The sequence below is a fragment of the Patagioenas fasciata genome, chromosome 7 (genome assembly GCF_037038585.1).
Source record: "Patagioenas fasciata isolate bPatFas1 chromosome 7, bPatFas1.hap1, whole genome shotgun sequence".
NCBI classification, from domain to species: domain Eukaryota; kingdom Metazoa; phylum Chordata; class Aves; order Columbiformes; family Columbidae; genus Patagioenas; species Patagioenas fasciata.
The window spans coordinates 47081043-47151266 of NC_092526.1; positions in this window are offsets into that span (position 1 = coordinate 47081043).

Sequence of the window (70224 nt, forward strand, 5' to 3'; positions counted from 1 at the left end):
TAACACTAACCCTAACCCCTAATCCTAACTGTAACCCTAACCCCTTAAACTTACCCTAACCTTAACCCTAACCCTAATCCTGACCCTAACCCTAACCCCTAACTCTAACCCTAATCGTAACCCTAAGCATAACCCTAACACTAAATCTAACCCTAAGCCCTAACCCTAAGCGTAATCCTAAACCCTAACCCTAATCCTAACACTAAGCGTAATAGTAAACCCTAACCCTAAGCGTAATCCTAAACCCTAACCCTAACCCCTAACCCTAAGCGTAATCCTAAACCCTAACCCTAATCCTAACCCTAAGCGTAATCCTAAACCCTAACCCTAACCCTAACCCCTAACCCTAACCCTAATCGCAACCCTAAATGTAGCCCTAAGCGTAGCCCTAACCCTAACCCTAAACCTAATTGACCGTAACCCTAACCCTAACCCTAATCCCTAACCCTAACCCTAAGCGCAACCCTAAGCGCAACCCTAAGCGTAGCCCTAAGCCTAATTGACCGTAACCCTAACCCGAATCCCTAACCCTAACCCTAACTCAAAACCCTAACCCTAACCTTAACCCTAATCCTAACCCTAATCCTAACCCTAAACCCTAACCCTAATCCTAATCGTAACCCTAAGCATAACCCTAACACTAAATCTAACCCTAAGCCCTAACCCTAAACGTAATCCTAAACCCTAACCCTAATCCTAACCCTAAGCGTAATCCTAAACCCTAACCCTAACCCTAAGCGTAATCCTAAACCCTAACCCTAACCCTAAGCGTAATCCTAAACCCTAACCCTAACCCCTAACCCTAACCCTAACCCTAAGCGCAACCCTAAGCGTAGCCCTAACCCTAACCCTAATTGACCCTAACCCTAACCCTAACCCCTAACCCTAACCCTAACCCCTAAACCTAAGCGCAACCCTAAGCGTAACCCTAACCCTAACCCTAATCCTAATTGACCCTAACCCTAACCCCTAACCCTAAGCGAAACCCTAAGCGTAACCGTAACCCTAATTGACCCTAACCCTAATCCCTAACCCTAACCCTACCGTTAACTCTAACCCTAACCAAAACCCCTAACCCTAACACTAATCCTAACCACTAATCCTAACTGTAACCCTAACCCCTTAAACTTACCCTAACCTTAACCCTAACCCTAACCCCTAATCCTAACCCTAACCCAATCCCTAACCCTAATCCCTAACCCTAATCCCTAACCCCTAACCCTAAGCGCAACCCTAACCCTAACCCTAATTGACCCTAACCCTAACCGTAATCCCTAACCCTAACCCTTACCCTAACCCCTAACCCTAAGCGCAACCCTAAGCGTAACCCTAACCCTAACCCTAATTGACACTAACCCTAACCCTAATCCCTAACCCTAACCCTAACGTTAACTCTAACCCTAACCAAAAGCCCTAACCCTAACACTAACCCTAACCCCTAATCCTAACTGTAACCCTAACCCCTTAAACTTACCCTAACCTTAACCCTAACCCTAACCCGAACCCTAACCCTAACCCTAACCCTACCGTTAACTCTAACCCTAACCAAAACCCCTAACCCTAACACTAATCCTAACCACTAATCCTAACTGTAACCCTAACCCCTTAAACTTACCCTAACCTTAACCCTAACCCTAACCCTAATCCTGACCCTAACCCCTAACTCTAAACCTAAATTTAACAATAACCCTAACCCTAACTCTAAACCTTAACCCTAACCCTAACCTAACCCTAACCCCCAACCAACCCTAACCCTAACCCTAACCCTAACCCTGACCCTAACGGCCCTAACCCTAACCCTAACGGCCCTAACCCTAACCCTAATGGCCCTAACCCCTAACCCAACCGTAATGGCCCTAACCCTAAGCCTAACCCTAACCCAACCCTAATGGCCCTAACCCTAACTCTAATGGCCCTAACCCTAACGGCCCTAACCCTAACCCTAAACCTAACCCTAACCTAACAGTAACCCTAAACCTAACCTCTACCCTTAACACTAACCCTATGCCCTAAACCCTAAACATCATCCCTAAACCTAACCCTAACCATAACCCTAAACCCTAACCCTAACACTAATCCTAAATCTAAACCTAACACCGAACCCTAACCCCTAACCCTAACACTAAGCCTAAACATAACCCTAAGGCCCTAACCCTAAGGCCCTAACCCTACCCTTACGCCTAACCCTTACGCCTAACCCCTAACCCGTAAGCCTAACTCTAGCCCTAACCCTAACCCCTACCCCTAACTCTAAGCCTAACCCTATTCCTATCCGTAACCCGAACCCTAACCCCTAACCCTAACCCCTAACCCTAACCCCTAACCCTAACCCCTAATCCTAACCCAACCGTAATGGCCCTAACCCTAAGCCTAAGCCTAACCCAAAACACTAACCCTAACATTAACCCTAAACCTAACCCTAACAACCCCAACCCTAACCGTAAACCAAAACCCTAATCGTAACCCTAACCTTAACCCTAACTCTAATGGCCCTAACCCTAATCCTAAACCTAACCCAAAACCATAACCCTAACCCTAACGGCCCTAACCCTAACCCTAACCCTAGCCCTAACCCTAGCCCCTAACCCGTAAGCCTAAATCTAGCCCTAACCTTAACCCCTAACTTTAACTCTAAGCCTAACCCTATTCCTATCCGTAACCCTAACCCTAAACCTAACTTGAACCCTAACACTAACTCTAACCCTAATCCTAACCCTAAGCGTAATCCTAAACCCTAACCCTAAGCCCTAACCCTAAGCGTAATCCTAAACCCTAACCCTAATCCTAACCCTAAGCGTAATCCTAAACCCTAACCCTAACCCTAACCCCTAAACCTAACCCTAAGCGTAGCCATAACCCTAACCCTACCGTTAACTCTAACCCTAACCAAAACCCCTAACCCTAACACTAACCCTAACCCCTTATCCTAACTGTAACCCTAACCCCTTAAACTTACCCTAACCTTAACCTTAACCCTAACCCTAATCCTGACCCTAACCCTAACCCTAATCGTAACCCTAAGCATAACCCTAACACTAAATCTAACCCTAAGCCCTAACCCTAAGCGTAATCCTAAACCCTAACCCTAATCCTAACACTAAGCGTAAAACTAAACCCTAACCCTAAGCGTAATCCTAAACCCTAACCCTTACCCCTAACCCTAACCGCTAACCCCTAACCCTAACCCCTAACCCTAAGCGCAACCGTAAGCGTAACCCTAACCCTAACCCTAATCCTAATTGACCCTAACCCTAATCCCTAACCCTAACCCCTAACCCTAAGCGAAACCCTAAGCGTATCCGTAACCCTAATTGACCCTAACCCTAACCCTAATCCCTAACCCTAACCCTACCGTTAACTCTAACCCTAACCAAAACCCCTAACCCTAACACTGACCCTAACCCCTAACCCTAATCCCTAACCCTAATCCCTAACCCCTAACACTAAGCGCAACCTTAACCCTAACCCTAACCCTAATTGACCCTAACCCTAACCCTAAGCGCAACCCTAAGCGTAACCCTAACCCTAACCGACCCTAACCCTAATCCCTAACCCTAACCCTACTGGTAACTCTAACCCTAACCAAAACCCCTAACCCTAACACTAACCCTAACCCCTAATCCTAACTGTAACCCTAACCCCTTAAACTTACCCTAACCTTAACCCTAACCATAACCCGAAACCTAACCCTTACCCTAACCCTAACCCTACCGTTAACTCTAACCCTAACCAAAACCCCTAACCCTAACACTAACCCTAACCCCTAATCCTAACTATAACCCTAACCCCTTAAACTTACCCTAACCTTAACCCTAACCCTAACCCTAATCCTGACCCTAACCTCTAACTCTAAACCTAACTTTAACAATAACCCTAACCCTAACTCTAAACCCTAACCCTAAACCTAACCCTAACCTAACCCTAACCCCCAACCAACCCTAACCCTAACCCTAATGGCCCTAACCCTAACCCTAACGGCCCTAACCCTAACCCTAATGGCCCTAACCCTAACCCTAATGGCCCTAACCCCTAACCCAACCGTAATGGCCCTAACCCTAAGCCTAACCCTAACCCAACCCTAATGGCCCTAACCCTAACTCTAATGGCCCTAACCCTAACCCTAACTCTAATGGCCCTAACCCTAACCCTAACTCTAATGGCCCTAACCCTAACCCTAACAGCCCTAACCCTAACCCTAACCTAACCCTAACCTAACAGTAACCCTAAACCTAACCTCTACCCTTAACACTAACCCTATGCCCTAAACCCTAAACATCATCCCTAAACCTAACCCTAACCATAACCCTAAACCCTAACCCTAACACTAATCCTAAATCTAAACCTAACACCTAACCCTAACCCTAACACTAAGCCTAAACATAACCCTAAGGCCCTAACCCTAAGGCCCTAACCCTAAGGCCCTAACCCTAAGGCCCTAACCCTACCCTTACGCCTAACCCCTAACCCGTAAGCCTAAATCTAGCCCTAACCCTAACCCCTACCCCTAACTCTAAGCCTAATCCTATTCCTATCCGTAACCCGAACCCTAACCCCTAACCCTAACCCCTAACCCAACCGTAATGGCCCTAACCCTAAGCCTAAGCCTAACCCAAAACCCTAACCCTAACATTAACCCTAAACCTAACCCTAACAACCCCAACCCTAACCCTAAACCAAAACCCTAATCGTAACCCTAACCCTAACCCTAACTCTAATGGCCCTAACCCTAACCCTAACCCTAATCCAAAACCATAACCCTAACCCTAACGGCCCTAACCCTAACCCTAGCCCTAACCCTAGCCCCTAACCCGTAAGCCTAAATCTAGCCCTAACCCTAACCCCTAACTTTAACTCTAAGCCTAACCCTATTCCTATCCGTAACCCTAACCCTAACCCTAAACCTAACTTTAACCCTAACTCTAACCCTAAGCCCTAACCCTAAGGCCTAACCCTAAGCGTAATCCTAAACCCTAACCCTAAGCCCTAACCCTAAGCGTAATCCTAAACCCTAACCCTAATCCTAACCCTAAGCGTAATCCTAAACCCTAACCCTAACCCCTAACCCTAAGCGTAGCCCTAACCCTAACCCTAACCCTACCGTTAACTCTAACCCTAACCAAAACCCCTAACCCTAACACTAACCCTAACCCCTAATCCTAACTGTAACCCTAACCCCTTAAACTTACCCTAACCTTAACCCTAACCCTAACCCTGACCGTAACCCTAACCCTAACCGAAAACCCTAACCCTAATCCTAACCCTAAGCCCTAACCCTAAGCATAACCCTAACACTAAATCTAACCCTAAGCCCTAACCCTAAGCGTAATCCTAAACCCTAACCCTAAGCGTAATCCTAAACCCTAACCCTAACCCTAACCGTAATCCTAAACCCTAACCCTAATCCCAACCCTAAGCGTAATCCTAAACCCTAACCCTAACCCCTAACCGTAACCCTAACCGCAACCCTAAGCGTAGCCCTAACCCTAACCCCTAACCCTAAGCGTAATCCTAAACCCTAACCCTAATCCTAACCCTAAGCGTAATCCTAAACCGTAACCCTAACCCTAACCCTAAAGCGCAACCCTAAGCGTAGCCCTAACCCTAACCCTAATTGACCCTAACCCTAATCCCTAACCCTAACCAAAACCCCTAACCCTAACCCCTAATCCTAACTGTAACCCTAACCCCTTAAACTTACCCTAACCTTAACCCTAACCCTAATCCTGACCCTAACCCTAACCCTAAGCACAACCCTAAGCGTAGCCCTAACCCTAACCCTAACCGCTAACCCTAAGCGTAATCCTAAACCCTAACGCTAATCCTAACCCTAAGCGTAATCCTAAACCCTAACCCTAACCCTAACCCCTAACCCTAACCCTAAGCACAACCCTAAGCGTAGCCCTAACCCTAACCGCTAACCCTAAGCGTAATCCTAAACCCTAACCCTAACCCTAAACCCTAACCCTAAGCGTAATCCTAAACCCTAACCCTAATCCTAACACTAAGCGTAATCCTAAACCCTAACCCTAACCATAACCCTAACCCTAACCGCAAACCTAAGCGTAGCCCTAACCCTAACCCTAACCCCTAACCCTAAGCGTAATCCTAAACCCTAACCCTAATCCTAACCCTAAGCGTAATCCTAAACCGTAACCCTAACCCTAACCCCTAACCCTAACCCTAAAGCGCAACCCTAAGCGTAGCCCTAACCCTAACCCTAACCCTAATTGACCCTAACCCTAATCCCTAACCCTAACCCTAAGCCCTAACCCTAAGCGTAATCCTAAACCCTAACCCTAATCCTAACCCTAAGCGTAATCCTAAACCCTAACCCTAACCCTAAACCCTAACCCTAAGCGTAATCCTAAACCCTAACCCTAACCCTAAGCGTAATCCTAAACCCTAACCCTAACCCTAATCCTAACCCTAAGCGTAATCCTAAACCCTAACCCTAACCCTAATTGACCCTAACCCTAATCCCTAACCCTAACCCTAACCCTAACGTTAACTCTAACCCTAACCAAAACCCCTAACCCTAACACTAACCCTAACCCCTAATCCTAACTGTAACCCTAACCCCTTAAACTTACCCTAACCTTAACCCTAACCCTAACCCTAATCCTGACCCTAACCCCTAACTCTAAACCTAACTTTAACAATAACCCTAACCCTAACTCTAAACCCTAACCCTAACCCTAACCCTGACCCTGACCCTAATGGCACTAACCCTAACCCTGACCCTGACCCTAACCCTGACCCTAATGGCCCTAACCCTAACCCTGACCCAACCCTAATGGCCCTAACCCTAACGGCCCTAACCCTAACGGCCCTAACCCCTCACCCAACCGTAATGGCCCTAACCCTAAGCCTAACCCTAACCTAACCCTAATGGCCCTAACCCTAACTCTAATGGCCCTGTCCCTAACCCTAACGTCCCTAACCCTAACGTCCCTAACCCTAACGTCCCTAACCCTAACGTCCCTAACCCTAACGTCCCTAACCCTAACGTCCCTAACCCTAACGTCCCTAACCCTAACGTCCCTAACCCTAACGTCCCTAACCCTAACGTCCCTAACCCTAACGTCCCTAACCCTAACGTCCCTAACCCTAACGTCCCTAACCCTAACGTCCCTAACCCTAACGTCCCTAACCCTAACGTCCCTAACCCTAACGTCCCTAACCCTAACGTCCCTAACCCTAACGTCCCTAACCCTAACGTCCCTAACCCTAACGTCCCTAACCCTAACGTCCCTAACCCTAACCTAACAGTAACCCTAAACCTAACCTCTACCTTTAACACTAACCCTATGCCCTAAACCCTAAACATCATCCCTAAACCTAACCCTAACCATAACCCTAAACCCTAACCCTAACACTAATCCTAAATCTAAACCTAACACCTAACCCTAACCCCTAACCCTAACACTAAGCCTAAACATAACCCTAAGGCCCTAACCCTAAGGCCCTAACCCTAAGGCCCTAACCCTAAGGCCCTAACCCTAAGGCCCTAACCCTACCCTTACGCCTAACCCTTACGCCTAACCCCTAACCCGTAAGCCTAACTCTAGCCCTAACCCTAACCCCTAACCCTAACTCTAAGCCTAACCCTACTCCTATCCGTAACCCTAACCCTAACCCCTAACCCTAACCCAACCGTAATGGCCCTAACCCTAAGCCTAAGCCGAACCCAAAACCCTAACCCTAACATTAACCCTAAACCTAACCCTAACAACCCCAACCCTAACCCTAACCCTAACCCAAAACCCTAATCGTAACCCTAACCCTAACTCTAATGGCCCTAACCCTAACGGCCTTAACCCTAACCCTAAACCTAACCCAAAACCATAACCCTAACCCTAATGGCCCTAACCCTATCCCAAACCCTAACACTAAAAGCTAACCCTAACCTACCGGTAACCCTAAACCTAACCTCTACCCTTAACACTAACCCTATGCCCTAAACCCTAAACATCATCCCTAAACCTAACCCTAACCATAACCCTAAACCCTAACCCCTAACCCTAACACTAATCCTAAATCTAAACCCAACCCCCAACCCCTAACCCCCTAACCCTGACCCCTGACCCCTCCCCCAAACCCCTAACCCCTAACCCTAGCCCCCCTAACCCTAATGACCCTAACCCCTTACCCCCTCACCCTAAACCCTAAACCCTAACCCTAAACCCTAACCCCTAATCCTTACCCTAACCCTAACCCCTAAACCCTAACGACCCTAACCCCTAACCCTAACGACCCTAACCCCTAACCCTAACGACCCTAACCGACCCTAACCCTAACGACCCTAACCGACCCTAACCCTAACGACCCTAACCCCTAACCCTAACGACCCTAACCGACCCTAACCCTAACACTAATGGCCTAACCCCTACTGCTGCACCAGACTTATAGTTTTTCGTCTTTTTACCTATACATACTACAGAATATAAATAACAACATCTACAAATAAGAATTAAATATGCAACAGAAAAATACACAACTACACATAACATAAAAAATCCTCAGCTACCAGAAATATTCAAATTACACAGCAACTATGCAAATTAACTCATTAAATATGCAAATTAGGGAGGAAAAAAACAACTTTTTCTCCCCTACAAAAACCAGAACACAACAAAAAAAACCACCATAAAAACAACAAAACCAATCCACACCTCCTCCCAGAGACTGCAGGGAGTACTGGGATTTATATTAAATATATTTTTTTAAATCCCCTAGAGCACCCAAAGCCATACTGCTCCACTTAAAAATAAAATACATTCTTTTTCTTCCTCACTTTTTCTTCAAGTAGTTTATTTCATTTTTATTTAGTTTCTTTGCAATGACAAACTAATCTGACACGACATCCAAAAGAAACCCTTCCAGAACTGCACACTCACTGCCCTTCAACCTCACCGACTGGTCCGCTTGCTCAAAGTCCGTCAAATGGACACTTAGACACAGACAGACTCCAATGTGGATACAGACAAAGTCCAACACACCCACATGCACATATGAAGTCCAGCATGGATGGCTGACACTGAGTCCAGCATGCACATAGACACGGACAAAGTCCTACACACATAGACACAAAGTCCAATGCACCCACGGACGGAGACGGACGAAGTCTAACCCGCACGCCGCACGTGACGAATTGCTGCGTGGACGCGACGGATGGTGACCGAGTCTGGCATGCGCTCGCCGTCGACATGCTCTCGAAGCCTCTCACGCACGCGAAACTTCTCCGACTGAAAAAGATGCCGGACAACAACAAGGTACAGCTGCTTTATTACCTTTGTGAAGGAGCTGAGTTAGGTAAAGCTAGGCCCCTCAAACTCAATATTACCCAACAAATTACATGGAGTTGTAATAAACAGTAAGATCATATACAAACTGCTTGTTATTACAGCATTCCCTTATCACTATGACCATAACACAGAAAACTCCCCCATATTACAGCATTTTGACATAATATATCACAGTGCCTAAGGCTACGGGGAATATCGTCACCTTTGGTAGGGAGCCGTTACAAAGTTTTGTTCCGGATCGGAGCGATTTACGGACTCTTCCTGACCGTGTCCCTTTGACCGCGTCGCAGAATGGACTCCTCCCTGTTATGACTCTTCTACAGAGTATCCTCCTGACTGGTAACCGAAACATCTAATGCGTACCTTGATTACATATTTTACGTATTACATTTATCACGCTACGCAGAAAAGCCAACTCCTCTATCTCACGGCATCCCTGATGTCACCTTACGGAGGATAACACGCCCCTATCACGACCCTGACCGACTCGTGGGCCGTTTAGTTTGACCGCTCCTGGGGCGATTGCGACTGGCTTTCCGGTACCGTTCCCTAAACGAACCTCCTGGCCGCTACCGACCGAGACCGCAATCTGGAATAACTACGGCCTCAAAAGCTGTTCCCAGAGCCTTGACAATCCCCTCGCCTCCGAAACTGCCGTCCCAGCCGGACCCAAATTGGAACGCTGACTGTGAACTTGATCTTGCCTAGCGGCCTGGACCTGGGGAAAAAACACCCTCCTGGGGGGGCAGAGAACAGAGAATCCCCTGACAGGGGCTTGTTTTCCTATTTCTGTTTTTTCCTCCTTTTCAGGTAAATTTCAAAATAAACCTGCAAAGAAAACAACTACCCCAAAACACAATCATACCAGACCTCACAGCTAAACCGCACCACTCACTCCAATACCAAACCCACCACCCTCTCGCACGGCTGCCATTCTCCCAGCTCGTACGATCGCCCCATGTCCGCATCGCCCCTCAGGAACATCGTTCCCGGGAGCCTCCGAAATGGCCCTGCCTGCCAAAACCCCGGTCCGAGGGTCGCCTGCATCCGAACCTTGGCGACCAACATCGCCTTGCGGAGCGGCCGGGACCGGGAAAAAAAAACACCCAGCCGGGGGAAAAAAAAAATCCCCCGGCTGGGTTTTTTTTTATTCTATTTTAAAACTTAAATGTACCTGAAAAGGAAAAACCATGAACCTGCACAGACAAAAACCCACAACCCATAAACACAAACACACCAAATCTCACAGCTCACCACACCACTCATTCACCTAACAAAGCCACCTCACGCATCACAGCCATTGTGCCCTCTGTGCCATTGCTCGTGGGGAACGCTGTTCCCAGCAGCCTCCAAAATGGCCCTGCCTGCCAAAACCCCGGTCCGACGGCCTCCCGGGTCCGAACCTTGGCGACGAACGTCGCCTCGCAGAGCGGCCAGGACCGGGGGAAAAAAAACCCAGTCGGGGGGAAAAAAAAAAAAAAAATTCCCTGGCTGGGGTTTTTTTATTCTATTTGAAATTTTAAATGTACCTGAAAAGGAAAAATCATTAACCTGCAAGGACAAAAACTCACAACCCCCAATATACAAATCCACCACAATCACACAGCTGAGCGCACCACTCATTCACCTACCAAACCCACCCCACGCTCACATGGCAGCTGTTGTCCCCTCTATGCCGTTGCCCCTCGGGAACACCGTTCCCAGGAGCCTCCAAAATGGCCCTGCCTGCCGAAACCCCAGCCCGAGGGCCGCCCGCGTCCTAACCTCGGCGACAAACGTCGCCTCGCGGAGCGGCCGGGACCAGGGAAAAAACCCGGTCGGGGGGGATGGATCCCCCAGCTGGAGTTTTTTATTCTTTAACTTTGGAATTTACCTGAAAAGGAAAAAAATTTGAACCTCCAAGGACAAATAACTACAGCCCCGAGCCGCGTTTGCTCGAGGTTTCACACTATCCGAACGCTCTGCGCGTCATCTACCCGGCCGACCGCTTCTTCCTCTCCCGAAGATTGGCTTGAGACAGGGCCTTCACACTTTGCACTTAATTCCCTTGCCATCCTTCATATAGTTCTTGACTGTGGTGACCTATTCTTGCTCGGCGTCCTGATCCTGTCAGTTACCGCGACCTCCTTCCTCTGAGATTCCGGAATTCAAACTCGCCCCGCGTCTCCGTCGCCGAACGCCGACGACGCCCGCGATCCCGCCGACATCGCTCGGTTTCGGGTGACCGACTGGGGCACGGCCGACCGAGGGTGGCGCTAGACGGCTTGCGCTGTGGCGGAATGTAATGGTGAGGGACGCTATTGCTTACTAGGAGGACAGAATATGCTAAGCAAATTCAGCTGAAACTTGATTCAGAGCAATTTCTACGTGGACGGGAGATGCCAAAGGCTACAGGGAGGTCTTTCCGTCGAGGCGTGAGGTTGGGATCAGACCCCCTCACTTTCTAAACTCCTCTGCGGACGGGAGCCCGGGTGCGGCTGGATCCAAACTTAGCCCTGCGCTGGATCTACGGTTGGCCTCCCGGCCGTGCAGGGGAGAGGGAAAACACCTAAGATATTATATTGACATATGGCCAAAGGACTGTATGTGCACACCTGACTCCTTATACCGCTCAGCCTGAATTTCTGAATGGCATCGCTCTACGCCTCGGCATCCCTACCTCCCTTCCAGAGGCACGGGGACGGTTGGGTCATGGTCTAAGTCCTCGGTCTATCGGGGCAAACTCTCCGGCAAAATCCATGTAAATAACCAACCGAACGGAGCGGTACTGCGGGAAGGCTGACTGGAGCTGCCTCTTCTGCTGAGGTACCAGCCGAGCATGGAAATCCCTGGGTATTTATACCCTTACAAACTATTCACCCACCCCTCTACGCTGCGATTGCATCCAATAGCGATAGCCGAGTCTCTGGTCTTCTTGCTTCTCAGCGGATCCTGTGCGCTGACCTCGCGCTGGACTCGGCTCTGCGCAGCCGTAGATTCGGTTTACGGTTCGTAGGAGTTTCCCGACGGCCTTGAATGTGGCATTTTTGGCGACAGAAGCCTATTCCTGCGGGAACGTGTAAAGCGCGCCTTATGGGATGGGTGACGATCGGAGTCTGTAGCTGCTTTTGTTACCATCGAGTAAAGGCTATAATTATGAGTGCTACATAGCCTAACAAAACGCCTTTCTATAAGTGACTCATATTGACAATGTGGTCACCTGCAAAGAAAAAAACCAAAAAGATTTCATTAAAACAGGCTTTGTCTATGAAATAACAGCACACCACAGACAACACTAATCATCAATGGTCTCTGTAACGACTGCAAAACACCACTAAAAGGACTTACGACTCCCCTGCCCCCAGCTACTGTGTCCCAGATGACTTCTGGCTATATATTTTAACACATCAACAGATTAACCGTGGACTCCTAGAGCTCACTCCACCCGCCCCTGACTCCACACCGCCGGGCAGAGCAGCTCCGAGCCGAACGTGCACGTGCGCAGACAAACGTGCCACAGAACGTTACAGGCGACATCATGTCAACAACACCAACAACACCCAACAATGGGAACAACTCCCAATCAGAGAGGCATCGATCAAAAAAACCTGCAGGGGGGCACTGGTGTGGCGAGGAGCCTCCACTGCAACCCCAGAAAACAAAGGAGCCGAACGTCACGGCCCCTTATAAGACGGCGGCACTGGCGCGCACACACAGAGGAGAGGGCGGCACTGGCGCGCACACACACACAGAGGAGAGGGCGGCACTGGCGCGCACACACACACAGAGGAGAGGGCGGCACTGGCGCGCACACACACACAGAGGAGAGGGCGGCACTGGCGCGCACACACACACAGAGGAGAGGGCGGCACTGGCGCGCACACACACACAGAGGAGAGGGCGGCACTGGCGCGCACACACACACAGAGGAGAGGGCGGCACTGGCGCGCACACACACACAGAGGAGAGGGCGGCACTGGCGCGCACACACACACAGGAGAGGGCGGCACTGGCGCGCACACACACAGAGGAGACGGCGGCACTGGCGCGCACACACACAGAGGAGACGGCGGCGCTACTTAAAACCTTCAAGACGCTGGGAAGAAGTGCCAGTCCCTTAGACTGGAGGGGTACAGAGCAGAGCTGCCGATGCAGCCCAGAATGACACCATAAAACACAACTGAGCAGAAACATCCAAAATGCAAAAACCATCCACGCTTTCAGCTGCTGATACAAGAAAACAGGGACCTGATTGGCGCTACACCAACTGGCACCGGCGTTCCGGATCCCGGGATGGTGCCCGGGATGCCTGTCGGGTCCCTCAAGCGCGATGAGAGCCCGGGACCGTCTGGCAGGCACAATGCAAGCCTCCCGACCTGCAATACAACACTGACACTAGGCTGGAGCTGCGCTGCCCAGGACACCCTGGCATCGCACTGTGAAGTTCCCTGCCCAAAAGGGACTGTTCCTGGAAAACCCTTGCCCCAAAGAGAACTTTACCCCCCTCCCGGCAGTTCCCAACCCCTTCCCAGCCCTCCAGCCTCCACTTATCTTTCAGAGGGCCAAGAGACTGAATCCATCTTCAACAGAGGAAAACACCACATGTGCTGATGGAGATCTTCCTGCGTCACCAAGTTCCTCCTCAACATCTGCAATAACACAAGAAAACACACACTCACTAAGCAAAGCCAGCACACAATATAAAGGCACAAGGCACATCTTCGCTCTGACACCACGCACCGACCCACCTGCTTACGGCGCTCTGCTCGGCTCTTCTGCCGCTCTTTTGTGCCATGTTGTCCCTCTGCATCTGAAATCAAGGTATTCAACAAGTCACCCAGATGGTCATCAGCAGCTTGACCATGCCACAGGTCTGCTTTCTATTCCGGAATCCCACCGGACACTCTAATTGAGTCCCTAAAACACTAGGGAACGGACAGCCAGCTCCCCTGCCCACAGCTACTGCATCCCAGATGACCGCACAACCTTTGCCTACACAACTGAATCTGTCAACAGATTAACCATGGACTCCTAGAGTTCACTCCACCCGCCCCTGACTCCACACCGCCGGGCAGAGCAGCTCCGAGCCGAACGTGCACGTGCGCAGACAAACGCGTCACAGAACGCTATGGACTACACGACCGCAACGGCACCGCAACGCTCCGCAACGACAGAGACGCCAAAACCAGAGACGGCATCAATCAAAATGCCCTGCAGAGAGGCAGTGATGAGGCAAGGAGCCTCTTCTGCAACCCCAGGAAAACGGAGCCCAACGTCACGGCCCCTTATGAGACGGCGACGGCACTGGCGCCCACACACACAGAGACGGCGGCGGCACTGGAGCCCACACACACAGAGACGGCGGCACAACCTAAGAACTTCTTCCCAGCATCTTGAAGTGCCAGTCCCTTAGACTGGAGGGGTAGAGAGCAGAGCTGCTGAAGCAGCCCAGAATGACACCATAGGTCACTGCTGACCAGAAATGTCCAAAATGCAAGCACCGTCCACGCTTTTGGCTGATGATACAAGAATCCAGCACCCGATTGGCTCTACACCAATTAACACCAGCATTCCGGATCCCGGGATGGCACCTGAGAGGCCCGTTGGGCCCCCGGAGTACAGCGAGACCCCGGGATCGTCTGACAGGTGCAAGGCAGGCTTCCCGAGCTACACGACAACGCAGACACAGGCTGGAGCTGCCCTGCCCGGCACGTGCTGGCATCGCACTGTAAAGTTCCCTAGGTCCTTTACCCACCCCAAGAGGACTTTTCCTGGACAGCCCTTCCCCTTATCAGAACTTTACCCGCCTCCCTGCGACTCCCGGCCCCTTCCCAGCCCCTGTGCCTCCACTTATCTTTCAGAGGGCCGAGGGACCGAATCCACCTTCGACAGAGAAAACGCCACGTGCGCTAACGGAGATGTTCCTGCATCGCCGGGGTCCTCTTCAACATCTACAGTAACACGGGAAAACACACGCTCACTAAGCCATGCCAGCATACTGTATCGCGGGGTAAACGCCAACTCCTTCCGCGACACCCACCTCCTAAGTTCCTTGGCGTTCTGTTCGGCGCGTCGTGCCACCGGTGCGGTCACAAACCCTCATTGCTCGTGGCACCTAAGACATTGGGAAACAAAAGAACTGTAGGGCTTGGAGCGAGTCCCCAGCCTCACGCTCCTCCTCACCCATACCCTGGCTCACCAGAAAAGCTCCTCCAAGTCCAAAGGGCCCAAAAGGAGCCTGCAAAACAAGAAGGAAATGCTGAACCGAGACACCGGGCTCCTTGACACCCACCACCGCCTCACCTTCTCGGCTGCTGGTCGGTGTGCAGCTTCGCCCCTCCGAGCTGGTCCACGGCACCTGCAAAAACAAAGGCATCTGCTCCGACGCTGCCTGAAAACAGCCTGCCCACAGACAATTCCATCTCCCGCTCCTTTACCTTGGCCGCTCGCCCACCTGGCTGCCTTTGCTTTTGACTGCAACGCTGTTGACCACAGAGGTTCAGCTACCACCTGTAAAACACAACCAAAGGATGCTCATACCTGCACCGGCAACACAAGACCTGAAATGAGCTGCTGCTTTGGCCCAGCACTCGTTCCTCACCTTGCCCGAGGAGCTGCAGTGCCGATACCCAGCTTTCCTCTTTGTTTCACACCTGTAAAACAGACAAACAACCCAACTTAGATAAAGACAGAGGGCACATCTTCCCTCTGACACCATGCACCGACCCACCTGCTTACGGCGCTCTGCTCGGCTCTTCCGTCGCTCTTTTGTGCCATGTTGTCCCTCTGCATCTGAAATCAAGGTATTCAACAAGTCACTGAGATGCTCATCAACAGCTTGACCATTCCACAGGTCTGCTTTCTATTCAGGAATCCCACCAGAAGCTCTAATTGAGTCCCTAAAACACTGGGGAACAGACTGCCAGCTCCCCTGCCCACAGCTACTGCATCCCAGATGACCGTACAACCTTTGCCTACACAACTGAATCTGTCAACAGATTAACCGTGGACTCCTAGAGCTCACTCCACCCGCCCCTGACTCCACACCGCCGGGCAGAGCAGCTCCGAGCCGAACGCGCACGTGCGCAGTCAAACACGCCACAGAACGCTATGGACGACACGACCGCAATGGCACCCAAAACACTCCGCAACGACAGCGACACCAAAACCAGAGAAGGCATCAATCCAAATGCCCTGCAGGGAGGCAGTGATGAGGCAAGGAGCCTCTTCTGCAACCCCAGGAAAAAGGAGCTGAACATCACAGTCCCTTACGAGACGGCGGCACCGGCGCACACACACACAGAGGAGACGGCAGCACAACCTAAGAACTTCTTCCCAGCATCTTGAAATGCCAGTCCCTAGGACTGGAGGGGTAGAGAGCAGAGCTGCTGATGCAGCCCAGAATGACACCATAAATCACAACTGACCAGAAACATCCAAAATGCAAGCACCATCCACGCTTTTGGCTGATGATACAATAATCCAGCACCCAATTGGCACTACGCCAATTAGCACCGGCATTCCGGATCCCGGGATGGCACCTGAAAGGCCCGTTGGGCCCCCGGAGCACAGCGAGACCCCGGGATCGTCTGACAGGCACGAGGCGGGCTTCCCGAACTACACGACAACAGGCGCCGGCGGGAGCTGCCCTGCCCGGCCGATGCTGGCATCGCACCGTAACGTTCCCTGACCCCTTATCTGCCCGAAGGGGACCGCTCCTAGACTGCGCTTTTCTGTCTGAGAACTTTAAACCCACCCTGCGATTCCCAGCCCCTTCCCAGCCCTCGTGCCTCCACTTATCTTTCAGAGGGCTGAGGGATCGAATCCACCTTCGACAGAGGAAAACGCCACGTGGGCTAACGGAGATCTTCCCGCAGTTGTCGCTTTCTCCATCGTCGCCTACAGTAAGGAAAGCGAGAACACGCACGCTATCGAGCCCCCAAATAATATTTATCCATAGTAGCCTACGGTTCGTTGCTCACATTGGCTGAGTTCTGGGAGGTACATTTGAATGATCCACCGGGGGCCGCCGCACGCTGCTAAGGTTCTGGAGACAAGACTCTCTTCCAGGAGAAGAGATTACATTAACAACTATTAATACAGCAATACAAACCAAAAAACAACACTCCCTCTCCATTGTAGTCAGGAATCTTGGGAAAATGCAAAGCACCTGGAAATGAATCAACAAACGAAACATAACAACAAACAACTTTTCTACTACAGCTGTTGTTAAACCTTCGCTGTTCCTGAAGCTCTTACGTCAAACAGGCACCTCTGCTTGTCCAAAGACATCTGCCCATTTGGATTAAACATCTCAAAAGCTGCTGGCTGCTGAAGGAGCAGCATAAAACCACCACTGAAGAGGCTCTGGAGAAGAATGAGCTCCCTGCCTGGGGACCGGGGCTCAAATACCCAGGGTTCCGCCCACCCCTTCCCACAAACCCCTGGGAAAGGGGCGGGGTCATTCACCCCAGACCCCCTCACCACCCTTATCAAATTACCTGGAATCTCCCTGAAAATGACAGCACCTGCACTTTATTGCTGCTATTGCAGCTACAATGAGACCGAGTATGGATCTCAACTTAGTTTTTCTAGGGAACAGATAGAAAGTGAAATACAACTGCCAGCACTCCATCTCCATTGTAGTCAGGAATTTTGGGAAAATGCAAAGCACCTGGAACCGAATCAATGAATGAAACATAATGACAAACAACCTTTCTACCACAGCTGCTACTGAACCTTTGCTGCTCCTGAAGCTCGTACCTCAAACAAACACCTCCGCTTCTCCAAAGATGACTGCCCACGTAGATTAAACAGCTCAAAAGCTGCCGAGGGGAGGGGTCGATCATCCCAGGCCCCGCCCACCACCCTTATAAAATCACCTGGACCCTAACTAGAAATGACAGCACCTGTGGGAGATTTAAGGGATTTTCTTAAGGTTGTTGTGCAGATGGGTTTCTGTTAGATAGAGATTTATTTCTGAACTGGACAAAGCGACTCCAAGACTGGCGCGAAGGCTGAAAAACAACACCTGTTATGAGAGTGAGGTAATTCTATAATAACAAGACCTGAACGTGGACGATATCTGATCAGCCGACGCGTGTTTGAAACGTGGACGCTTATTGGGAAATAACTGCGTATATAAGGAGGCTTGTCTCTGTAATAAATGGCTTCGCTTGAATTCGTATTGAGTTGCGTGGAGTCTGTGAGTTTGTGCCCTCGCAAGCGGTGACCCCGACGTGATCCCTAAGGAGAATTTACGGAAGGCGCGCGACCACTGCAGGGAGCGAGCCCCAGCTGGAACGGCTCGGCTGGACCGTGACCGGGACACGGGCTGCGGGCTGCGTGACTCCCGATTGATGTCTACGGAGTGAGAGAGGAGGGATAAAGGATCCGATATCGTCGCAACGGACGCCCAAAGAGGTGAGCAGCTGGGGGCGAGAGGAGATGGGGCAGAATATTTTTAAAGAAGAAGAAGAAATACTGCGGCTCCTCTCGCATATTCTCTCTAAGAGAGGGGTGAAGTATGAGGAGAGTAACCTCAAAAGATTGTTAATTTGGTGCAGAGGCAGTGGGTTTCCTGCTGACCTGTTAGGAGTTTTTCAAATACAGACCTGGGAAAAAGTGGGAACTGTGTTGTGGAAGGCGATTAGTCGCAGTGAAAAATATATTCTCAGCCTTGTAACCACCTGTAAACTGGTAATTACTACAGTGAAGCAATTAAAACCTGGAAAGACTGTTATGAGCATTAGTGACTCAAAACTTAAACTTGAACTTGGGGATGATATGTAAAAACCTAACCCTAACCGTAAACCCTAACCCGGTGTGAAGTGGCCAGGCAGGAGGTGTGAAGTGGCCAGGCAGGAGGTGTGAAGTGGCCAGGGAGGAGGTGTGTTTACCTCATTTGCATATTTAATGAGGTCGTTTTCATAATTGGGGTTTAATTTGCATAATCAGGGTCTCATTTGTTTCATATGTGTTTGGCTGTTTATTGTTTGAGTATTTCTTAGGGGTATGGTAATGTCATGTAATGGATTGGAATGTATAATTTAGTTTTCTCTTCTTTTTCCACACAAAATACCTCTAAGTCTGGTGCAGTAGTAGGGCTGTGGATGCTCTAGGGGAGGACTGGAATTATTTATTTAATGTTTTTTTTTTTTAAATCCCCTAGAGCATCCACAACCTTACTGCTGCACCTGAAGAAAAAACAACAACAAGGAAGTTTAGTTTGTATTTTATTTTTAGTTTGGCAATTTAAGTAATCTGACATGCTGTCCAATAGAAATCCTGCCAGAACTGCGCACGCGATCCCATTCAACCTCACCAATCAGTCCGCTCAAACTCCATCAAACACACACTCGGACAGAGTCCAGCACTCACAGAAACAAAGACTGGCACACACAGACAGACAAAGTCTGACACTCGCACACAACAGCAATAGACACCGAGTCTAACGCGCCCACACGGATGCCAAGTCCGGCACACGGACAGTGACACTGAGTCCTACGCACACACATAGACACAGCAAAGTCCAACACTCACACGGCACGGAGTCCCACACGCTCACAGACAGAGACAAGGACAAAGTCGAACGCACGCCGCACGGTGACAAATTCCCGCACGGACACCAGCGCTCCGCCCCTCCAGCCCTCCCGTGCCCTCTGATTGGCCCGCTCAGACGCGGGGGGCGGGTGGTGACCCCCAGCAGAACAAACCCTTCTATCTTGCATTGCCCTTCGCCATCATAATCACACAGCAGTGAACTTGTAAGAGTAAAGCAGCCGTCTGACAGACACGCGCTCAGAACCAGACGAGGCTGGGGTCACACAAACGGACTTGCATTGTGGTAACATCACTTTATTTATTGCCCCCCCCCGTGTTTTAAGGTGGGTTGTGCTGGAGTGGGCGGAGTCTTCAGAGGCACCGACGAATCAGGTGAGAGCGATGGTCACCTGCGGGAGGAGCTCAGCCAGGCGGGCGCAGCGATCGGGGGCGGCGGCCAAGGACGTGTCGGCCAATCGGATGCGGTGCAGCTGGGGGCAGGCGGCCAATGGGGTGAGGGCAGAGGTGTCGCCAATCACTAAGGTCAGAGTCAAAGGGAGGAACCAATCAGAGCCTGACCCCAGCACCCCGAGTTCACACCAGTTCACCCCAGTTCCCTTTGATCCGGTCGCACTGATCCCCATTGACCCCCACTGACCCCTCAGTGTCTCCCAGTCCCTCCCAGTGCCCCCTTGGTTCTCAAGGTTTCCATGGAGATCCAGCTCCTCCAGGTGGTGGAGGGGTGGGAAACCCTGCAGAGTTGTGACCTCATTGAGTGACAAGTCCAGAACCTGCGGAGGATGGGCAGCCGGATGCCTGGGTCCCTCCTGAACTCCTGGGTGGGTCCCCCGTGAATTCCTGGGTGGGTCCCCCCCTGAACTCCTGGGTTCTTTGGGGCACTGCTGGGTCCCCTCCTGAACTCCTGGGTGGGTCCCCTCCTGAACTCTTCAGTCCCCCCTGAGCAACTGGGGCCCCCATGGTCTCCTGGTTACCCTCCTGAACTCCTGGGTCCCCCCCTGAACCCACAGTCCCCTCCTGAACTCCTGGGTACCTTGGGACACTCCTGGGTCATTTGGGGCACTCCTGGTCCCCCTCCTGAACTCTTCGGTCGCCCTCCGAACTCCTGGGTGGGGCCCTCTTGAACTCCTGGGTGGGTCCCCTCCTGAAATCCTGGGTGGGTCCCCTCCCGAACTCCTGGGTACTTTGGGGCACTCCTGGTCCCCCTCCTGAACTCTTCGGTCGCCCTCCTGAAGTCCTGGGCGGGTCCCCTCCTGAAGTCCTGGGCGGGTCCCCTCCTGAAGTCCTGGGCGGGTCCCCTCCTGAACTCTTGATCCTTTGGGGCACTCCTGGGTCCCCTCCTGAACTCTTGGGTCTTTGGTGAACTCTTGGGTCCCCTCAGAACTCCTAGGTCCTTTGGGGCACTGCTGGGTCCCCTCCCGAACTCCTGGGTGGGTCCCTCCCGAACTCCTGGGTGGGTCTCTCCTGAACTCCTGGGTCCCCTCCTGAACTCTTGGGTACTTTGGGGCACTCCTGGGTCCCCTCAGAATGCCTGGGTTCCCCCTGAACTCCTGGGTACTTTGGGGCACTCCTGCGTTCCCCCCTGAACTCCTGGGTCCTTTGGGGCACTGCTGGGTCCCCTCCTGAACTCCTGGGTCCTTTGGGGAAATCCTGGGTCCTCTCCTGAACACCTGGGTCCGCTCCTGAACTCTTGGGTTACCCCCTGAACTCCTAGGTCCCCTCCTGAATTCTTCAGTCCCCTCCTGAACTCCCGGGCGGGTCCCCTCCTGAACTCCCGGGCGGGTCCCCTCCTGAACTCCCGGGCGGGTCCCCTCCTGAACTCCCGGGCGGGTCCCCTCCTGAACTCTGGATCCTTTGGGGCAATCCTGGGTCCCCTCCTGAACTCTTGGATCCTTTGGGGCACTCCTGGTCCCCCTCCTGAACTCCTGAATGGGTCCCCTCCTGAAGTCCTGGGTGGGTCCCGCCAGAACTCCTGGGTGGGTCCCTCCTGAACTTTTGGGTCCTTTGGGGCACTGCTGGGTCCCCTCCCGAACTCCTGGGTACTTTGGGACACTCCTGGGTACCCTCAGAACGCCTGGGTCCCCTACTGAACTCCTGGGTCCCCTCCGAACTCCTGTGTTACCCCCTGAACTCCTGGGTCCTTTGGGGCACTGCTGGGTCCCCTCCTGAACTCCTGGGAGGGTCCCCTCCTGAAATCCTGGGTGGGTCCCCTCCCGAACTCCTGGGTACTTTGGGGCACTCCTGGTCCCCCTCCTGAACTCTTCGGTCGCCCTCCTGAAGTCCTGAATGGGTCCCCTCCTGAAGTCCTGGGTGGGTCCCGCCAGAACTCCTGGGTGGGTCCCTCCTGAACTTTTGGGTCCTTTGGAGCACTGCTGGGTCCCCTCCCGAACTCCTGGGTGGGTCCCCTCCCGAACTCCTGGGTGGGTCCCCTCCCGAACTCCTGGGTGGGTCCCCTCCCGAACTCCTGGGTGGGTCCCCTCCCGAACTCCTGGGTGGGTCCCCTCCCGAACTCCTGGGTGGGTCCCCTCCCGAACTCCTGGGTGGGTCCCCTCCCGAACTCCTGGGTGGGTCCCCTCCCGAACTCCTGGGTGGGTCCCCTCCCGAACTCCTGGGTGGGTCCCCTCCCGAACTCCTGGGTGGGTCCCCTCCCGAACTCCTGGGTGGGTCCCCTCCCGAACTCCTGGGTGGGTCCCCTCCCGAACTCCTGGGTGGGTCCCTCCCGAACTCCTGGGTGGGTCCCTCCCGAACTCCTGGGTCCCCTCCTGAACTCTTGGGTACTTTGGGGCACTCCTGGGTCCCCTCAGAACGCCTGGGTCCCCTCCTGAACTCCTGGGTACTTTGGGGCACTCCTGGGTCCCCTCCCGAACTCCTGGGTGGGTCCCCTCCCGAACTCCTGGGTCCTTTGGGGCACTCCTGGGTACCCTCAGAACGCCTGGGTCCCCTACTGAACTCCTGGGTCCCCTCCGAACTCCTGTGTTACCCCCTGAACTCCTGGGTCCTTTGGGGCACTGCTGGGTCCCCTCCTGAACTTCTGGGAGGGTCCCCTCCTGATCTCTGGATCCTTTGGGGCACTTCTGAGTCCACTCCTGAACTCTTGGGTCCTCTGGTGAACTCTTGGGTCCCCTCAGAACTCCTGGGTCCTTTGGAGCACTGCTGGGTCCCCTCCCGAACTCCTGGGTGGGTCCCCTCCCGAACTCCTGGGTGGGGCCCTCTTGAACTCCTGGGTGGGGCCCTCTTGAACTCCTGGGTGGGGCCCTCTTGAACACCTGGGTGGGTCCCCTCCTGAACTCTTGGGTCCTTTGGGGCACTCCTGGGTCCCCTCCTGAACTCCTGGGTACCTTGGGACACTCCTGGGTCCTTTTGGGCACTCTTGGTCCCCCTCCTGAAATCTTCGGTCCCCCCCCGAACTCCTGGGTGGGGCCCTCTTGAACTCCTGGGTGGGGCCCTCTTGAACTCCTGGGTGGGTCCCCTCCCGAACTCTTGGGTCCCTTCCTGAACTCTGGATCCTTTGGGGCACTCCTGGGTCCCCTCCTGAAGACTGGATCCTTTGGGGTACTCCTCGGTCCCCTCCTGAACTTCCGGGTTCCCCCCTGATCTCCTGGGTCCTTTGGGCACTGCTGGGTCCCCTCCTGAACTCCTGGGTACCTTGGGGCACTCCTGGGTCCTCTCCTGAACTCCTGGGTCCGCTCCTGAACTCTTGGGTTACCCCCTGAACTCCTAGGTCCCCTCCTGAAGTCCTGGGCGGGTCCCCTCCTGAAGTCCTGGGCGGGTCCTTTCCTGAAGTCCTGGGCGGGTCCCCTCCTGAACTCTGGATCCTTTGGGACACTCCTGGGTCCACTCCTGAACTCTTGGGTCTTTGGTGAACTCTTGGGTCCCCTCAGAACTCCTGGGTCCTTTGGGGCATTGCTGGGTCCCCTCCCGAACTCCTGGGTGGGTCCCCTCCCGAACTCCTGGGTGGGTCCCCTCCCGAACTCCTGGGTGGGTCCCCTCCCGAACTCCTGGGTGGGTCCCCTCCCGAACTCCTGGGTGGGTCCCCTCCCGAACTCCTGGGTGGTTCCCTCCTGAACTCCTGGGTCCCCTCCTGAACTCTTGGGTACTTTGGGGCACTCCTGGGTCCCCTCAGAACGCCTGGGTCCCCTCCTGAACTCCTGGGTACTTTGGGGCACTCCTGGGTTCCGCCCTGAACTCCTGGGTCCTTTGGGGCTTTGCTGGGTCCCCTCCTGAACTCCTGGGTCCTTTGGGGCACTCCTGGGTCCTCTCCTGAACTCCTGGGTCCGCTCCTGAACTCTTGGGTTACCCCCTGAACTCCTAGGTCCCCTCCGGAATTCTTCAGTCCCTCCCTGAACTCCCGGTCCCCTCCTGAACTCCTGGGCGGGTCCCCTCCTGAACTCCTGGGCGGGTCCCCTCCTGAACTCTGGATCCTTTGGGGCAATCCTGGGTCCCCTCCTGAAGTCCTGGGTGGGTCCCGCCATGAACTCCTGGGTGGGTCCCTCCTGAACTTTTGGGTCCTTTGGGGCACTGCTGGGTCCCCTCCCGAACTCCTGGGTGGGTCCCCTCCCGAACTCCTGGGTACTTTGGGGCACTCCTGGGTACCCTCAGAACGCCTGGGTCCCCTACTGAACTCCTGGGTCCCCTCCGAACTCCTGTGTTACCACCTGAACTCCTGGGTCCTTTGGGGCACTGCTGGGTCCCCTCCTGAACTCCTGGGAGGGTCCCCTCCTGAACTCTGGATCCTTTGGGGCACTCCTGGGTCCACTCCTGAACTCTTGGGTCCTTTGGTGAACTCTTGGGTCCTTTGGTGAACTCTTGGGTCCCCTCAGAAATCCTGGGTCCTTTGGAGCACTGCTGGGTCCCCTCCCGAACTCCTGGGTGGGTCCCTCCTGAATCCTGGGTGGGTACCTCCCGAACTCCTGGGTCCCCTCCTGAACTCTTGGGTACTTTGGGGCACTGCTGGGTCCCCTCAGAAAGCCTGGGTTCCCCCTGAACTCCTGGGTACTTTGGGGCACTCCTGGGTTCCCCCCTGAACTCCTGAGTCCTTTGGGGCACTGCTGGGTCCCCTCCTGAACTCCTGGGTCCTTTGGGGCACTCCTGGGTCCCCTCCTGAACTCCAGGGTCCTTTGGGGCACTGCTGGGTCCTCTCCTAACTCCTGGGTCCGCTCCTGAACTCTTGGGTTACCCCCTGAACTCCTAGGTCCCCTCCTGAATTCTTCAGTCCCTCCCTGAACTCCTGGGCGGGTCCCCTCCTGTTCTCTTGGGTCCCCCCCTGATCTCTTGGGTCCTTTGGGGCACTGATGGGTCCGCTCCTGAACTCCTGGGTGGGTCCCTCTCGAACGCCTGGGTCCCCTCCTGAACTCTTGGGTACTTTGGGGCACTCCTGGGTCCCCTCAGAACGCCTGGGTTCCCCCCTGAACTCCTGGGTCCTTTGGGGCACTCCTGGTCCCCCTCCTGAACTTCTGAATGGGTCCCTCCTGAACTTCTGAATGGGTCCCTCCTGAACTTCTGAATGGGTCCCGCCATGAACTCCTGAATGGGTCCCGCCATGAACTCCTGGGTGGGTCCCGCCATGAACTCCTGGGTGGGTCCCTCCTGAACTCTTGGGTCCCCTCCTGAACTCTGGATCCTTTGGGGCACTCCTGGGTCCCCTCCTGAACTCTGGATCCTTTGGGGCACTCCTGAGTTCCCCCCTGAACTCCTGGTTCCTTTGGGGTACTCCTGGGTCCCCTCAGAACTCCTGGGTTCCCCCCTGAACTCCTGGGTCCTTTGGGGCACTCCTGGTCCCCCTCCTGAACTCTTCTGTCCCCCACTGAACTCCTGGGTCGTTTGGGGTACTCCTGGGTCCCCTCCTGAACTCCTGGGTCCCCTCCTGAACTCTGGATCCTTTCGGGCACTCCTGGGTCCCCTCCTAAGCTCTTGGGTCTTTTGGGAAACTCTTGGGTCCCCTCAGAACTCCTGGGTTCACCCCTGAACTCCTGGGTCCTTTGGGGCACTGCTGGGTCCCCTCCCGAACTCCTGGGTGGGTCCCCTCCCGAACTCCTGGGTACTTTGGGGCACGCCTGGGTCCCCTACTGAACTCCTGGGTCCCCTCTGAACTCCTGTGTTACCCCCTGAACTCCTGGGTCCTTTGGGGCACTGCTGGGTCCCCTCCTGAACTCCTGGGAGGGTCCCCTCCTGATCTCTGGATCCTTTGGGGCACTTCTGAGTCCACTCCTGAACTCTTGGGTCCTCTGGTGAACTCTTGGGTCCCCTCAGAACTCCTGGGTCCTTTGGAGCACTGCTGGGTCCCCTCCCGAACTCCTGGGTGGGTCCCTCTTGAACTCCTGGGTGGGTCCCTCTTGAACTCCTGGGTGGGTCCCTCTTGAACTCCTGGGTGGGGCCCTCTTGAACTCCTGGGTGGGGCCCTCTTGAACTCCTGGGTGGGGCCCTCTTGAACTCCTGGGTGGGGCCCTCTTGAACTCCTGGGTGGGTCCCCTCCCGAACTCCTGGGTACTTTGGGGCACTCCTGGGTACCCTCAGAACGCCTGGGTCCCCTACTGAACTCCTGGGTCCCCTCCGAACTCCTGTGTTACCACCTGAACTCCTGGGTCCTTTGGGGCACTGCTGGGTCCCCTCCTGAACTCCTGGGAGGGTCCCCTCCTGAACTCTGGATCCTTTGGGGCACTCCTGGGTCCACTCCTGAACTCTTGGGTCCTTTGGTGAACTCTTGGGTCCTTTGGTGAACTCTTGGGTCCCCTCAGAAATCCTGGGTCCTTTGGAGCACTGCTGGGTCCCCTCCCGAACTCCTGGGTGGGTCCCTCCTGAACTCCTGGGTGGGTCCCTCCCGAACTCCTGGGTCCCCTCCTGAACTCTTGGGTACTTTGGGGCACTGCTGGGTCCCCTCAGAAAGCCTGGGTTCCCCCTGAACTCCTGGGTACTTTGGGGCACTCCTGGGTTCCCCCCTGAACTCCTGAGTCCTTTGGGGCACTGCTGGGTCCCCTCCTGAACTCCTGGGTCCTTTGGGGCACTCCTGGGTCCCCTCCTGAACTCCAGGGTCCTTTGGGGCACTGCTGGGTCCTCTCCTAACTCCTGGGTCCGCTCCTGAACTCTTGGGTTACCCCCTGAACTCCTAGGTCCCCTCCTGAATTCTTCAGTCCCTCCCTGAACTCCTGGGCGGGTCCCCTCCTGTTCTCTTGGGTCCCCCCCTGATCTCTTGGGTCCTTTGGGGCACTGATGGGTCCGCTCCTGAACTCCTGGGTGGGTCCCTCTCGAACGCCTGGGTCCCCTCCTGAACTCTTGGGTACTTTGGGGCACTCCTGGGTCCCCTCAGAACGCCTGGGTTCCCCCCTGAACTCCTGGGTCCTTTGGGGCACTCCTGGTCCCCCTCCTGAACTTCTGAATGGGTCCCTCCTGAACTTCTGAATGGGTCCCTCCTGAACTTCTGAATGGGTCCCGCCATGAACTCCTGAATGGGTCCCGCCATGAACTCCTGGGTGGGTCCCGCCATGAACTCCTGGGTGGGTCCCTCCTGAACTCTTGGGTCCCCTCCTGAACTCTGGATCCTTTGGGGCACTCCTGGGTCCCCTCCTGAACTCTGGATCCTTTGGGGCACTCCTGAGTTCCCCCCTGAACTCCTGGTTCCTTTGGGGTACTCCTGGGTCCCCTCAGAACTCCTGGGTTCCCCCCTGAACTCCTGGGTCCTTTGGGGCACTCCTGGTCCCCCTCCTGAACTCTTCTGTCCCCCACTGAACTCCTGGGTCGTTTGGGGTACTCCTGGGTCCCCTCCTGAACTCCTGGGTCCCCTCCTGAACTCTGGATCCTTTCGGGCACTCCTGGGTCCCCTCCTAAGCTCTTGGGTCTTTTGGGAAACTCTTGGGTCCCCTCAGAACTCCTGGGTTCACCCCTGAACTCCTGGGTCCTTTGGGGCACTGCTGGGTCCCCTCCCGAACTCCTGGGTGGGTCCCCTCCCGAACTCCTGGGTACTTTGGGGCACGCCTGGGTCCCCTACTGAACTCCTGGGTCCCCTCTGAACTCCTGTGTTACCCCCTGAACTCCTGGGTCCTTTGGGGCACTGCTGGGTCCCCTCCTGAACTCCTGGGAGGGTCCCCTCCTGATCTCTGGATCCTTTGGGGCACTTCTGAGTCCACTCCTGAACTCTTGGGTCCTCTGGTGAACTCTTGGGTCCCCTCAGAACTCCTGGGTCCTTTGGAGCACTGCTGGGTCCCCTCCCGAACTCCTGGGTGGGTCCCTCTTGAACTCCTGGGTGGGTCCCTCTTGAACTCCTGGGTGGGGCCCTCTTGAACTCCTGGGTGGGGCCCTCTTGAACTCCTGGGTGGGGCCCTCTTGAACTCCTGGGTGGGGCCCTCTTGAACTCCTGGGTGGGTCCCCTCCCGAACTCCTGGGTACTTTGGGGCACTCCTGGGTACCCTCAGAACGCCTGGGTCCCCTACTGAACTCCTGGGTCCCCTCCGAACTCCTGTGTTACCACCTGAACTCCTGGGTCCTTTGGGGCACTGCTGGGTCCCCTCCTGAACTCCTGGGAGGGTCCCCTCCTGAACTCTGGATCCTTTGGGGCACTCCTGGGTCCACTCCTGAACTCTTGGGTCCTTTGGTGAACTCTTGGGTCCTTTGGTGAACTCTTGGGTCCCCTCAGAACTCCTGGGTCCTTTGGAGCACTGCTGGGTCCCCTCCCGAACTCCTGGGTGGGTCCCTCCTGAACTCCTGGGTGGGTCCCTCCCGAACTCCTGGGTCCCCTCCTGAACTCTTGGGTACTTTGGGGCACTGCTGTGTCCCCTCAGAAAGCCTGGGTTCCCCCTGAACTCCTGGGTACTTTGGGGCACTCCTGGGTTGCCCCCTGAACTCCTGAGTCCTTTGGGGCACTGCTGGGTCCCCTCCTGAACTCCTGGGTCCTTTGGGGCACTCCTGGGTCCCCTCCTGAACTCCTGGGTCCTTTGGGGCACTCCTGGGTCCTCTCCTAACTCCTGGGTCCGCTCCTGAACTCTTGGGTTACCCCCTGAACTCCTAGGTCCCCTCCTGAATTCTTCAGTCCCTCCCTGAACTCCTGGGCGGGTCCCCTCCTGAACTCCTGGGCGGGTCCCCTCCTGAACTCCTGGGCGGGTCCCTCCTGAACTCCTGGGCGGGTCCCCTCCTGTTCTCTTGGGTCCCCTCCTGAACTCTTGGGTACTTTGGGGCACTCCTGGGTCCCCTCAGAACGCCTGGGTCCCCTCCTGAACTCCTGGGTCCCCTCCGAACTCCTGTGTTCCCCCCTGAACTCCTGGGTCCTTTGGGGCACTGATGGGTCCGCTCCTGAACTCCTGGGTGGGTCCCTCTCGAACGCCTGGGTCCCCTCCTGAACTCTTGGGTACTTTGGGGCACTCCTGGGTCCCCTCAGAACGCCTGGGTTCCCCCCTGAACTCCTGGGTCCTTTGGGGCACTCCTGGTCCCCCTCCTGAACTTCTGAATGGGTCCCTCCTGAACTTCTGAATGGGTCCCTCCTGAACTTCTGAATGGGTCCCTCCTGAACTTCTGAATGGGTCCCTCCTGAACTTCTGAATGGGTCCCGCCATGAAGTCCTGGGTGGGTCCCGCCATGAACTCCTGGGTGGGTCCCGCCATGAACTCCTGGGTGGGTCCCTCCTGAACTCTTGGGTCCCCTCCTGAACTCTGGATCCTTTGGGGCACTCCTGGGTCCCCTCCTGAACTCTGGATCCTTTGGGGCACTCCTGAGTTCCCCCCTGAACTCCTGGTTCCTTTGGGGTACTCCTGGGTCCCCTCAGAACTCCTGGGTTCCCCCCTGAACTCCTGGGTCCTTTGGGGCACTCCTGGTCCCCCTCCTGAACTCTTCTGTCCCCCACTGAACTCCTGGGTCGTTTGGGGTACTCCTGGGTCCCCTCCTGAACTCCTGGGTCCCCTCCTGAACTCTGGATCCTTTCGGGCACTCCTGGGTCCCCTCCTAAGCTCTTGGGTCTTTTGGGAAACTCTTGGGTCCCCTCAGAACTCCTGGGTTCACCCCTGAACTCCTGGGTCCTTTGGGGCACTGCTGGGTCCCCTCCCGAACTCCTGGGTGGGTCCCCTCCCGAACTCCTGGGTACTTTGGGGCACGCCTGGGTCCCCTACTGAACTCCTGGGTCCCCTCTGAACTCCTGTGTTACCCCCTGAACTCCTGGGTCCTTTGGGGCACTGCTGGGTCCCCTCCTGAACTCCTGGGAGGGTCCCCTCCTGATCTCTGGATCCTTTGGGGCACTTCTGAGTCCACTCCTGAACTCTTGGGTCCTCTGGTGAACTCTTGGGTCCCCTCAGAACTCCTGGGTCCTTTGGAGCACTGCTGGGTCCCCTCCCGAACTCCTGGGTGGGTCCCTCTTGAACTCCTGGGTGGGTCCCTCTTGAACTCCTGGGTGGGGCCCTCTTGAACTCCTGGGTGGGGCCCTCTTGAACTCCTGGGTGGGGCCCTCTTGAACTCCTGGGTGGGGCCCTCTTGAACTCCTGGGTGGGGCCCTCTTGAACTCCTGGGTGGGTCCCCTCCCGAACTCCTGGGTACTTTGGGGCACTCCTGGGTACCCTCAGAACGCCTGGGTCCCCTACTGAACTCCTGGGTCCCCTCCGAACTCCTGTGTTACCACCTGAACTCCTGGGTCCTTTGGGGCACTGCTGGGTCCCCTCCTGAACTCCTGGGAGGGTCCCCTCCTGAACTCTGGATCCTTTGGGGCACTCCTGGGTCCACTCCTGAACTCTTGGGTCCTTTGGTGAACTCTTGGGTCCTTTGGTGAACTCTTGGGTCCCCTCAGAACTCCTGGGTCCTTTGGAGCACTGCTGGGTCCCCTCCCGAACTCCTGGGTGGGTCCCTCCTGAACTCCTGGGTGGGTCCCTCCCGAACTCCTGGGTCCCCTCCTGAACTCTTGGGTACTTTGGGGCACTGCTGTGTCCCCTCAGAAAGCCTGGGTTCCCCCTGAACTCCTGGGTACTTTGGGGCACTCCTGGGTTGCCCCCTGAACTCCTGAGTCCTTTGGGGGACTGCTGGGTCCCCTCCTGAACTCCTGGGTCCTTTGGGGCACTCCTGGGTCCCCTCCTGAACTCCTGGGTCCTTTGGGGCACTCCTGGGTCCTCTCCTAACTCCTGGGTCCGCTCCTGAACTCTTGGGTTACCCCCTGAACTCCTAGGTCCCCTCCTGAATTCTTCAGTCCCTCCCTGAACTCCTGGGCGGGTCCCCTCCTGAACTCCTGGGCGGGTCCCCTCCTGAACTCCTGGGCGGGTCCCTCCTGAACTCCTGGGCGGGTCCCCTCCTGTTCTCTTGGGTCCCCTCCTGAACTCTTGGGTACTTTGGGGCACTCCTGGGTCCCCTCAGAACGCCTGGGTCCCCTCCTGAACTCCTGGGTCCCCTCCGAACTCCTGTGTTCCCCCCTGAACTCCTGGGTCCTTTGGGGCACTGATGGGTCCGCTCCTGAACTCCTGGGTGGGTCCCTCTCGAACGCCTGGGTCCCCTCCTGAACTCTTGGGTACTTTGGGGCACTCCTGGGTCCCCTCAGAACGCCTGGGTTCCCCCCTGAACTCCTGGGTCCTTTGGGGCACTCCTGGTCCCCCTCCTGAACTTCTGAATGGGTCCCTCCTGAACTTCTGAATGGGTCCCTCCTGAACTTCTGAATGGGTCCCTCCTGAACTTCTGAATGGGTCCCGCCATGAAGTCCTGGGTGGGTCCCGCCATGAACTCCTGGGTGGGTCCCTCCTGAACTCTTGGGTCCCCTCCTGAACTCTGGATCCTTTGGGGCACTCCTGGGTCCCCTCCTGAACTCTGGATCCTTTGGGGCACTCCTGAGTTCCCCCCTGAACTCCTGGTTCCTTTGGGGCACTCCTGGGTCCCCTCAGAACTCCTGGGTTCCCCCCTGAACTCTGGATCCTTTGGGGCACTCCTGGGTCCACTCCTGAACTCTTGGGTCCTTTGGTGAACTCTTGGGTCCCCTCAGAACTCCTGGGTCCTTTGGGGCACTGCTGGGTATCCTCAGTACTTTTGGGTTCCACCCTGAACTCCTGGGTCCTTTGGAACACTGCTGGGTCCCCTCCCGAACTCCTGGGTGGGTCCCTCCCGAACTCCTGGGTGGGTCCCTCCCGAACTCCTGGGTCCCCTCCTGAACTCTTGGGTACTTTGGGGCACTCCTGGGTCCCCTCAGAATGCCTGGGTTCCCCCCTGAACTCCTGGGTCCTTTGGGGCATTCCTGGGTACCCTCCTGAACTCTGGATCCTTTGGGGCACTCCTGGGTCCTTTGGGGCACTCCTGGGTCCTTTGGGGCACTCCTGGCTCCTCTCCTGAACTCCTGGGTCCGCTCCTGAACTCTTGGGTTACCCCCTGAACTCCTAGGTCCCGTCCTGAATTCTTCAGTCCCTCCCTGAACTCCCGGTCCCCTCCTGAACTCCTGGGCGGGTCCCTCCTGAACTCCTGGGCGGGTCCCCTACCGAACTCCTGGGCGGGTCCCTCCTGAACTCCTGGGTGGGTCCCCTCCCGAACTCCTGGGTGGGTCCCCTCCCGAACTCCTGGGTGGGTCCCCTCCCGAACTCCTGGGTGGGTCCCCTCCCGAACTCCTGGGTGGGTCCCCTCCCGAACTCCTGGGTGGGTCCCCTCCCGAACTCCTGGGTGGGTCCCCTCCCGAACTCCTGGGTGGGTCCCCTCCCGAACTCCTGGGTGGGTCCCTCCTGATCTCTTGGGTGCCCTCCTGATCTCTTGGGTGCCCTCCTGATCTCTTGGGTGCCCTTCTGATCTCTTGGGTCCCCTCAGAACTCCTGGGTCCTTTGGGGCACTCCTGCTCCCCCTCCTGAACTCTTCAGTCCCCCACTGAACTCCTGGGTCCTTTGGGGTACTCCTGGGTCCCCTCCTGAACTCCTGGGTCCCCTCCTGAACTCCGGATCCTTTCGGGCACTCCTGGGTCCCCTCCTAAGCTCTTGGTTCCTTTGGGGAACTCTTGGGTCCCCTCAGAACTCCTGGGTTCACCCCTGAACTCCTGGGTCCTTTGGGGCACTGCTGGGTCCCATCCAGAACTCCTGGGTGGGTCCCGTCTCGAACTCCTGGGTGGGTCCCGTCTCGAACTCCTGGGTGGGTCCCGTCCCGAACTCCTGGGTGGGTCCCCTCCCGAACTCCTGGGTACTTTGGGGCACTGCTGGGTACCCTCAGAACGCCTGGGTCCCCTCCTGAACTCCTGGGTCCCCTCCGAACTCCTGTGTTACCCCCTGAACTCCTGGGTCCTTTGGGGCACTGCTGGGTCCCCTCCTGAACTCCTGGGAGGGTCCCCTCCTGAAGTCTGGATCCTTTGGGGCACTCCTGGGTCCACTCCTGAACTCTTGGGTCTTTGGTGAACTCTTGGGTCCCCTCAGAACTCCTGGGTCCTTTGGGGCACTGCTGGGTCCCCTCCCGAACTCCTGGGTGGGTCCCTCCCGAACTCCTGGGTGGGTCCCTCCCGAACTCCTGGGTGGGTCCCTCCCGAACTCCTGGGTGGGTCTCTCCTGAACTCCTGGGTCCCCTCCTGAACTCTTGGGTACTTTGGGGCACTCCTGGGTCCCCTCAGAACGCCTGGGTTCCCCCTGAACTCCTGGGTACTTTGGGGCACTCCTGGGTTCCCCCCTGAACTCCTGGGTCCTTTGGGGCACTGCTGGGTCCCCTCCTGAACTCCTGGGTCCTTTGGGGCACTCCTGGGTCCCCTCCTGAACTCCTGGGTCCTCTGGGGCACTCCTGGGTCCTCTCCTAACTGCTGGGTCCGCTCCTGAACTCTTGGGTTACCCCCTGAACTCCTAGGTCCCCTCCTGAATTCTTCAGTCCCTCCCTGAACTCCTGGGCACGTCCCTCCTGAACTCCTGGGCGGGTCCCCTCCTGTTCTCCTGGGTCCCCTCGTGAACTCTTGGGTACTTTGGGGCACGCCTGGGTCCGCTCCTGAACTCCTGGGTGAGTCCCTCCCGAACTCCTGGGTGGGTCCCTCCCGAACTCCTGGGTCCCCTCCTGAACTCTTGGGTACTTTGGGGCACTCCTGGGTCCCCTCAGAACGCCTGGGTTCCCCCCTGAACTCCTGGGTCCTTTGGGGCATTCCTGGGTACCCTCCTGAACTCTGGATCCTTTGGGGCACTCCTGGGTCCCCTCCTGAACTCCTGGGTCCTTTGGGGCACTCCTGGTCCCCCTCCTGAAATCCTGAATGGGTCCCCTCAGAACTCCTGGGTCCCCTCCTGAACTCTTGGGTACTTTGGGTCACTCCTGGGTCCCCTCAGAACGCCTGGGTCCCCTCCTGAACTCCTGGGTCCCCTCCGAACTCCTGTGTTCCCCCCTGAACTCCTGGGTCCTTTGGGGCACTGATGGGTCCGCTCCTGAACTCCTGGGTGGGTCCCTCTCGAACGCCTGGGTCCCCTCCTGAACTCTTGGGTACTTTGGGGCACTCCTGGGTCCCCTCAGAACGCCTGGGTTCCCCCCTGAACTCCTGGGTCCTTTGGGGCACTCCTGGTCCCCCTCCTGAACTTCTGAATGGGTCCCTCCTGAACTTCTGAATGGGTCCCTCCTGAACTTCTGAATGGGTCCCTCCTGAACTCCTGAATGGGTCCCGCCATGAAGTCCTGGGTGGGTCCCGCCATGAACTCCTGGGTGGGTCCCGCCATGAACTCCTGGGTGGGTCCCTCCTGAACTCTTGGGTCCCCTCCTGAACTCTGGATCCTTTGGGGCACTCCTGGGTCCCCTCCTGAACTCTGGATCCTTTGGGGCACTCCTGAGTTCCCCCCTGAACTCCTGGTTCCTTTGGGGCACTCCTGGGTCCCCTCAGAACTCCTGGGTTCCCCCCTGAACTCCTGGGTCCTTTGGGGCACTCCTGGTCCCCCTCCTGAACTCTTCGGTCCCCCACTGAACTCCTGGGTCGTTTGGGGTACTCCTGGGTCCCCTCCTGAACTCCTGGGTCCCCTCCTGAACTCCTGGGTCCCCTCCTGAACTCCTGGGTCCCCTCCTGAACTCTGGATCCTTTCGGGCACTCCTGGGTCCCCTCCTAAGCTCTTGGGTCTTTTGGGGAACTCTTGGGTCCCCTCAGAACTCCTGGGTTCACCCCTGAACTCCTGGGTCCTTTGGGGCACTGCTGGGTCCCCTCCCGAACTCCTGGGTGGGTCCCCTCCCGAACTCCTGGGTACTTTGGGGCACTGCTGGGTACCCTCAGAACACCTTGGTCCCCTCCTGAACTCCTGGGTCCCCTCCGAACTCCTGTGTTACCCCCTGAACTCCTGGGTCCTTTGGGGCACTGCTGGGTCCCGTCCCGAACTCCTGGGTGGGTCCCGTCCCGAACTCCTGGGTGGGTCCCTCCCGAACTCCTGGGTGGGTCCCTCTCGAATTCCTGCGTCCCCTCCTGAACTCTTGGGTACTTTGGGGCACTCCTGGGTCCCCTCAGAACGCCTGGGTTCCCCCTGAACTCCTGGGTACTTTGGGGCACTCCTGGGTTCCCCCCTGAACTCCTGGGTCCTTTGGGGCACTGCTGGGTCCCCTCCTGAACTCCTGGGTCCTTTGGGGCACTCCTGGGTCCCCTCCTGAACTCCTGGGTCCTTTGGGGCACTCCTGGTTCCTCTCCTAACTCCTGGGTCCGCTCCTGAACTCTTGGGTTACCCCCTGAACTCCTAGGTCCCCTCCTGAATTCTTCAGTCCCTCCCTGAACTCCTGGGCGGGTCCCTCCTGAACTCCTGAGCGGGTCCCTCCTGAACTCCTGGGCGGGTCCCTCCTGAACTCCTGGGCGGGTCCCCTCCTGTTCTCTTGGGTCCCCTCCTGAACTCTTGGGTACTTTGGGGCACTCCTGGGTCCCCTTAGAACGCCTGGGTCCCCTCCTGAACTCCTGGGTCCCCTCTGAACTCCTGTGTTCCCCCCTGAACTCCTGGGTCCTTTGGGGCACTGATGGGTCCGCTCCTGAACTCCTGGTTGGGTCCCTCCCGAACTCCTGGGTGGGTCCCTCTCGAATTCTTGGGTCCCCTCCTGAACTCTTGGGTACTTTGGGGCACTCCTGGGTCCCCTCAGAACGCCTGGGTTCCCCCCTTAACTCCTGGGTCCTTTGGGGCACTCCTGGTCCTAATGAATGGGTCCCTCCTGAACTCCTGAATGGGTCCCTCCTGAACTCCTGGGTGGGTCCCGCCATGAACTCCTGGGTGGGTCCCTCCTGAACTCTTGGGTCCCCTCCTGAACTCTGGATCCTTTGGGGCACTCCTGGGTCCCCTCCTGAACTCTGGATCCTTTGGGGCACTCCTGAGTTCCCCCCTGAACTCCTGGTTCCTTTGTGGCACTCCTGGGTCCCCTCAGAACTCCTGGGTCCTTTGGGGCACTCCTGGTCCCCCTCCTGAACTCTTCGGTCCCCCACTGAACTCCTGGGTCCTTTGGGGCACTCCTGGGTCCCCTCCTGAAATCTTGGTTCCCCTCCTGAACTCTTGGTTCCCTTCCTGAACTCCTGGGTCCTTTGGAACACTCCTGGGTCCCCTCCCGAACTCCTGGGTGGGTCCCCTCCCGAACTCCTGGGTGGGTCCCCTCCCGAACTCCTGGGTGGGTCCCCTCCCGATCTCCTGGGTGAGTCCCCTCCCGAACTCCTGGGTGGGTCCCCTCCCGAACTCCTGGGTGGGTCCCCCGCCGAACTCCTGGGTACTTTGGGGCACTCCTGGGTGCCCTCAGAACGCCTGGGTCCCCTCCTGAACTCCTGGGTCCTTTGGGGCACTCCTCGGTCCCCTCCTGAACTCCTGGGTGGGTCCCCTCCTGAACTCTGGATCCTTTGGGGCACTCCTGGGTCCCCTCCTGAACTCTTGGGTCCTTTGGTGAACTCTTGGGTCCCCTCAGAACTCCTGGGTCCTTTGGGGCACTGCTGGGTATCCTCAGTACTTTTGGGTTCCACCCTGAACTCCTGGGTCCTTTGGAACACTGCTGGGTCCCCTCCCGAACTCCTGGGTGGGTCCCCTCCCGAACTCCTGGGTGGGTCCCTCCCGAACTCCTGGGTGGGTCCCTCCCGAACTCCTGGGTCCCCTCCTGAACTCTTGGGTACTTTGGGGCACTCCTGGGTCCCCTCAGAATGCCTGGGTTCCCCCCTGAACTCCTGGGTCCTTTGGGGCATTCCTGGGTACCCTCCTGAACTCTGGATCCTTTGGGGCACTCCTGGGTCCTTTGGGGCACTCCTGGGTCCTTTGGGGCACTCCTGGCTCCCCTCCTGAACTCCTGGGTCCTTTGGGGCACTCCTGGTCCCCCTCCTGAAATCCTGAATGGGTCCCCTCAGAACTCCTGGGTCCCCTCCTGAACTCCTGGGTGCGTCCCGCCATGAACTCCTGGGTGGGTCCCTCCTGAACTCCTGGGTGGGTCCCTCCTGAACTCCTGGGTGGGTCCCTCCTGAACTCCTGGGTGGGTCCCTCCTGAACTCCTGGGTCCTTTGGGGCACTCCTGGTCCTTCTCCTGAACTATTGAATGGGTCCCTCCTGAACTCCTGGGTCCCCTCCTGAACTCTGGATCCTTTGGGGCACTCCTGGGTCCCCTCCTGAACTCTGGATCCTTTGGGGCACTCCTGGGTCCCCTTCTGAACTCCTGGGTCCTTTGGGGCACTCCTGGGTCCTCTCCTGAACTCCTGGGTCCGCTCCTTTACTCTTGGGTTACCTCCTGAACTCCTAGGTCCCCTCCTGAATTCTTCAGTCCCTCCCTGAACTCCCGTTCCCCTCCTGAACTCCTGAATGGGTCCCCTCAGAACTCCTGGGTCTCCTCCTGAAGTCCTGGGTGGGTCCCGCCATGAAGTCCTGGGTGGGTCCCGCCATGAAGTCCTGCGTGGGTCCCTCCTGAACTCTTGGGTCTCCTCCTGAACTCTGCATCCTTTGGGGTACTCCTGGGTCCCCTCCTGAACTCTGGATCCTTTGGGGCACTCCTGGGTTCCCCCCTGAACTCCTGGGTCCTTTGGGGCACTGCTGGGTCCCCTCCTGAACTCCTGGGTGGGTCCCCTCCTGAACTCCTAGGTGGGTCCCCTCAGAACTCCTGCATTCCCCACTGAACGCCTGGGTCCTTTGGGGCACTCCTGGGTCCCCTCCCGAACTCCTGGGCGGGTCCCCTCCCGAACTCCTGGGTCCTTTGGGGCACTCCTGGTCCCCCTCCGGAACTCCTGATTGGGTCCCCACAGAACTCCTGGGTCCCCTCCTCAAGTCCTGGGTGGGTCCCACCCTGAACTCCTGGGTCCTTTGGGGCACTCCTGGTCCCCCTCCTGATCTCCTGCATGGGTCCCTCCTGAACTCCTGCATGGGTCCCTCCTGAAGTCCTGGGTGGGTCCCTCCTGAACTCTTGCGTCCCCTCCTGAACTCTGGATCCTTTGGGGCACTCCTGGGTCCACTCCTGAACTCTGGATCCTTTGGGGCACTCCTGTGTTCCTCCCTGAACTCTTGGGTCCTTTGGGGCACTGCTGGGTCCCCTCCTGAACTCCTGGGTGGGTCCCCTCCTGAACTCCTAGGTGGGTCCCCTCCTGAACTCCTGGGTCGTTTGGGGCACTCTTGGGTCCCCTAAGAACTCCTGGTCCCCCACTTAACTCCTGGGTCCTTTGGGGCACTCCTGGGTCCTCTCCTGAACTCTGGATCCTTTGGGGCACTCCTGGGTCCCCTCCTAAGCTCTTGGGTCCTTTGGGGAACTCTTGGGTCCCCTCAGAACTCCTGGGTTCACCCCTGAACTCCTGGGTCCTTTGGGGCACTCCTGGGTCTCCTCAGTACTCTTGGGTTCCCCCCTGAACTCCTGGGTCCTTTGGGGCACTGCTGGGTCCCCTCCCGAACTCCTGGGTGGGTCCCCTCCCGAACTCCGGGGTGGGTCCTCTCCCGAACTCTTGGGTACTTTGGGGCACTCCTGGGTCCCCTCAGAACGCCTGGGTTCCCCCCTGAACTCCTGGGTCCTTTGGGGCATTCGTGGGTTCCCTCCTGAACTCCTGAATGGGTCCCTTCAGACCTCCTGGGTCCCCTCCTGAAGACCTGGGTGGGTCCCGCCATGATCTCCTGGGTGGGTCCCTCCTGAACTCCTGCATGGGTCCCTCCTGAACTCCTGCATGGGTCCCTCCTGAACTCCTGCATGGTTCCCTCCTGAACTCTGGATCCTTTGGGGCACTCCTGGGTCCACTCCTGAACTCTGGATCCTTTGGGGCACTCCTGGGTTCCCCCCTGAACTCCTGGGTCCTTTGGGGCACTCCTGGTCCCCCTCCTGAACTCCTCGGTCCCCCACTGAACTCCTGGGTCCTTTGGGGACTCCTGGGTCCCCTCCTGTACTCTGGATCCTTTCGGGCACTCGTGGGCCCCCTCCTCAGCTCTTGGGTCCTTTGGGGAACTCTTGCGTCCCCTCAGAACTCCTGGGTTCACCCCTGAACTCCTGGGTACTTTGGGGCACTGCTGGGTCCCCTCCCGAACTCCTGGGTGGGTCCCCTCCCGAACTCCTGGGTGGGTCCCCTCCCGAACTCCTGGGTGGGTCCAGTCCCGAACACCTGGGTGGGTCCCCTCCCGAACTCCTGGGTACTTTGGGGCACTCCTGGGAACCTTCAGGACGCCTGGGTTCCCCCCTGAACTCCTGGGTCCTTTGGGGCATTCCTGTGTTCCCTCCTGAACTCTGGATCCTTTGGGGCACTCCTGGGTCCCCTCCTGAACTCCTGGGTCCTTTGAGGCACTCCTGGTCCCCCTCCTGAACTCCTGAATGGGTCCCCTCAGAACTCATGGGTCCCTTCCTGAAGTCCTGGGTGGGTCCCTCCTGAACTTCTGGGTCCCACCCTGAACTCCTGGGTCCTTTGGGGCACTCCTGGTCCTCCTCCTGAACTATTGAATGGGTCCCTCCTGAACTCCTGAATGGGTCCCCTCAGAACTCCTGGGTCCCCTTCTGAAGACCTGGGTGGGTCCCGCCATGAAGTCCTGGGTGGGTCCCTCCTGAACTCTTGGGTCCCCTCCTGAACCCTGGATCCTTTGGGGCACTCCTGGGTCCCCTCCTGAACTCTGGATCCTTTGGGGCACTCCTGGGTTCCCCCCTGAACTCCTGGGTCCTTTGGGGCACTGCTGGGTCCCCTCCTGAACTCCTGGGTGGGTCCCTCCTGAACTCCTGGGTGGGTCCCTCCTGATCTCTTGAGTGCCCTCCTGATCTCTTGGGTGCCCTCCTGATCTCTTGGGTCCTTTGTGGCACTCTTGGGTCTCCTCAGAACTCCTGGGTTCCCCACTGAACTCCTGGGTCCTTTGGGGCCCTCTTGGGTCCTCTCCTGAACTCCTGGGTCCGCTCCTGAACTCTATGGTTACCCCCTGAACTACTGGGTCCCGTTCTGAATTTTTCAGTCCCCTCCTGAACTCCTGGGCGGGTCCCCTCCTGAACTCCTGGGCGGGTCCCCTCCTGAACTCCTGGGCGGGTCCCCTCCTGAACTCTGGATCCTTTGGGGCACTCTTGGGTCCCCTCCTGAACTCCTGGGCGGGTCCCCTCCTGAACTCTGGATCCTTTGGGGCACTCTTGGGTCCCCTCCTGAACTCCTGGGTCCTTTGGGGCACTCTTGGGTCCCCTCCGGAACTCCTGAATGGGTCCCCACAGAACTCCTGGGTCCCCTCCTCAAGTCCTGGGTGGGTCCCGCCATGAACTCCTGGGTGGGGCCCTGCTGAACTTTTGGGTCCCACCCTGAACTCCTGGGTCCTTTGGGGCACTCCTGGTCCCCCTCCTGAACTCATGAATGGGTCCCTCCTGAACTCCTGCATGGGTCCCTCCTGAAGTCCTGGGTGGGTCCCTCCTGAACTCTTGCGTCCCCTCCTGAACTCTGGATCCTTTGGGGCACTCCTGGGTCCACTCCTGAACTCTGGATCCTTTGGGGCACTCCTGTGTTCCTCCCTGAACTCTTGGGTCCTTTGGGGCACTGCTAGGTCCCCTCCTGAACTCCTGGGTGGGTCCCCTCCTGACCTCCTGGGTCCTTTGGGGCACTGTTGGGTCCCCTAAGAACTCCTGGGTCCCCCTCTGAACTCCTGGGTCCTTTGGGGCACTCCTGGGTCCCCTCCTGAACTCCTGGGTCCTTTGAGGCACTCCTGGTCCCCCTCCTGAACTCCTGAATGGGTCCCCTCAGAACTCATGGGTCCCTTCCTGAAGTCCTGGGTGGGTCCCTCCTGAACTCCTGGGTGGGTCCCTCCTGAACTTCTGGGTCCCACCCTGAACTCCTGGGTCCTTTGGGGCACTCCTGGTCCTCCTCCTGAACTATTGAATGGGTCCCTCCTGAACGGGTCCCCTCAGAACTCCTGGGTCCCCTCCTGAAGTCTTGGGTGGGTCCCGCCATGAAGTCCTGGGTGGGTCCCTCCTGAACTCTTGGGTCTCCTCCTGAACCCTGGATCCTTTGGGGCACTCCTGGGTCCCCTCCTGAACTCTGGATCCTTTGGGGCACTCCTGGGTTCCCCCCTGAACTCCTGGGTCCTTTGGGGCACTGCTGGGTCCCCTCCCGAACTCCTGGGTGGGTCCCTCCTGAACTCCTGGGTGGGTCCCTCCTGATCTCTTGGGTGCCCTCCTGATCTCTTGGGTGCCCTCCTGATCTCTTGGGTGCCTTCCTGATCTCTTGGGTCCTTTGTGGCACTCTTGGGTCTCCTCAAAACTCCTGGGTTCCCCAATGAAGTCCTGGGTCCTTTGGGGCACTCCTGGGTCCTCTCCTGAACTCCTGGGTCCGCTCCTGAACTCCTGGATTACCCCCTGAACTCCTGGGTCCCCTTCTGAATTTTTCAGTCACTCCCTGAACTCCTGGGCGGGTCCCCTCCTGAACTCCTGGGCGGGTCCCCTCCTGAACTCCTGGGCGGGTCCCCTCCTGAACTCCTGGGCGGGTCTCCTCCTGAACTCTGGATCCTTTGGGGCACTCTTGGGTCCCCTCCTCAACTCCTGGGTCCTTTGGGGCACTGCTGGGTCCCCTCCTGAACTCCTGGGTGGGTCCCTCCTGAACTCCTGGGTGGGTCTCTCCTGATCTCTTGGGTGCCCTCCTGATCTCTTGGGTGCCCTCCTGATCTCTTGGGTGCCCTCCTGATCTCTTGGGTGCCCTCCTGATATCTTGGGTCCTTTGGGGCCCTCTTGGTTCTCCTCAGAACTCCTGCTTTCCCCACTGAACGCCTGGGTCCTTTGGGGCACTCCTGGGTCCCCTCCCGAACTCCTGGGCGGGTCCCCTCCCGAACTCCTGGGCGGGTCCCCTCCCGAACTCCTGGGCGTGTCCCCTCCCGATACTCCTGGGCGGGTCCCCTCCCGAACTCCTGGGTGGGTCCCCTCCCGAACCCCTGGGTCCTTTGGGGCACTCCTGGTCCCCCTCCGGAACTCCTGATTGGGTCCCCACAGAACTCCTGGGTCCCCTCCTCAAGTCCTGGGTGGGTCCTGCCATGAACTCCTGGGTGGGGCCCTGCTGAACTTTTGGGTCCCACCCTGAAATCCTGGGTCCTTTGGGGGACTCCTGGTCCCCCTCCTGAACTCCTGAATGGGTCCCTCCTGAACTCCTGCATGGGTCCCTCCTGAAGTCCTGGGTGGGTCCCTCCTGAACTCTTGCGTCCCCTCCTGAACTCTGGATCCTTTGGGGCACTCCTGGGTCCACTCCTGAACTCTGGATCTTTTGGGGCACTCCTGGGTTCCCCCCTGAACTCCTGGGTCCTTTGGGGCACTGCTGGGTCCCCTCCTGAACTCCTGGGTGGGTCCCCTCCTGAACTCCTGGGTGGGTCTCCTCCTGAACTCCTGGGTCGTTTGGGGCATTCTTGGGTCCCCTAAGAACTCCTGGTCCCCCACTTAACTCCTGGGTCCTTTGGGGCACTCCTGGGTCCTCTCCTGAACTCTGGATCCTTTGGGGCACTCCTGGGTCCCCTCCTAAGCTCTTGGGTCCTTTGGGGAACTCTTGCATCCCCTCAGAATTCCTGGGTTCACCCCTGAACTCCTGGGTCCTTTGGGGCACTCCTGGGTCTCCTCAGTACTCTTGGGTTCCCCCCTGAACTCCTGGGTCCTTTGGGGCACTGCTGGGTCCCCTCCCGAACTCCTGGGTGGGTCCCCTCCCGAACTCCTGGGTGGGTCCCCTCCCGAACTCCGGGGTGGGTCCCCTCCCGAACTCCGGGGTGGGTCCCCTCCCGAACTCTTGGGTACTTTGGGGAACTCCTGGGTCCCCTCAGAACGCCTGGGTTCCCCCCTGAACTCCTGGGTCCTTTGGGGCATTCCTGGGTTCCCTCCTGAACTCTGGATCCTTTGGGGCACTCCTGCGTCCCCTCCTGAACTCCTGGGTCCTTTGGGGCACTCCTGGTCCCCCTCTTGAACTCCTGAATGGGTCCCCTCAGAACTCCTGGGTCTCCTCCTGACGTCCTGGGTGGGTCCCGCCATGGAGTCCTGGGTGGGTCCCTCCTGAACTCTTGGGTCCCCTCCTGAACCCTGGATCCTTTGGGGCACTCCTGGGTCCCCTCCTGAACTCTGGATCCTTTGGGGCACTCCTGGGTTCCCCCCTGAACTCCTGGGTCCTTTGGGGCACTGCTGGGTCCCCTCCTGAACTCCTGGGTGGGTCCCTCCTGAACTCCTGGGTGGGTCCCTCCTGAACTCCTGGGTGGGTCCCTCCTGAACTCCTGGGTGGGTCCGTCCTGATCTCTTGGGTGCCCTCCTGATCTCTTGGGTGCCCTCCTGATCTCTTGGGTCCTTTGGGGCACTCTTGGGTCTCCTCAGAACTCCTGGGTTCCCCACTGAACTCCTGGTTCCTTTGGGGTACTCCTGGGTCCTCTCTTGAACTCCTGGGCGGGTCCCCTCCTGAACTCCTGGGCGGGTCCCCTCCTGAACTCCTGGGCGGGTCCCCTCCTGAACTCTGGATCCTTTGGGGCACTCCTCGTCCCCCTCCTGAACTCCTCAATGGTTCCCCTCAGAACTCCTGGGTCCCCTTCTCAAGTCCTGGGTGGGTCCCGCCATGATCTCCTTGGTGGGTCCCTCCTGAACTCCTGCATGGTTCCCTCCTGAACTCTGGAATGTTTGGGGCACTCCTGGGTCCACTCCTGAACTCTGGATCCTTTGGGGCACTCCTGTGTTCCCCCCTGAACTCTTGGGTCCTTTGGGGCACTGGTAGGTCCCCTCCTGAACTCCTGGGTGGGTCCCTCCTGAACTCCTGGGTGGGTCCCTCCCGAACTCCTGGGTCCCCTCCTGAACTCTTGGGTCCTTTGGTGAACTCTTGGGTCCTTTGGTGAACTCTTGGTTCCCCTCAGAACTCCTGGGTCCTTTGGAGCACTGCTGGGTCCCCTCCCGAACTCCTGGGTGGGTCCCTCCTGAACTCCTGGGTGGGTCCCTCCCGAACTCCTGGGTCCCCTCCTGAACTCTTGGGTACTTTGGGGCACTGCTGGGTCCCCTCAGAAAGCCTGGGTTCCCCCTGAACTCCTGGGTACTTTGGGGCACTCCTGGGTTCCTCCCTGAACTCCTGAGTCCTTTGGGGCACTGCTGGGTCCCCTCCTGAACTCCTGGGTCCTTTGGGGCACTCCTGGGTCCCCTCCTGAACTCCAGGGTCCTTTGGGGCACTCCTGGGTCCTCTCCTAACTCCTGGGTCCGCTCCTGAACTCTTGGGTTACCCCCTGAACTCCTAGGTCCCCTCCTGAATTCTTCAGTCCCTCCCTGAACTCCTGGGCGGGTCCCCTCCTGAACTCCTGGGCGGGTCCCCTCCTGTTTTCTTGGGTCCCCTCCTGAACTCTTGGGTACTTTGGGGCACTCCTGGGTCCCCTCAGAACGCCTGGGTCCCCTCCTGAACTCCTGGGTCCCCTCCGAACTCCTGTGTTCCCCCCTGAACTCCTGGGTCCTTTGGGGCACTGATGGGTCCGCTCCTGAACTCCTGGGTGGGTCCCTCTCGAACGCCTGGGTCCCCTCCTGAACTCTTGGGTACTTTGGGGCACTCCTGGGTCCCCTCAGAACGCCTGGGTTCCCCCCTGAACTCCTGGGTCCTTTGGGGCACTCCTGGTCCCCCTCCTGAACTCCTGAATGGGTCCCTCCTGAACTCCTGAATGGGTCCCTCCTGAACTCCTGAATGGGTCCCGCCATGAAGTCCTGGGTGGGTCCCGCCATGAACTCCTGGGTGGGTCCCTCCTGAACTCTTGGGTCCCCTCCTGAACTCTGGATCCTTTGGGGCACTCCTGGGTCCCCTCCTGAACTCTGGATCCTTTGGGGCACTCCTGAGTTCCCCCCTGAACTCCTGGTTCCTTTGGGGCACTCCTGGGTCCCCTCAGAACTCCTGGGTTCCCCCCTGAACTCTTGGGTCCTTTGGGGCACTCCTGGTCCCCCTCCTGAACTCTTCGGTCCCCCACTGAACTCCTGGGTCGTTTGGGGTACTCCTGGGTCCCCTCCTGAACTCCTGGGTCCCCTCCTGAACTCTGGATCCTTTCGGGCACTCCTGGGTCCCCTCCTAAGCTCTTGGGTCTTTTGGGGAACTCTTGGGTCCCCTCAGAACTCCTGGGTTCACCCCTGAACTCCTGGGTCCTTTGGGGCACTGCTGGGTCCCCTCCCGAACTCCTGGGTGGGTCCCCTCCCGAACTCCTGGGTACTTTGGGGCACTGCTGGGTACCCTCAGAACGCCTTGGTCCCCTCGTGAACTCCTGGGTCCCCTCCGAACTCCTGTGTTACCCCCTGAACTCCTGGGTCCTTTGGGGCACTGCTGGGTCCCCTCCTAAACTCCTGGGAGGGTCCCCTCCTGAATTCTGGATCCTTTGGGGCACTCCTCGGTGCACTCCTGAACTCTTGGGTCCTTTGGTGAACTCCTGGGTCCTTTGGGGCACTGCTGGGTCCCCTCCCGAACTCCTGGGTGGGTCCCTCCCGAACTCCTGGGTGGGTCCCTCTCGAATTCCTGCGTCCCCTCCTGAACTCTTGGGTACTTTGGGGCACTCCTGGGTCCCCTCAGAACGCCTGGGTTCCCCCTGAACTCCTGGGTACTTTGGGGCACTCCTGGGTTCCCCCCTAAAATCCTGGGTCCTTTGGGGCACTGCTGGGTCCCCTCCTGAACTCCTGGGTCCTTTGGGGCACTCCTGGGTCCCCTCCTGAACTCTGGATCCTTTGGGGCACTCCTGAGTTCCCCCCTGAACTCCTGGTTCCTTTGGGGCACTCCTGGGTCCCCTCAGAACTCCTGGGTTCCCCCCTGAACTCTTGGGTCCTTTGGGGCACTCCTGGTCCCCCTCCTGAACTCTTCGGTCCCCCACTGAACTCCTGGGTCGTTTGGGGTACTCCTGGGTCACCTCCTGAACTCCTGGGTCCCCTCCTGAACTCTGGATCCTTTCGGGCACTCCTGGGTCCCCTCCTAAGCTCTTGGGTCTTTTGGGGAACTCTTGGGTCCCCTCAGAACTCCTGGGTTCACCCCTGAACTCCTGGGTCCTTTGGGGCACTGCTGGGTCCCCTCCCGAACTCCTGGGTGGGTCCCCTCCCGAACTCCTGGGTACTTTGGGGCACTGCTGGGTACCCTCAGAACGCCTTGGTCCCCTCGTGAACTCCTGGGTCCCCTCCGAACTCCTGTGTTACCCCCTGAACTCCTGGGTCCTTTGGGGCACTGCTGGGTCCCCTCCTAAACTCCTGGGAGGGTCCCCTCCTGAATTCTGGATCCTTTGGGGCACTCCTCGGTGCACTCCTGAACTCTTGGGTCCTTTGGTGAACTCCTGGGTCCTTTGGGGCACTGCTGGGTCCCCTCCCGAACTCCTGGGTGGGTCCCTCCCGAACTCCTGGGTGGGTCCCTCTCGAATTCCTGCGTCCCCTCCTGAACTCTTGGGTACTTTGGGGCACTCCTGGGTCCCCTCAGAACGCCTGGGTTCCCCCTGAACTCCTGGGTACTTTGGGGCACTCCTGGGTTCCCCCCTAAAATCCTGGGTCCTTTGGGGCACTGCTGGGTCCCCTCCTGAACTCCTGGGTCCTTTGGGGCACTCCTGGGTCCCCTCCTGAACTCTGGATCCTTTGGGGCACTCCTGAGTTCCCCCCTGAACTCCTGGTTCCTTTGGGGCACTCCTGGGTCCCCTCAGAACTCCTGGGTTCCCCCCTGAACTCTTGGGTCCTTTGGGGCACTCCTGGTCCCCCTCCTGAACTCTTCGGTCCCCCACTGAACTCCTGGGTCGTTTGGGGTACTCCTGGGTCACCTCCTGAACTCCTGGGTCCCCTCCTGAACTCTGGATCCTTTCGGGCACTCCTGGGTCCCCTCCTAAGCTCTTGGGTCTTTTGGGGAACTCTTGGGTCCCCTCAGAACTCCTGGGTTCACCCCTGAACTCCTGGGTCCTTTGGGGCACTGCTGGGTCCCCTCCCGAACTCCTGGGTGGGTCCCCTCCCGAACTCCTGGGTACTTTGGGGCACTGCTGGGTACCCTCAGAACGCCTTGGTCCCCTCGTGAACTCCTGGGTCCCCTCCGAACTCCTGTGTTACCCCCTGAACTCCTGGGTCCTTTGGGGCACTGCTGGGTCCCCTCCTAAACTCCTGGGAGGGTCCCCTCCTGAATTCTGGATCCTTTGGGGCACTCCTCGGTGCACTCCTGAACTCTTGGGTCCTTTGGTGAACTCCTGGGTCCTTTGGGGCACTGCTGGGTCCCCTCCCGAACTCCTGGGTGGGTCCCTCCCGAACTCCTGGGTGGGTCCCTCTCGAATTCCTGCGTCCCCTCCTGAACTCTTGGGTACTTTGGGGCACTCCTGGGTCCCCTCAGAACGCCTGGGTTCCCCCTGAACTCCTGGGTACTTTGGGGCACTCCTGGGTTCCCCCCTAAAATCCTGGGTCCTTTGGGGCACTGCTGGGTCCCCTCCTGAACTCCTGGGTCCTTTGGGGCACTCCTGGGTCCCCTCCTGAACTCTGGATCCTTTGGGGCACTCCTGAGTTCCCCCCTGAACTCCTGGTTCCTTTGGGGCACTCCTGGGTCCCCTCAGAACTCCTGGGTTCCCCCCTGAACTCTTGGGTCCTTTGGGGCACTCCTGGTCCCCCTCCTGAACTCTTCGGTCCCCCACTGAACTCCTGGGTCGTTTGGGGTACTCCTGGGTCACCTCCTGAACTCCTGGGTCCCCTCCTGAACTCTGGATCCTTTCGGGCACTCCTGGGTCCCCTCCTAAGCTCTTGGGTCTTTTGGGGAACTCTTGGGTCCCCTCAGAACTCCTGGGTTCACCCCTGAACTCCTGGGTCCTTTGGGGCACTGCTGGGTCCCCTCCCGAACTCCTGGGTGGGTCCCCTCCCGAACTCCTGGGTACTTTGGGGCACTGCTGGGTACCCTCAGAACGCCTTGGTCCCCTCGTGAACTCCTGGGTCCCCTCCGAACTCCTGTGTTACCCCCTGAACTCCTGGGTCCTTTGGGGCACTGCTGGGTCCCCTCCTAAACTCCTGGGAGGGTCCCCTCCTGAATTCTGGATCCTTTGGGGCACTCCTCGGTGCACTCCTGAACTCTTGGGTCCTTTGGTGAACTCCTGGGTCCTTTGGGGCACTGCTGGGTCCCCTCCCGAACTCCTGGGTGGGTCCCTCCCGAACTCCTGGGTGGGTCCCTCTCGAATTCCTGCGTCCCCTCCTGAACTCTTGGGTACTTTGGGGCACTCCTGGGTCCCCTCAGAACGCCTGGGTTCCCCCTGAACTCCTGGGTACTTTGGGGCACTCCTGGGTTCCCCCCTAAAATCCTGGGTCCTTTGGGGCACTGCTGGGTCCCCTCCTGAACTCCTGGGTCCTTTGGGGCACTCCTGGGTCCCCTCCTGAACTCTGGATCCTTTGGGGCACTCCTGAGTTCCCCCCTGAACTCCTGGTTCCTTTGGGGCACTCCTGGGTCCCCTCAGAACTCCTGGGTTCCCCCCTGAACTCTTGGGTCCTTTGGGGCACTCCTGGTCCCCCTCCTGAACTCTTCGGTCCCCCACTGAACTCCTGGGTCGTTTGGGGTACTCCTGGGTCACCTCCTGAACTCCTGGGTCCCCTCCTGAACTCTGGATCCTTTCGGGCACTCCTGGGTCCCCTCCTAAGCTCTTGGGTCTTTTGGGGAACTCTTGGGTCCCCTCAGAACTCCTGGGTTCACCCCTGAACTCCTGGGTCCTTTGGGGCACTGCTGGGTCCCCTCCCGAACTCCTGGGTGGGTCCCCTCCCGAACTCCTGGGTACTTTGGGGCACTGCTGGGTACCCTCAGAACGCCTTGGTCCCCTCGTGAACTCCTGGGTCCCCTCCGAACTCCTGTGTTACCCCCTGAACTCCTGGGTCCTTTGGGGCACTGCTGGGTCCCCTCCTAAACTCCTGGGAGGGTCCCCTCCTGAATTCTGGATCCTTTGGGGCACTCCTCGGTGCACTCCTGAACTCTTGGGTCCTTTGGTGAACTCCTGGGTCCTTTGGGGCACTGCTGGGTCCCCTCCCGAACTCCTGGGTGGGTCCCTCCCGAACTCCTGGGTGGGTCCCTCTCGAATTCCTGCGTCCCCTCCTGAACTCTTGGGTACTTTGGGGCACTCCTGGGTCCCCTCAGAACGCCTGGGTTCCCCCTGAACTCCTGGGTACTTTGGGGCACTCCTGGGTTCCCCCCTAAAATCCTGGGTCCTTTGGGGCACTGCTGGGTCCCCTCCTGAACTCCTGGGTCCTTTGGGGCACTCCTGGGTCCCCTCCTGAACTCCTGGGTCCTTTGGGGCACTCCTGGGTCCTCTCCTAACTCCTGGGTCCGCTCCTGAACTCTTGGATTACCCCCTGAACTCCTAGGTCCCCTCCTGAATTCTTCAGTCCCTCCCTGAACTCCTGGGCTCGTCCCTCCTGAACTCCTGGGCGCGTCCCTCCTGAACTCCTGAGCGGGTCCCTCCTGAACTCCTGGGCGGGTCCCTCCTGAACTCCTGGGCGGGTCCCCTCCTGTTCTCTTGGGTCCCCTCCTGAACTCTTGGGTACTTTGGGGCACTCCTGGGTCCCCTCAGAACGCCTGGGTCCCCTCCTGAACTCCTGGGTCCCCTCCGAACTCCTGTGTTACCCCCTGAACTCCTGGGTCCTTTGGGGCACTGCTGGGTCCCCTCCTGCACTCCTGGTTGGGTCCCTCCCGAACTCCTGGGTGGGTCCCTCTCGAATTCCTGGGTCCCCTCCTGAACTCTTGGGTACTTTGGGGCACTCCTGGGTCCCCTCAGAACGCCTGGGTTCCCCCCTTAACTCCTGGGTCCTTTGTGGCACTCCTGGTCCTAATGAATGGGTCCCTCCTGAACTCCTGGGTGGGTCCAGCCATGAACTCCTGGGTGGGTCCCTCCTGAACTCTTGGGTCCCCTCCTGAACTCTGGATCCTTTGGGGCACTCCTGGGTCCCCTCCTGAACTCTGAATCCTTTGGGGCACTCCTGAGTTCCCCCCTGAACTCCTGGTTCCTTTGTGGCACTCCTGGGTCCCCTCAGAACTCCTGGGTCCTTTGGGGCACTCCTGGTCCCCCTCCTGAACTCTTCGGTCCCCCACTGAACTCCTGGGTCCTTTGGGGCACTCCTGGGTCCCCTCCTGAACTCTTGGTTCCCCTCCTGAACTCTTGGTTCCCTTCCTGAACTCCTGGGTCCTTTGGAACACTGCTGGGTCCCCTCCCGAACTCCTGGGTGGGTCCCCTCCCGAACTCCTGGGTGGGTCCCCTCCCGAACTCCTGGGTGGGTCCCCTCCCGAACTCCTGGGTACTTTGGGGCACTCCTGGGTGCCCTCAGAACGCCTGGGTCCCCTCCTGAACTGCTGGGTCCTTTGGGGCACTCCTGGGTCCCCTCCTGAACTCCTGGGTGGGTCCCCTCCTGAACTCTGGATCCTTTGGGGCACTCCTGGGTCCCCTCCTGAACTCTTGGGTCCTTTGGTGAACTCTTGGGTCCCCTCAGAACTCCTGGGTCCTTTGGGGCACTGCTGGGTATCCTCAGTACTTTTGGGTTCCACCCTGAACTCCTGGGTCCTTTGGGGCACTGCTGGGTCCCCTCCCGAACTCCTGGGTGGGTCCCTCCCGAACTCCTGGGTGGGTCCCTCCCGAACTCCTGGGTGGGTCCCTCCCGAACTCCTGGGTCCCCTCCTGAACTCTTGGGTACTTTGGGGCACTCCTGGGTCCCCTCAGAATGCCTGGGTTCCCCCCTGAACTCCTGGGTCCTTTGGGGCATTCCTTGGTACCCTCCTGAACTCTGGATCCTTTGGGGTACTCCTGGGTCCCCTCCTGAACTCCTGGGTCCTTTGGGGCACTCCTGGGTCCTTTGGGGCACTCCTGGCTCCTCTCCTGAACTCCTGGGTCCGCTCCTGAACTCTTGGGTTACCCCCTGAACTCCTAGGTCCCATCCTGAATTCTTCAGTCCCTCCCTGAACTCCTGGGCGGGTCCCTCCTGAACTCCTGGGCGGGTCCCTCCTGAACTCCTGGGCGGGTCCCCTACCGAACTCCTGGGCGGGTCCCTCCTGAATTTCTGGGTGGGTCCGTCCCGAACTCCTGGGTGGGTCCCCTCCCGAACTCCTGGGTGGGTCCCCTCCCGAACTCCTGGGTGGGTCCCCTCCCGAACTCCTGGGTGGGTCCCTCCTGATCTCTTCGGTGCCCTCCTGATCTCTTGGGTCCCCTCAGAACTCCTGGGTCCTTTGGGGCACTCCTGCTCCCCCTCCTGAACTCTTCAGTCCCCCACTGAACTCCTGGGTCCTTTGGGGCACTCCTGGGTCCCCTCCTGAACTCCTGGGTCCCCTCCTGAACTCCGGATCCTTTCGGGCACTCCTGGGTCCCCTCCTAAGCTCTTGGTTCCTTTGGGGAACTCTTGGGTCCCCTCAGAACTCCTGGGTTCACCCCTGAACTCCTGGGTCCTTTGGGGCACTGCTGGGTCCCGTCCCGAACTCCTGGGTGGGTCCCATCTCGAACTCCTGGGTGGGTCCCCTCCCGAACTCCTGGGTACTTTGGGGCACTGCTGGGTCCCTCAGAACGCCTGGGTCCCCTCCTGAACTCCTGGGTCCCCTCAGAACTCCTGTGTTACCCCCTGAACTCCTGGGTCCTTTGGGGCACTGCTGGGTCCCCTCCTGAACTCCTGGGAGGGTCCCCTCCTGAAGTCTGGATCCTTTGGGGCACTCCTGGGTCCACTCCTGAACTCTTGGGTCCTTTGGTGAACTCTTGGGTCCCCTCAGAACTCCTGGGTCCTTTGGGGCACTGCTGGGTCCCCTCCCGAACTCCTGGGTGGGTCCCTCCCGAACTCCTGGGTGGGTCTCTCCTGAACTCCTGGGTCCCCTCCTGAACTCTTGGGTACTTTGGGGCACTCCTGGGTCCCCTCAGAACGCCTGGGTTCCCCCTGAACTCCTGGGTACTTTGGGGCACTCCTGGGTTCCCCCCTGAACTCCTGGGTCCTTTGGGGCACTGCTGGGTCCCCTCCTGAACTCCTGGGTCCTTTGGGGCACTCCTGGGTCCCCTCCTGAACTCCTGGGTCCTCTGGGGCACTCCTGGGTCCTCTCCTAATTGCTGGGTCCGCTCCTGAACTCTTGGGTTACCCCCTGAACTCCTAGGTCCCCTCCTGAATTCTTCAGTCCCTCCCTGAACTCCTGGGCACGTCCCTCCTGAACTCCTGGGCGGGTCCCCTCCTGTTCTCCTGGGTCCCCTCGTGAACTCTTGGGTACTTTGGGGCACGCCTGGGTCCCCTCCGAACTCCTGTGTTCTCCCCTAAACTCCTGGGTCCTTTGGGGGACCGCTGGTTCCGCTCCTGAACTCCTGGGTGAGTCCCTCCCGAACTCCTGGGTGGGTCCCTCCCGAACTCCTGGGTCCCCTCCTGAACTCTTGGGTACTTTGGGGCACTCCTGGGGCCCCTCAGAACGCCTGGGTTCCCCCCTGAACTCCTGGGTCCTTTGGGGCATTCCTGGGTACCCTCCTGAACTCTGGATCCTTTGGGGCACTCCTGGGTCCCCTCCTGAACTCCTGGGTCCTTTGGGGCACTCCTGGTCCCCCTCCTGAAATCCTGAATGGGTCCCCTCAGAACTCCTGGGTCCCCTCCTGAACTCCTGGGTGCGTCCCGCCATGAACTCCTGGGTGGGTCCCTCCTGAACTCCTGGGTGGGTCCCTCCTGAACTCCTGGGTGGGTCCCTCCTGAACTCCTGGGTCCTTTGGGGCACTCCTGGTCCTTCTCCTGAACTATTGAATGGGTCCCTCCTGAACTCCTGGGTCCCCTCCTGAAGTCCTGGGTGGGTCCCGCCATGAAGTCCTGGGTGGATCCCTCCTGAACTCTTGGGTCCCCTCCTGAACTCTGGATTCTTTGGGGCCCTCCTGGGTCCCCTCCTGAACTCTGGATCCTTTGGGGCACTCCTGGGTCCCCTTCTGAACTCCTGGGTCCTTTGGGGCACTCCTGGGTCCTCTCCTGAACTCCTGGGTCCGCTCCTTTACTCTTGGGTTAACTCCTGAACTCCTAGGTCCCCTCCTGAATTCTTCAGTCCCTCCCTGAACTCCCGGTCCCCTCCTGAACTCCTGAATGGGTCCCCTCAGAACTCCTGGGTCTCCTCCTGAAGTCCTGGGTGGGTCCCGCCATGAAGTCCTGGGTGGGTCCCGCCATGAAGTCCTGCGTGGGTCCCTCCTGAACTCTTGGGTCTCCTCCTGAACTCTGCATCCTTTGGGGTACTCCTGGGTCCCCTCCTGAACTCTGGATCCTTTGGGGCACTCCTGGGTTCCCCCCTGAACTCCTGGGTCCTTTGGGGCACTGCTGGGTCCCCTCCTGAACTCCTGGGTGGGTCCCCTCCTGAACTCCTGGGTGGGTCCCCTCAGAACTCCTGCGTTCCCCACTGAACGCCTGGGTCCTTTGGGGCACTCCTGGGTCCCCTCCTGAACTCCTGGGTCCCCTCCCGAACTCCTGGGCGGGTCCCCTCCCGAACTCCTGGGTCCTTTGGGGCACTCCTGGTCCCCCTCCGGAACTCCTGATTGGGTCCCCACAGAACTCCTGGGTCCCCTCCTCAAGTCCTGGGTGGGTCCCACCCTGAACTCCTGGGTCCTTTGGGGCACTCCTGGTCCCCCTCCTGAACTCCTGAATGGGTCCCTCCTGAACTCCTGCATGGGTCCATCCTGAAGTCCTGGGTGGGTCCCTCCTGAACTCCTGGGTGGGTCCCCTCCTGAACTCCTGGGTCGTTTGGGGCACTCTTGGGTCCCCTAAGAACTCCTGGTCCCCCACTTAACTCCTGGGTCCTTTGGGGCACTCCTGGGTCCTCTCCTGAACTCTGGATCCTTTGGGGCACTCCTGGGTTCCCCCCTGAACTCCTGGGTCCTTTGGGGCACTGCTGGGTCCCCTCCTGAACTCCTGGGTGGGTCCCCTCCTGAACTCCTGGGTGGGTCCCCTCCTGAACTCCTGGGTCGTTTGGGGCACTCTTGGGTCCCCTAAGAACTCCTGGTCCCCCACTTAACTCCTGGGTCCTTTGGGGCACTCCTGGGTCCTCTCCTGAACTCTGGATCCTTTGGGGCACTCCTGAGTCCCCTCCTAAGCTCTTGGGTCCTTTGGGGAACTCTTGGGTCCCCTCAGAACTCCTGGGTTCACCCCTGAACTCCTGGGTCCTTTGGGGCACTCCTGGGTCTCCTCAGTACTCTTGGGTTCTCCCCTGAACTCCTGGGTCCTTTGGGGCACTGCTGGGTCCCCTCCCGAACTCCTGGGTGGGTCCCCTCCCGAACTCCGGGGTGGGTCCCCTCCCGAACTCTTGGGTACTTTGGGGCACTCCTGGGTCCCCTCAGAACGCCTGGGTTCCCCCCTGAACTCCTGGGTCCTTTGGGGCATTCGTGGGTTCCCTCCTGAACTCTGGATCCTTTGGGGCACTCCTGCGTCCCCTCCTGAACTCCTGGGTCCTTTGGGGCACTCCTGGTCCCCCTCTTGAACTCCTGAATGGGTCCCCTCAGACCTCCTGGTTCCCCTCCTGAAGTCCTGGGTGGGTCCCTCCTGAACTCCTGGGTGGGGCCCTCCTGAACTTTTGGGTCCCACCCTGAACTCCTGGGTCCTTTGGGGCACTCCTGGTCCCCCTCTTGAACTCCTGAATGAGTCCCCTCAGAACTCCTGGGTCCCCTCCTGACGTCCTGGGTGGGTCCCGCCATGAAGTCCTGGGTGGGTCCCTCCTGAACTCTTGGGTCCCCTCCTGAACCCTGGATCCTTTGGGGCACTCCTGGGTCCCCTCCTGAACTCTGGATCCTTTGGGGCACTCCTGGGTTCCCCCCTGATCTCCTGGGTCCTTTGGGGCACTGCTGGGTCCCCTCCGAACTCCTGTGTTCTCCCCTAAACTCCTGGGTCCTTTGGGGCACTGCTGGGTCAGCTCCTGAACTCCTGGGTGAGTCCCTCCCGAACTCCTGGGTGGGTCCCTCCCGAACTCCTGGGTCCCATCCTGAACTCTTGGGTACTTTGGGGCACTCCTGGGTCCCCTCCTGAACTCCTGGGTCCTTTGGGGCACTCGTGGTCCCCCTCCTGAAATCCTGAATGGGTCCCCTCAGAACTCCTGGGTCCCCTCCTGAACTCCTGGGTGCGTCCCGCCATGAACTCCTGGGTGGGTCCCTCCTGAACTCCTGGGTGGGTCCCTCCTGAACTCCTGGGTGGGTCCCTCCTGAACTCCTGGGTGGGTCCCTCCTGAATTCCTGGGTGGGTCCCTCCTGAACTCCTGGGTCCTTTGGGGCACTCCTAGTCCTTCTCCTGAACTATTGAATGGGTCCCTCCTGAAGTCCTGGGTCCCCTCCTGAAGTCCTGGGTGGGTCCCGCCATGAAGTCCTGGGTGGGTCCCTCCTGAACTCTTGGGTCCTCTCCTGAACTCTGGATCCTTTGGGGCCCTCCTGGGTCCCCTCCTGAACTCTGGATCCTTTGGGGCACTCCTGGGTCCCCTTCTGAACTCCTGGGTCCTTTGGGGCACTCCTGGGTCCTCTCCTGAACTCCTGGGTCCGCTCCTTTACTCTTGGGTTACCTCCTGAACTCCTAGGTCCCCTCCTGAATTCTTCAGTCCCTCCCTGAACTCCCGGTCCCCTCCTGAACTCCTGAATGGGTCCCCTCAGAACTCCTGGGTCTCCTCCTGAAGTCCTGGGTGGGTCCCGCCATTAAGTCCTGGGTGGGTCCCGCCATGAAGTCCTGCGTGGGTCCCTCCTGAACTCTTGGGTCTCCTCCTGAACTCTGCATCCTTTGGGGTACTCCTGGGTCCCCTCCTGAACTCTGGATCCTTTGGGGCACTCCTGGGTTCCCCCCTGAACTCCTGAGTCCTTTGGGGCACTGCTGGGTCCCCTCCTGAACTCCTGGGTGGGTCCCCTCAGAACTCATGAACTCTTGGGTCCTTTGGTGAACTCCTGGGTCCTTTGGGGCACTGCTGGGTCCCCTCCCGAACTCCTGGGTGGGTCCCTCCCGAACTCCTGGGTGGGTCCCTCTCGAATTCCTGCGTCCCCTCCTGAACTCTTGGGTACTTTGGGGCACTCCTGGGTCCCCTCAGAACGCCTGGGTTCCCCCTGAACTCCTGGGTACTTTGGGGCACTCCTGGGTTCCCCCCTGAACTCCTGGGTCCTTTGGGGCACTGCTGGGTCCCCTCCTGAACTCCTGGGTCCTTTGGGGCACTCCTGGGTCCCCTCCTGAACTCCTGGGTCCTTTGGAATACTCCTGGGTCCTCTCCTAACTCCTGGGTCCGCTCCTGAACTCTTGGATTACCCCCTGAACTCCTAGGTCCCCTCCTGAATTCTTCAGTCCCTCCCTGAACTCCTGGGCGCGTCCCTCCTGAACTCCTGAGCGGGTCCCTCCTGAACTCCTGGGCGGGTCCCTCCCGAACTCCTGGGCGGGTCCCCTCCTGTTCTCTTGGGTCCCCTCCTGAACTCTTGGGTACTTTGGGGCACTCCTGGGTCCCCTCAGAACGCCTGGGTCCCCTCCTGAACTCCTGGGTCCCCTCCGAACTCCTGTGTTCCCCCCTGAACTCCTGGGTCCTTTGGGGCACTGATGGGTCCGCTCCTGAACTCCTGGTTGGGTCCCTCCCGAACTCCTGGGTGGGTCCCTCTCGAATTCCTGGGTCCCCTCCTGAACTCTTGGGTACTTTGGGGCACTCCTGGGTCCCCTCAGAACGCCTGGGTTCCCCCCTTAACTCCTGGGTCCTTTGTGGCACTCCTGGTCCTAATGAATGGGTCCCTCCTGAACTCCTGAATGGGTCCCTCCTGAACTCCTGGGTGGGTCCCGCCATGAACTCCTGGGTGGGTCCCTCCTGAATTCTTGGGTCCCCTCCTGAACTCTGGATCCTTTGGGGCACTCCTGGGTCCCCTCCTGAACTCTGGATCCTTTGGGGCACTCCTGAGTTCCCCCCTGAACTCCTGGTTCCTTTGTGGCACTCCTGGGTCCCCTCAGAACTCCTGGGTCCTTTGGGGCACTCCTGGTCCCCCTCCTGAACTCTTCGGTCCCCCACTGAACTCCTGGGTCCTTTGGGGCACTCCTGGGTCCCCTCCTGAACTCTTGGTTCCCCTCCTGAACTCTTGGTTCCCTTCCTGAACTCCTGGGTCCTTTGGAACACTGCTGGGTCCCCTCCCGAACTCCTGGGTGGGTCCCCTCCCGAACTCCTGGGTGGGTCCCCTCCCGAACTCCTGGGTACTTTGGGGCACTCCTGGGTGCCCTCAGAACGCCTGGGTCCCCTCCTGAACTCCTGGGTCCTTTGGGGCACTCCTGGGTCCCCTCCTGAACTCCTGGGTGGGTCCCCTCCTGAACTCTGGATCCTTTGGGGCACTCCTGGGTCCCCTCCTGAACTCTTGGGTCCTTTGGTGAACTCTTGGGTCCCCTCAGAATGCCTGGGTTCCCCCCTGAACTCCCGGGTCCTTTGGGGCATTCCTGGGTACCCTCCTAAACTCTGGATCCTTTGGGGCACTCCTGGGTCCCCTCCTGAACTCCTGGGTCCTTTGGGGCACTGCTGGGTATCCTCAGTACTTTTGGGTTCCACCCTGAACTCCTGGGTCCTTTGGAACACTGCTGGGTCCCCTCCCGAACTCCTTGCTGGGTCCCTCCCGAACTCCTGGGTGGGTCCCTCCCGAACTCCTGGGTGGGTCCCTCCCGAACGCCTGGATCCCCTCCTGAACTCTTGGGTACTTTGGGGCACTCCTGGGTCCCCTCAGAATGCCTGGGTTCCCCCCTGAACTCCTGGGTCCTTTGGGGCATTCCTGGGTACCCTCCTGAACTCTGGATCCTTTGGGGCACTCCTGGGTCCCCTCCTGAACTCCTGGGTCCTTTGGGGCACTCCTGGGTCCTTTGGGGCACTCCTTGCTCCTCTCCTGAACTCCTGGGTCCGCTCCTGAACTCTTGGGTTACCCCCTGAACTCCTAGGTCCCCTCCTGAATTCTTCAGTCCCTCCCTGAACTCCCGGTCCCCTCCTGAACTCCTGGGCGGGTCCCTCCTGAACTCCTGGGCGGGTCCCTCCTGAACTCCTGGGCGGGTCCCCTACCGAACTCCTGGGCGGGTCCCTCCTGAATTTCTGGGCGGGTCCCTCCTGAATTTCTGGGTGGGTCCGTCCCGAACTCCTGGGTGGGTCCCCTCCCGAACTCCTGGGTGGGTCCCCTCCCGAACTCCTGGGTGGGTCCCTCCCGAACTCCTGGGTGGGTCCCTCCCGAACTCCTGGGTGGGTCCCTCCCGAACTCCTGGGTGGGACCCTCCTGATCTCTTGGGTGCCCTCCTGATCTCTTGGGTGCCCTCCTGATCTCTTGGGTGCCCTCCTGATCTCTTGGGTCCCCTCAGAACTCCTGGGTCCTTTGGGGCACTCCTGGGTCCCCTCCTGAATTCCTGGGTCCCCTCCTGAACTCCGGATCCTTTCGGGCACTCCTGGGTCCCCTCCTAAGCTCTTGGTTCCTTTGGGGAACTCTTGGGTCTCCTCAGAACTCCTGGGTTCACCCCTGAACTCCTGGGTCCTTTGGGGCACTGCTGGGTCCCGTCCCGAACTCCTGGGTGGGTCCCATCTCGAACTCCTGGGTGGGTCCCCTCCCGAACTCCTGGGTACTTTGGGGCACTGCTGGGTCCCTCAGAACGCCTGGGTCCCCTCCTGAACTCCTGGGTCCCCTCCGAACTCCTGTGTTACCCCCTGAACTCCTGGGTCCTTTGGGGCACTGCTGGGTCCCCTCCTGAACTCCTGGGAGGGTCCCCTCCTGAATTCTGGATCCTTTGGGGCACTCCTGGGTCCACTCCTGAACTCTTGGGTCCTTTGGTGAACTCTTGGGTCCCCTCAGAACTCCTGGGTCCTTTGGGGCACTGCTGGGTCCCCTCCCGAACTCCTGGGTGGGTCCCTCCCGAAGTCCTGGGTGGGTCTCTCCTGAACTCCTGGGTCCCCTCCTGAACTCTTGGGTACTTTGGGGCACTCCTGGGTCCCCTCAGAACGCCTGGGTTCCCCCTGAACTCCTGGGTACTTTGGGGCACTCCTGGGTTCCCCCCTGAACTCCTGGGTCCTTTGGGGCACTGCTGGGTCCCCTCCTGAACTCCTGGGTCCTTTGGGGCACTCCTGGGTCCCCTCCTGAACTCCTGGGTCCTCTGGGGCACTCCTGGGTCCTCTCCTAACTGCTGGGTCCGCTCCTGAACTCTTGGGTTACCCCCTGAACTCCTAGGTCCCCTCCTGAATTCTTCAGTCCCTCCCTGAACTCCTGGGCACGTCCCTCCTGAACTCCTGGGCGGGTCCCCTCCTGTTCTCCTGGGTCCCCTCGTGAACTCTTGGGTACTTTGGGGCACGCCTGGGTCCCCTCCGAACTCCTGTGTTCTCCCCTAAACTCCTGGGTCCTTTGGAAAACTGCTGGGTCCGCTCCTGAACTCCTGGGTGAGTCCCTCCCGAACTCCTGGGTCCCCTCCTGAACTCTTGGGTACTTTGGGGCACTCCTGGGTCCCCTCAGAACGCCTGGGTTCCCCCCTGAACTCCTGGGTCCTTTGGGGCATTCCTGGGTACCCTCCTGAACTCTGGATCCTTTGGGGCACTCCTGGGTCCCCTCCTGAACTCCTGGGTCCTTTGGGGCACTCCTGGTCCCCCTCCTGAAATCCTGAATGGGTCCCCTCAGAACTCCTGGGTCCCCTCCTGAACTCCTGGATGCGTCCCGCCATGAACTCCTGGGTGGGTCCCTCCTGAACTCCTGGGTGGGTCCCTCCTGAACTCCTGGGTGGGTCCCTCCTGAACTCCTGGGTGGGTCCCTCCTGAACTCCTGGGTCCTTTGGGGCACTCCTGGTCCTTCTCCTGAACTATTGAATGGGTCCCTCCTGAACTCCTGGGTCCCCTCCTGAAGTCCTGGGTGGGTCCCGCCATGAAGTCCTGGGTGGGTCCCTCCTGAACTCTTGGGTCCCCTCCTGAACTCTGGATCCTTTGGGGCCCTCCTGGGTCCCCTCCTGAACTCTAGATCCTTTGGGGCACTCCTGGGTCCCCTTCTGAACTCCTGGGTCCTTTGGGGCACTCCTGGGTCCTCTCCTGAACTCCTGGGTCCGCTCCTTTACTCTTGGGTTACCTCCTGAACTCCTAGGTCCCCTCCTGAATTCTTCAGTCCCTCCCTGAACTCCCGGTCCCCTCCTGAACTCCTGAATGGGTCCCCTCAGAACTCCTGGGTCTCCTCCTGAAGTCCTGGGTGGGTCCCGCCATGAAGTCCTGGGTGGGTCCCGCCATGAAGTCCTGCGTGGGTCCCTCCTGAACTCTTGGGTCTCCTCCTGAACTCTGCATCCTTTGGGGTACTCCTGGGTCCCCTCCTGAACTCTGGATCCTTTGGGGCACTCCTGGGTTCCCCCCTGAACTCCTGGGTCCTTTGGGGCACTGCTGGGTCCCCTCCTGAACTCCTGGGTGGGTCCCCTCCTGAACTCCTGGGTGGGTCCCCTCAGAACTCCTGCGTTCCCCACTGAACGCCTGGGTCCTTTGGGGCACTCCTGGGTCCCCTCCTGAACTCCTGGGTCCCCTCCCGAACTCCTGGGCGGGTCCCCTCCCGAACTCCTGGGTCCTTTGGGGCAGTCCTGGTCCCCCTCCGGAACTCCTGATTGGGTCCCCACAGAACTCCTGGGTCCCCTCCTCAAGTCCTGGGTGGGTCCCACCCTGAACTCCTGGGTCCTTTGGGGCACTCCTGGTCCCCCTCCTGAACTCCTGAATGGGTCCCTCCTGAACTCCTGCATGGGTCCCTCCTGAAGTCCTGGGTGGGTCCCTCCTGAACTCCTGGGTGGGTCCCCTCCTGAACTCCTGGGTCGTTTGGGGCACCCTTGGGTCCCCTAAGAACTCCTGGTCCCCCACTTAACTCCTGGGTCCTTTGGGGCACTCCTGGGTCCTCTCCTGAACACTGGATCCTTTGGGGCACTCCTGGGTTCCCCCCTGAACTCCTGGGTCCTTTGGGGCACTGCTGGGTCCCCTCCTGAACTCCTGGGTGGGTCCCCTCCTGAACTCCTGGGTGGGTCCCCTCCTGAACTCCTGGGTGGGTCCCCTCCTGAACTCCTGGGTCGTTTGGGGCACTCTTGGGTCCCCTAAGAACTCCTGGTCCCCCACTTAACTCCTGGGTCCTTTGGGGTACTCCTGGGTCCTCTCCTGAACTCTGGATCCTTTGGGGCACTCCTGGGTCGCCTCCTAAGCTCTTGGGTCCTTTGGGGAACTCTTGGGTCCCCTCAGAACTCCTGGGTTCACCCCTGAACTCCTGGGTCCTTTGGGGCACTCCTGGGTCTCCTCAGTACTCTTGGGTTCCCCCCTGAACTCCTGGGTCCTTTGGGGCACTGCTGGGTCCCCTCCCGAACTCCTGGGTGGGTCCAGTCCCGAACTCCTGGGTGGGTCCAGTCCCGAACTCCTGGGTGGGTCCCCTCCCGAACTCCTGGGTACTTTGGGGCACTCCTGGGTCCCTTCAGGACGCCTGGGTTCCCCCCTGAACTCCTGGGTCCTTTGGGGCATTCCTGTGTTCCCTCCTGAACTCTGGATCCTTTGGGGCACTCCTGGGTCCCCTCCTGAACTCCTGGGTCCTTTGAGGCACTCCTGGTCCCCCTCCTGAACTCCTGAATGGGTCCCCTCAGAACTCATGGGTCCCTTCCTGAAGTCCTGGGTGGGTCCCTCCTGAACTTCTGGGTCCCACCCTGAACTCCTGGGTCCTTTGGGGCACTCCTGGTCCTCCTCCTGAACTATTGAATGGGTCCCCTCAGAACTCCTGGGTCCCCTTCTGAAGACCTGGGTGGGTCCCGCCATGAAGTCCTGGGTGGGTCCCTCCTGAACTCTTGGGTCCCCTCCTGAACCCTGGATCCTTTGGGGCACTCCTGGGTCCCCTCCTGAACTCTGGATCCTTTGGGGCACTCCTGGGTTCCCCCCTGAAATCCTGGGTCCTTTGGGGCACTGCTGGGTCCCCTCCTGAACTCCTGGGTGGGTCCCTCCTGATCTCTTGGGTGCCCTCCTGATCTCTTGGGTGCCCTCCTGATCTCTTGGGTGCCCTCCTGATCTCTTGGGTGCCCTCCTGATCTCTTGGGTCCTTTGTGGCACTCTTGGGTCTCCTCAGAACTCCTGGGTTCCCCACTGAACTCCTGGGTCCTTTGGGGCACTCCTGGGTCCTCTCCTGAACTCCTGGGTCCGCTCCTGAACTCCTGGATTACCCCCTGAACTCCTGGGTCCCCTTCTGAATTTTTCAGTCCCTCCCTGAACTCCTGGGCGGGTCCCCTCCTGAACTCCTGGGCGGGTCCCCTCCTGAACTCTGGATCCTTTGGGGCACTCTTGGGTCCCCTCCTGAACTCCTGGGTCCTTTGGGGCACTCTTGGGTTCCCTCCTGAACTCCTGGGTCTTCTGGGGCACTCCTGGTCCCCCTCCGGAACTCCTGATTGGGTCCCCACAGAACTCCTGGGTCCCCTCCTCAAGTCCTGGGTGGGTCCCGCCATGAACTCCTGGGTGGGGCCCTGCTGAACTTTTGGGTCCCACCCTGAACTCCTGGGTCCTTTGGGGCACTCCTGGTCCCCCTCCTGAACTCATGAATGGGTCCCTCCTGAACTCCTGCATGGGTCCCTCCTGAAGTCCTGGGTGGGTCCCTCCTGAACTCTTGCGTCCCCTCCTGAACTGTGGATCCTTTGGGGCACTCCTGGGTCCACTCCTGAACTCTGGATCCTTTGGGGCACTCCTGGGTTCCCCCCTGAACTCTTGGGTCCTTTGGGGCACTGCTAGGTCCCCTCCTGAACTCCTGGGTAGGTCCCCTCCTGACCTCCTGGGTCCTTTGGGGCACTCTTGGGTCCCCTAAGAACTCCTGGGTCCCCCTCTGACCTCCTGGGTCCTTTGGGGCACTCCTGGGTCCCCTCCTGAACTCTGGATCCTTTGGGGCACTCCTGGGTCCCCTCCTAAGATCTTGGGTCCTTTGGGGAACTCTTGCATCCCGCTCAGAACTCCTGGGTTCACCCCTGAACTCCTGGGTCCTTTGGGGCACTCCTGGGTCTCCTCAGTACTCTTGGGTTCCCCACTGAACTCCTGGGTCCTTTGGGGCACTGCTGGGTCCCCTCCCGAACTCCTGGGTGGGTCCCCTCCCGAACTCCTGGGTGGGTCCCCTCCCGAACTCCTGGGTGGGTCCCCTCCCGAACTCCTGGGTACTTTGGGGCACTCCTGGGTCCCCTCAGGACGCCTGGGTTCCCCCCTGAACTCCTGGGTCCTTTGGGGCTTTCCTGTGTTCCCTCCTGAACTCTGGATCTTTTGGGGCACTCCTGGGTCCCCTCCTGAACTCCTGGGTCCTTTGAGACACTCCTGGTCCCCCTCCTGAACTCCTGAATGGGTCCCCTCAGAACTCATGGGTCCCTTCCTGAAGTCCTGGGTGGGTCCCTCCTGAACTCCTGGGTGGGTCCCTCCTGAACTTCTGGGTCCCACCCTGAACTCCTGTGTCCTTTGGGGCACTCCTGGTCCTCCTCCTGAACTATTGAATAGGTCCCTCCTGAACTCCTGAATGGGTCCCCTCAGAACTCCTGGGTCCCCTCCTGAAGTCCTGGGTGGGTCCCGCCATGAAGTCCTGGGTGGGTCCCTCCTGAACTCTTGGGTCTCCTCCTGAACCCTGGATCCTTTGGGGCACTCCTGGGTCCCCTCCTGAACTCTGGATCCTTTGGGGCACTCCTGGGTTCCCCCCTGAACTCCTGGGTCCTTTGGGGCACTGCTGGGTCCCCTCCAGAACTCCTGGGTGGGTCCCTCCTGAACTCCTGGGTGGGTCCCTCCTGATCTCTTGGGTGCCCTCCTGATCTCTTGGGTCCTTTGTGGCACTCTTGGGTCTCCTCAGAACTCCTGGGTTCCCCACTGAAGTCCTGGGTCCTTTGGGGCACTCCTGGGTCCTCTCCTGAACTCCTGGGTCCGCTCCTGAACTCCTGGATTACCCCCTGAACTCCTGGGTCCCCTTCTGAATTTTTCAGTCACTCCCTGAATTCCGGATCCCCTCCTGAACTCCTGGGCGGGTCCCCTCCTGAACTCCTGGGCGGGTCCCCTCCTGAACTCCTGGGCGGGTCCCCTCCTGAACTCCTGGGCGGGTCCCCTCCTGAACTCCTGGGCGGGTCCCCTCCTGAACTCTGGATCCTTTGGGGCACTCTTGGGTCCCCTCCTCAACTCCTGGGTGGGTCCCTCCTGAACTCCTGAGGGGGTCTCTCCTGATCTCTTGGGTGCCCTCCTGATCTCTTGGGTGCCCTCCTGATCTCTTGGGTCCTTTGGGGCACTCTTGAGTCTCCTCAGAACTCCTGGGTTCCCCACTGAACTCCTGGTTCCTTTGGGGCACTCCTGGGTCCTCTCCTGAACTCCTGGGTCCGCTCCTGAACTCTTGGGTTACCCCCTGAACTCCTAGGTCCCCTCCTGAATTCTTCAGTCCCTCCCTGAACTCCCGGTCCCCTCCTGAACTCCTGAATGGGTCCCCTCAGAACTCCTGGGTCTCCTCCTGAAGTCCTGGGTGGGTCCCGCCATTAAGTCCTGGGTGGGTCCCGCCATGAAGTCCTGCGTGGGTCCCTCCTGAACTCTTGGGTCTCCTCCTGAACTCTGCATCCTTTGGGGTACTCCTGGGTCCCCTCCTGAACTCTGGATCCTTTGGGGCACTCCTGGGTTCCCCCCTGAACTCCTGAGTCCTTTGGGGCACTGCTGGGTCCCCTCCTGAACTCCTGGGTGGGTCCCCTCAGAACTCATGAACTCTTGGGTCCTTTGGTGAACTCCTGGGTCCTTTGGGGCACTGCTGGGTCCCCTCCCGAACTCCTGGGTGGGTCCCTCCCGAACTCCTGGGTGGGTCCCTCTCGAATTCCTGCGTCCCCTCCTGAACTCTTGGGTACTTTGGGGCACTCCTGGGTCCCCTCAGAACGCCTGGGTTCCCCCTGAACTCCTGGGTACTTTGGGGCACTCCTGGGTTCCCCCCTGAACTCCTGGGTCCTTTGGGGCACTGCTGGGTCCCCTCCTGAACTCCTGGGTCCTTTGGGGCACTCCTGGGTCCCCTCCTGAACTCCTGGGTCCTTTGGAATACTCCTGGGTCCTCTCCTAACTCCTGGGTCCGCTCCTGAACTCTTGGATTACCCCCTGAACTCCTAGGTCCCCTCCTGAATTCTTCAGTCCCTCCCTGAACTCCTGGGCGCGTCCCTCCTGAACACCTGAGCGGGTCCCTCCTGAACTCCTGGGCGGGTCCCTCCCGAACTCCTGGGCGGGTCCCCTCCTGTTCTCTTGGGTCCCCTCCTGAACTCTTGGGTACTTTGGGGCACTCCTGGGTCCCCTCAGAACGCCTGGGTCCCCTCCTGAACTCCTGGGTCCCCTCCGAACTCCTGTGTTCCCCCCTGAACTCCTGGGTCCTTTGGGGCACTGATGGGTCCGCTCCTGAACTCCTGGTTGGGTCCCTCCCGAACTCCTGGGTGGGTCCCTCTCGAATTCCTGGGTCCCCTCCTGAACTCTTGGGTACTTTGGGGCACTCCTGGGTCCCCTCAGAACGCCTGGGTTCCCCCCTTAACTCCTGGGTCCTTTGTGGCACTCCTGGTCCTAATGAATGGGTCCCTCCTGAACTCCTGAATGGGTCCCTCCTGAACTCCTGGGTGGGTCCCGCCATGAACTCCTGGGTGGGTCCCTCCTGAATTCTTGGGTCCCCTCCTGAACTCTGGATCCTTTGGGGCACTCCTGGGTCCCCTCCTGAACTCTGGATCCTTTGGGGCACTCCTGAGTTCCCCCCTGAACTCCTGGTTCCTTTGTGGCACTCCTGGGTCCCCTCAGAACTCCTGGGTCCTTTGGGGCACTCCTGGTCCCCCTCCTGAACTCTTCGGTCCCCCACTGAACTCCTGGGTCCTTTGGGGCACTCCTGGGTCCCCTCCTGAACTCTTGGTTCCCCTCCTGAACTCTTGGTTCCCTTCCTGAACTCCTGGGTCCTTTGGAACACTGCTGGGTCCCCTCCCGAACTCCTGGGTGGGTCCCCTCCCGAACTCCTGGGTGGGTCCCCTCCCGAACTCCTGGGTGGGTCCCCTCCCGAACTCCTGGGTGGGTCCCCTCCCGAACTCCTGGGTACTTTGGGGCACTCCTGGGTGCCCTCAGAACGCCTGGGTCCCCTCCTGAACTCCTGGGTCCTTTGGGGCACTCCTGGGTCCCCTCCTGAACTCCTGGGTGGGTCCCCTCCTGAACTCTGGATCCTTTGGGGCACTCCTGGGTCCCCTCCTGAACTCTTGGGTCCTTTGGTGAACTCTTGGGTCCCCTCAGAATGCCTGGGTTCCCCCCTGAACTCCCGGGTCCTTTGGGGCATTCCTGGGTACCCTCCTAAACTCTGGATCCTTTGGGGCACTCCTGGGTCCCCTCCTGAACTCCTGGGTCCTTTGGGGCACTGCTGGGTATCCTCAGTACTTTTGGGTTCCACCCTGAACTCCTGGGTCCTTTGGAACACTGCTGGGTCCCCTCCCGAACTCCTTGCTGGGTCCCTCCCGAACTCCTGGGTGGGTCCCTCCCGAACTCCTGGGTGGGTCCCTCCCGAACGCCTGGATCCCCTCCTGAACTCTTGGGTACTTTCGGGCACTCCTGGGTCCCCTCAGAATGCCTGGGTTCCCCCCTGAACTCCTGGGTCCTTTGGGGCATTCCTGGGTACCCTCCTGAACTCTGGATCCTTTGGGGCACTCCTGGGTCCCCTCCTGAACTCCTGGGTCCTTTGGGGCACTCCTGGGTCCTTTGGGGCACTCCTGGCTCCTCTCCTGAACTCCTGGGTCCGCTCCTGAATTCTTCAGTCCCTCCCTGAACTCCCGGTCCCCTCCTGAACTCCTGGGCGGGTCCCTCCTGAACTCCTGGGCGGGTCCCTCCTGAACTCCTGGGCGGGTCCCCTACCGAACTCCTGGGCGGGTCCCTCCTGAATTTCTGGGCGGGTCCCTCCTGAATTTCTGGGTGGGTCCGTCCCGAACTCCTGGGTGGGTCCCCTCCCGAACTCCTGGGTGGGTCCCCTCCCGAACTCCTGGGTGGGTCCCTCCCGAACTCCTGGGTGGGTCCCTCCCGAACTCCTGGGTGGGTCCCTCCCGAACTCCTGGGTGGGTCCCTCCCGAACTCCTGGGTGGGACCCTCCTGATCTCTTGGGTGCCCTCCTGATCTCTTGGGTGCCCTCCTGATCTCTTGGGTCCCCTCAGAACTCCTGGGTCCTTTGGGGCACTCCTGGGTCCCCTCCTGAATTCCTGGGTCCCCTCCTGAACTCCGGATCCTTTCTGGCACTCCTGGGTCCCCTCCTAAGCTCTTGGTTCCTTTGGGGAACTCTTGGGTCCCCTCAGAACTCCTGGGTTCACCCCTGAACTCCTGGGTCCTTTGGGGCACTGCTGGGTCCCGTCCCGAACTCCTGGGTGGGTCCCATCTCGAACTCCTGGGTGGGTCCCCTCCCGAACTCCTGGGTACTTTGGGGCACTGCTGGGTCCCTCAGAACGCCTGGGTCCCCTCCTGAACTCCTGGGTCCCCTCCGAACTCCTGTGTTACCCCCTGAACTCCTGGGTCCTTTGGGGCACTGCTGGGTCCCCTCCTGAACTCCTGGGAGGGTCCCCTCCTGAATTCTGGATCCTTTGGGGCACTCCTGGGTCCACTCCTGAACTCTTGGGTCCTTTGGTGAACTCTTGGGTCCCCTCAGAACTCCTGGGTCCTTTGGGGCACTGCTGGGTCCCCTCCCGAACTCCTGGGTGGGTCCCTCCCGAAGTCCTGGGTGGGTCTCTCCTGAACTCCTGGGTCCCCTCCTGAACTCTTGGGTACTTTGGGGCACTCCTGGGTCCCCTCAGAACGCCTGGGTTCCCCCTGAACTCCTGGGTACTTTGGGGCACTCCTGGGTTCCCCCCTGAACTCCTGGGTCCTTTGGGGCACTGCTGGGTCCCCTCCTGAACTCCTGGGTCCTTTGGGGCACTCCTGGGTCCCCTCCTGAACTCCTGGGTCCTCTGGGGCACTCCTGGGTCCTCTCCTAACTGCTGGGTCCGCTCCTGAACTCTTGGGTTACCCCCTGAACTCCTAGGTCCCCTCCTGAATTCTTCAGTCCCTCCCTGAACTCCTGGGCACGTCCCTCCTGAACTCCTGGGCGGGTCCCCTCCTGTTCTCCTGGGTCCCCTCGTGAACTCTTGGGTACTTTGGGGCACGCCTGGGTCCCCTCCGAACTCCTGTGTTCTCCCCTAAACTCCTGGGTCCTTTGGGGCACTGCTGGGTCCGCTCCTGAACTCCTCGGTGAGTCCCTCCCGAACTCCTGGGTCCCCTCCTGAACTCTTGGGTACTTTGGGGCACTCCTGGGTCCCCTCAGAACGCCTGGGTTCCCCCCTGAACTCCTGGGTCCTTTGGGGCATTCCTGGGTACCCTCCTGAACTCTGGATCCTTTGGGGCACTCCTGGGTCCCCTCCTGAACTCCTGGGTCCTTTGGGGCACTCCTGGTCCCCCTCCTGAAATCCTGAATGGGTCCCCTCAGAACTCCTGGGTCCCCTCCTGAACTCCTGGATGCGTCCCGCCATGAACTCCTGGGTGGGTCCCTCCTGAACTCCTGGGTGGGTCCCTCCTGAACTCCTGGGTGGGTCCCTCCTGAACTCCTGGGTCCTTTGGGGCACTCCTGGTCCTTCTCCTGAACTATTGAATGGGTCCCTCCTGAACTCCTGGGTCCCCTCCTGAAGTCCTGGGTGGGTCCCGCCATGAAGTCCTGGGTGGGTCCCTCCTGAACTCTTGGGTCCCCTCCTGAACTCTGGATCCTTTGGGGCCCTCCTGGGTCCCCTCCTGAACTCTAGATCCTTTGGGGCACTCCTGGGTCCCCTTCTGAACTCCTGGGTCCTTTGGGGCACTCCTGGGTCCTCTCCTGAACTCCTGGGTCCGCTCCTTTACTCTTGGGTTACCTCCTGAACTCCTAGGTCCCCTCCTGAATTCTTCAGTCCCTCCCTGAACTCCCGGTCCCCTCCTGAACTCCTGAATGGGTCCCCTCAGAACTCCTGGGTCTCCTCCTGAAGTCCTGGGTGGGTCCCGCCATGAAGTCCTGGGTGGGTCCCGCCATGAAGTCCTGCGTGGGTCCCTCCTGAACTCTTGGGTCTCCTCCTGAACTCTGCATCCTTTGGGGTACTCCTGGGTCCCCTCCTGAACTCTGGATCCTTTGGGGCACTCCTGGGTTCCCCCCTGAACTCCTGGGTCCTTTGGGGCACTGCTGGGTCCCCTCCTGAACTCCTGGGTGGGTCCCCTCCTGAACTCCTGGGTGGGTCCCCTCAGAACTCCTGCGTTCCCCACTGAACGCCTGGGTCCTTTGGGGCACTCCTGGGTCCCCTCCTGAACTCCTGGGTCCCCTCCCGAACTCCTGGGCGGGTCCCCTCCCGAACTCCTGGGTCCTTTGGGGCACTCCTGGTCCCCCTCCGGAACTCCTGATTGGGTCCCCACAGAACTCCTGGGTCCCCTCCTCAAGTCCTGGGTGGGTCCCACCCTGAACTCCTGGGTCCTTTGGGGCACTCCTGGTCCCCCTCCTGAACTCCTGAATGGGTCCCTCCTGAACTCCTGCATGGGTCCCTCCTGAAGTCCTGGGTGGGTCCCTCCTGAACTCCTGGGTGGGTCCCCTCCTGAACTCCTGGGTCGTTTGGGGCACCCTTGGGTCCCCTAAGAACTCCTGGTCCCCCACTTAACTCCTGGGTCCTTTGGGGCACTCCTGGGTCCTCTCCTGAACACTGGATCCTTTGGGGCACTCCTGGGTTCCCCCCTGAACTCCTGGGTCCTTTGGGGCACTGCTGGGTCCCCTCCTGAACTCCTGGGTGGGTCCCCTCCTGAACTCCTGGGTGGGTCCCCTCCTGAACTCCTGGGTCGTTTGGGGCACTCTTGGGTCCCCTAAGAACTCCTGGTCCCCCACTTAACTCCTGGGTCCTTTGGGGTACTCCTGGGTCCTCTCCTGAACTCTGGATCCTTTGGGGCACTCCTGGGTCGCCTCCTAAGCTCTTGGGTCCTTTGGGGAACTCTTGGGTCCCCTCAGAACTCCTGGGTTCACCCCTGAACTCCTGGGTCCTTTGGGGCACTCCTGGGTCTCCTCAGTACTCTTGGGTTCCCCCCTGAACTCCTGGGTCCTTTGGGGCACTGCTGGGTCCCCTCCCGAACTCCTGGGTGGGTCCAGTCCCGAACTCCTGGGTGGGTCCAGTCCCGAACTCCTGGGTGGGTCCCCTCCCGAACTCCTGGGTACTTTGGGGCACTCCTGGGTCCCTTCAGGACGCCTGGGTTCCCCCCTGAACTCCT